The sequence below is a fragment of the Cherax quadricarinatus genome, chromosome 7 (genome assembly GCF_038502225.1).
Source record: "Cherax quadricarinatus isolate ZL_2023a chromosome 7, ASM3850222v1, whole genome shotgun sequence".
Classification (NCBI taxonomy): domain Eukaryota; kingdom Metazoa; phylum Arthropoda; class Malacostraca; order Decapoda; family Parastacidae; genus Cherax; species Cherax quadricarinatus.
In genome coordinates, this window is record NC_091298.1 from 32,137,411 (window position 1) to 32,209,499 (window position 72,089).

The 72,089-nt window shown below is 40.4% G+C and overlaps 1 long non-coding RNA gene across 1 annotated transcript; it reads left to right on the forward strand.

Annotated features, from left to right (window-relative positions):
- The first annotated feature begins 25,988 nt into the window (after positions 1 to 25,988).
- Positions 25,989 to 59,653, forward strand: LOC138852350 (uncharacterized). The gene is made up of 2 exons (XR_011391678.1): positions 25,989 to 26,343; positions 49,423 to 59,653. It is a non-coding gene; the product is annotated as an uncharacterized lncRNA (long non-coding RNA).
- The last annotated feature ends 12,436 nt before the right edge of the window (positions 59,654 to 72,089 follow it).

A 72,089-nucleotide genomic window follows, 5' to 3' on the forward strand; every position in this document is an offset into this window, starting at 1 on the left:
AAATCATGGCTACACAAGTGGAAGGAGACAACTGTGGCAGAGATGAACCTGTTTTTTGCCACAATAATGCTTATGCCACATTTGTATAAGCACACTGTCACCACATACTGGGCAACAGAACGCCTGATTTCAACTCCAGGTTTTAGTGACATTATAGGTGTCAATCGTTTCCTGATACAGTGGACCCCCGGTTAACGATATTTTTTCACTCCAGAAGTATGTTCAGGTGCCAGTACTGACCGAATTTGTTCCCATAAGAAATATTGTGAAGTAGATTAGTCCATTTCAGACCCCCAAACATACACATACAAACGCACTTACATAAATACACTTACATAATTGGTCGCATTCGGAGGTAATCGTTATGCGGGGGTCCACTGTACTATTACGTATGTTACACTTTTCAGACAAAACCAGGCCTGACAGAACCGACAGGTTATATAAGATCAGAAATGTGTTTATGTACCTGAAACAAAAGTGCTGCATGTATTTTTATCCCTTCAGGGAGGTTGTTATTGATGAGTCCTTGATTTTATTCAAAGGAAGACTCTCATTCAAGCAATATATACCAAGCAAGAGGAAACGCTTTGGTACAAAGCTATTTGTACTGTGTGACTGCAGAAGTGGTCTAGTTCTGGATATCATTGTGTACACTGGCAGTAATACTTTGAGAGATACCATGAAGTTATTGGGTATCTCTGGTGATGTGGTTCTAACAATGATGGAACCATATCTTGGTAAGGGGCATATGTTATTTACTGATAACTGGTACACAAGCCCCTTACTCAGTGATTTCTTGCGAGTGAACTTGACAGACATGTGTGGCACAGTGCGTGGTAATCGTAAACATATGCCAAGGTTCGACGCTGGCACTCGCAGAGGTGAGGTGCAAGCCTTTGCTGCCAATGACATCATGGCATTTCGGTGGCATGACAAACGTGATGTCACATTGTTGACATCAGTTCACCGAAACGAAATGGCACACAGTGGCAGGCACAACAGAGACACCAATGAACCCATTCTAAAGCCTGCAGCTGTCATGGACTACAACCTCAATATGTGCTTAGTGGACAAATGTGACATGCAGATTGGGTTTGCAGACTGTGTACGCAAGAGTTATAAGTGGTATATAAAACTTTTTTTCCATCTTGTTGATATCTCTATGCTAAATGCTTATAACATATACAAGTTGAAGACCAACAAAACACCAAAATATGGTGAATTTTGTTTGTCAGTAATCAGACAAATAATCGCAAAGTACCAAGTAATAGACCAGTGCCCACGAAATTACCAACACACGTCATCTCGTTTCAGGCCTGGTGATCACTACCCCATACAACTGCCTCCTACTACTGCCAAGAAAAATGCTCAGAAGAGGTGTTATGTATGTACACATACCACAAAACACCCACAAACACGCAGAGACACTCGTTTTATGTGTGAGGAGTGTCAAGTGCCCCTCTGCATATACCCATGTTTCGAAGAGTTCCACAAGCTGCAGCAGTTCTAGGAACGTGTTTAGTGACTGTACATATGTATATATATTATGGAACAATAGTAATAAACATTGTTTTGTATTGTTTGTTTGTGTAAACAAAGTGTATACACAAACTAATAGTGATAAAGTTTGTTCTGTTATTGTGTTGTAAACAATGAGTGTATATTTGAACAATGCACCTTACATTGGTCTCACAGGCCACATAAGTTACTTGGAAAAGAAAAATATTGAAAAATGCATGAAACCTTTGAATTAGAGTAAATAAAAGAATACCGGGTGGGCGGCAGTCGCCGCTGTTGCCGTACGCACGTCACTTTCTGAAAACTTTGAGGCTCTATATCTCGGTAAGTACTGATGGCAAAAAATTTTTTTTAGGCTTAAAACACTCAGAAAAATATTCCTAACATTTTCAAAAGAAAAAAATAATTTTTTTTTTTTTCGAATATTTGGCGACATAGAATGACAGTTTCAGAAAGGGGCCTGAAACAGTCAAAGGGTTAAATGACAAAGAAGGGAAGTAATCCCAGAGAGGGACTTGTTACCTAAAGTCCTTATGGAGGGGAATTCCCCATCCAAACAATCATCTGCCCTCCCTCACTTCTCCCTGTCTTCCACAAGCCTACAACAGTCTTCAATAAAGGTATGTAATAGTGATTTAAATGTTCTTAATTTATTTTATTTAGTTCTCAATGTTTTATGTATGTAAAACTACAACTAATCTTGAAAAAAAAATTTTTTTTTTGTGAATATTTTTTGGGTGTCTGGAATGGATTAATTGTATTTACATTAATTCTTATGCAAAATATTGCTTCGAATTTCGGCTGTTTCACATTTAGGCTGACCTTCTGGAACGAATTACAGCTGAAAAATGAGGTTCCACTGTAGTTTGTTGGACTATGGATCAGTGGATGATAGGCTGATAGATAGACTTCAGGATGTGCATGCTTATAAAAGGGCAACAGATATTTCAGATCATTTTTTAATTGTAGCTACAGTGAAAATAATATCAGAAAGTAAGAGAGAGATGAAGGTTTATAAACTAAAGAAGGAGGCAGTTAGGGTAAGATATAAGCAACTATTGGTAGAAAGATGGGCTAGTGAGAGTGTAGGCAATGAGGCTGAGGAGGTACGAGATTGATTTAAAAATGCAGTTTTACAGAGTATTCAGCAGAAGTTTGTGGATATTGGAGGGTGTGTACAGGAGGGAAGAGGAGCGATTGGTAGAAACATGAGGTAAAGGCAGTGGCAAGAGTTAGAATATGAGAGATTTTTACAAAGCAGAAGTGATATAGAGAGGAAGGAGTATATGGAGAGGAATAAAAAATAAGAGATTAAGAGAATGGTGAAGGAATGTAAAAGGAGAGCAAATGAGAAAGTGGGGTGAGATGCTGTCAGCAAATTTTGCTGAGAACAAGAAAAAGTTTTGGAGTGAGATTAATAAGTTAAAAAAAAGCCTAGAGAATAAATGGATACAACAGTTAAAAATAAAAGGGAATTTCGAAGTATCGGAAAGACTGAAAGAACATTTTGAGGAACTGCTAAATGTTGAAGATAGGGAAGATATAATTTCGTGCAGAGAGTCTGATGAAAAACGAATTCAACGCAAACTGGAGCAACATTTCCCATAAGAAATAATGTAAATCCAATTAATCTGTTCCAGACACTCAAAAATATTAACAAAAAATACATTGTAGAGAATAACTATAGTTTTACATACAGAAAATGAGAAATGAATATGAAGCACTAATGAAATGGATAAATTAATATTTAACATCACTTTTACCTTTACTGAAGACTCTCATTGGCGTATGGAAGACGAGAAACAAATCTCTGGACAGATTTTTTGTGCGACAGGGGTACAGTGAGTCACAAGCTGGTCCCAGTGCCAGTAAAAGACAAAGAAGGGAAGTAACCCCGGATAGGGACTTGATACATAAAGTCCTTATGGAAGGGAATTCCCCTTCCAAACAATAAGAGCATAACATAAGAATGGAGGAACACTGCAACAGGCATGTTGGCCCATATTAAGCAGGTCCTACACAAATCCAACCCACTAACAGAATAAACACTACTCAAGCAATAAGCTTTGAAAATTCTATTTACTCAGGTGCAAGTCCACTCAAATCCAAGCCCTCTCACTCATGCACTTATCCAACCTAAATTTGAAAGTGCCCAAGGTTTTAGCTTCGATAACCCTACTAGGCAGACCATTTCGCTCATCAACTACCCTATTACTAAACCAGTACTTTCCTATATCCTTTCGAAATCTAAACTTGTCTAATTTGAATCCATTATTGCGGGTTCTCTCTTGGAGGGATATCCTCGAAACCTTATTTATATCCTCTTTGTTAACCCTTTGACTGTTTCGGTTGTATATATACGTACATTTTACGAGCCAATGTGTTTGACAAATATATACTCAAAAATTCTAGCGGCTTCAAATCAAGCAGGAGAAAGCTGGTAGGCCCACATGTTAGAGAATGGGTCTGTGTGATCAGTGTGCACAGTATAAAAAAATCCTGCAGCACGCAGTGCATAATGAGAAAAAAAAAAAACTCCAACCGTGTTTTTGGATTAAAACGCCAACTTTGAGGTGTATTTTTGTATAATATTTATGGTTGTATTCTTGTTTTCTTGGTCTCATTTGATAGAATGGAAAACATATTATAGAAATAGAAGTGATTTTGATTGGTTTTACTATGAAAAGGATCTTGAAATGGAGCTCAAAATGACAGAAATGTTTGATTTCTGCCGATGTTCAATAGCAAACAAATGACGTCATTGTCCAATAAATGTTCAACTAGCCATTCTAATACGCAGTCATGGATGGGTTGACATTACCTATACAATTATTACAATATTGAAGTAGTCTGCATAATAGTAAATCTTCTATTTTTTGAGTGAATAAAAATTCAAAATAGAAAGCAAGAGTATTATAACAGAGGCCTGGAGACGTGACTGATGAACAGAGAAAATATTATTTTAGTGCCAGGAATGTCTGCAGTGTTCATTCTGAACCCTATTTTGAAATGGACATATTTTTTAATTTGCAAGAAATTGGCCAAATTGCCAATTTCTGACCACTTTATTGGGTAGTTGAAATTGGTAAATGAACGGTTTCTTGTAATCAATCGATAGAACAAATGGAGTTCTAAAGAAATAGCTATGAGTTTGGTTGACTGGAAAAATGAAATTGGGCTCAAATTGGGCTCAAATTGGGCAAAATCACTGATGCGTAAATGTCACTGAGGTCGCTAACTTCGTGAGAGCGTAATTTCATAAGTTTTCCATCAAATTTCGTACTTTTGGTGTCACTATCATCGGGAAAAGATTCTCTATCATTTCATAAGATTTTTTTTTTTTCAAATATTTTGCGACACCAGGAGACACTTCAGGATTTGAGGTTGCGACAGCCAAAGGGTCAATACCCATCTTTCACTTACACACTTCGATCATGTCTCCCCTCATTCATCGTCTTACAAATGAATGCAGTTTAAGAGTCTTCAATCTTTCTTTGTATGGATTTCTAATGCTATGTATTAATTTAGTCATTCTACGTTGAATGTTTTCTAATGAGTGTATATCCATTCTGTTAGGTAAGACACATATGCAACAGTTAGACATCTTTATTCCGAAACGTTTCGCCTACACAGTAGGCTTCTTCAGTCGAATACAGAAAGTAGGCCTACTTTCTGTATTCGACTGAAGAAGCCTACTGTGTAGGCGAAACGTTTCGGAATAAAGATGTCTAACTGTTGCATATGTGTCTTACCTAACAACCTGTCGGTATTGTATATACCATTTTGATGTTCATATCCATTCTGTAAAATGGAGACCAGAACTGAGCTGCGTAATCTAGGTGAGGCCTTACTAATGATGTATAGAGCTGTAGTATAAAGGCTGGACTTCTGTTGCTTACATTTCTAGATATAAATCCCAGTAATCTGTTTCCTTTATTAGGTATGCTTAGGCAATGCTGTCTTGGTTTAAGGTTACTGCTTATCATAACCCCCAAGTCCTTTTTGCAATCTGTATGGCTAAGTTCTACATTATTTAACTTACAAGTGCTAGAGTTATGGACACTCCCGAGCTTCAGAACCTTGCATTTATCTACAATGAACTGCATCTGCATCCCCAATCGGATTTAATCCCATTTATGCACACTCTCTGCTTCCTGTCTATGAGCCATGACTCGATCCATGAGAGCACTTTTCCCCCAATGCCATGAGCTGCCATTTTCTTTAACAGTCTTTGGTGCAGTACTATATCAAAAGGCTTACTAAAATCTAAATAAACAATATCAAATTCTTTATCGTGATCAACAGCCTCAAAAGCTTTACCGAAGAAAGTTAATAAATTAGTTAGACAAGAATGGCCTCTCGGGAATCCATGCTGAGTATCATTAATCAGATTATGCTTATCCAGATGGCTTCTTATAATCTCAGCTATAATTGACTTTAGTAATTTGCCTACAATTGAGGTCAGGCTTATTGGGCGGTAATTTGATGGCAACAACTTGTCCCCTGCTTTAAAAATAGGAATTACATTAGCCATTTTCCACATATCAGACACTGCACCTGTTTGAAGAGATAAATTAAAAATATTAGTTAATGGTTCACAGAGTTCCATTTTGCATTCCTTAAGAATCCTTGAAAAAAGCTCATCAGGACCCGCTTATTTATTTTGTTTCAGTCGGTCTATTTGTTTCATAACCAATTCGCTAGTGACTGTGATATTACAGAATTTATCTTCTTCAGGCCCACAATAAAAATTAATTACTGGGATATTGTTAGTGTCTTCCTGTGTGAAAACCAAGAGAAAATAGTTATTAAAAATTGAGCACATTTCATTCTCCTTGTCAGTAAGATGCCCAAACTTATTTTTTAGAAGACCTACCTTATCTCTAACTTTCGTTCTATAAATCTAGAAAAAACTTTTGGGTTAGTTTTCGAATCCCTAGCAACTTTAATTTCACAGCCCCATTTAGCTTTTCTTATCCCCTTTTTAACGTCCCTCTTAATGTCAATATAATGATTCATAAGATGACCCTCTCCTCTTTTGATAAGCCTATAAATTCCTTTTTTCTGCCCTAAAAGATATTTGAATCAACTATTCATCCATTATGGGTCATTTCTATTCGATCTAATTTCTTTATACAGGATAAATGTTCTTTGTGCAGCATGTGTTGTGTTTAGAAAGCTGTCATGTTGAATAACCTCTCCTCCTCCCTCTCCCCTCCTTGCCGTCTTCTATATGCCAACAAAAGGCTGCAGTCAGATTGATAACAAATTCCCACTACAGGCAGCACACTCCACCAATATTCAAAACTCTAAACCTACTCACCATACAAAACATTCATACTTATTTTTGTACCTACTACATACACAGAACACTTAACTCGGATATAAACCCTCCCCTCAAATGTGTCCATCTCACACTATGCAAAAACTCAATGCACATAAAAGGCTCAGAAATCTGGAATTCATTACCTGTGAATATAAAAGAAACACTGTCGGTTTATAAATTCAAGTCTCTACTTAAAAATCACTTACTCACCCACAACTAAATAAATACTGAATAATTGTATCTCATAAATGTTTAACCTGTGACCCAATTAAACTTTTGTTATTTTTAATTACATTACCTAACAGAATACTCCATTCTACTGAATGCACAGCAACACAGTAAATGACCATATGACCTGTCTTTGAAATACTCATTTGTGCTAAATTGTTATCCATTTACAATAATGTTTACCAATGAATACATCATTGCTTAGCTAATCTTAAGTTAATTTTAAGCCTGCCCATAATGCTCTGCATACAAGGGGCTTTGGCATGTTACACTTAACCACTGTATTTTTTTGTACTTAATTGTATCATGTTCAAATTAATAAATAAATAAATAAATAAATAAATAAGTCTTCAATAAAGATAAGTGATGTTAAATGTTCATTTATCCACTTCATTAGTCACATATTATTTCTCATTGTTTTTTTGTATTTAAAACTATAGTTATTCTCTCCAAAATGTATTTTTTGTTCATATTTTTTGGTGTATGGAATGGATTAATAGGATTTACATTATTTCTTATGGGAAATATTTCTTCAGTTTTCGTACAATTCAGTTTTTGTCAGATTTTCTGGAACGAATTAATCACAAAAACTGAGGTTCTACTGTAGTACAATACCTGGAATAACAGAGTAGAAAGTATAACAATGTAGAAGAACAATACTGGGAATAACAGAGCAGCATGTAAACAATGTAGTACAATACTGGGAACAACAAAGCAACACATTAACAATGTAGAAGAACAATACAGGGAATAAAAGAGCATCAAGTAAACATACAGTAACTGAGTTTAGAGAAGCAATGTTATGGAGTCTAGCATGAAAAAGTCAACAGTGTTTTGTAAGATGTTAATGCTTTAATATTTGTACCAGCACAAGCAATAATGGAATCATTCACATATGAAGAGAACCAAGATGATCACTGAAGTAGTACTGAACTAGAACATAAATATTTGTACCAGCACAAGCAATAGCATAAGCATTCACATACAATGAGAACCAAGATCATTGAAGTAGTGCTGAACTAGAACATTAATATGTAGCTAACAGAAAAACAATTGTGCTAAGAACACACCTTGTGGAATGCCTTCTGCTCGAACATTCAGGTGAGAAACTTTTACTGATCTGGACACTAGTGTCGATCTTTCATAAAAGCTTTGAGAAAACATGAGAGTTGACCTCACAGGCCAAAAGAGTGAACCTGAGGAAAGATGCAATACTGTCATACCACATTGTAGGCCTTTTCTAAGAAGAAAAAGACTACAAACTGACCTTCAGCAAAGGGAATTCAAATGTACAGAACATATCAAGCCAGAGTAAAGGTTCAATTGTAAAATGGCCCCTTCTTGCTCTATAACAACAGCAACTGAAAAATGTTGGGTTTTCATTATAACGTTGCACAAGCCAAAAAATCAACTTATTTTAAGGCCTGTTTTCTCCCTTTGAGGGAGAAAACAAATACTTGTAATTTAGAATCTGCTCTTTCTATTGAAGGTTTTTTAAGAAAATTGGTTATGCTACTTTTTTGCTACTGGTCTTCAAAATGGCCTAAAATTCGCTGTTAGGGCATTTTTAGGTCCTATCAGCACAGGAACTAAAAACGTTTAGTCTGATATTTTAGGATTGTGATGATGTTCACTTGGGTAGATAGCTACAATAATGTCCACTTGGGTAGCTGGCTACAATAATGTCCACTTGGGTAGCTGGCTACAATAATGTCCACTTGGGTAGCTGGTTATAATAATGTCCACTTGGGTAACTGCTACAATAATGTCATACTAAAATAATGTTTTCCTTCAGACATATAGGCAGCTGAATTCAAGATTTAATTTTATGCAAGTTTTTTTTTTCCTCCTATTTTGGCTTTATATTGTGAAAAAAGTAAAAGCATTTAAGTTTTAGGACTGTGAATTTCTAAATCAGCTCCAAAAGTTGTGTAGGCATGTCTACTTACACAACTTTTACTCTTCAAGATCTGCCACAACAATAACCTGAACACTGCTGATTGTGTGCTGAGGGTCGGTGAAATTTTCACCTGCCTCCACTCTGCTTGAAGACAGTCAGGAGTCTATTAGCATTCCCCCTTATGTATGCTAGGAGACAGTTGAACAGTCTTGGGCCCCTCACACTGATTATGCTGTCTTTTATCGTACTAGTGGCACCCCTGCTTTTCACTCGGGGGATGTTGCATAGTCTGCCGAGTCTTTTGCTTTCATAGGGACTGATTTTTGTGTGCAAGTTTGGTACTAATCCCTCTAGGATTTTCCAAGTGTATATAATCATGTGTCTCTCCTGCCTGCATTCTAGGAAGTACAGGTTGAGGAACTTCAAGTGTTCCCAGTAATTGAGGAGTTTTGTCGCAGTTATGTGTACCGTGAAGGTTCTTTGTACATTTTCTAGGTCAGCAATTTCACCTGCCTTGAAAGGTGCTGTTAGTGTGCAGCAATATTCCAGCCTAGATAGAACAAGTGACCTGAAGAGTCTCATCATGGGCTTGCCATCCCTGGTTTTGAAGGTTCTCATTATCCATCCTGTTATTTTTCTAGCAGATGCGAATGATACAATGTTATGGTCTTTGAAGGTGAGATCTTCTGACATGATCACTCCCAGGCCTTTTACATTAGTTTTTCGCTCTACTGTGTGGTTGGAATTTGTTTTATACTCCGATGTAGTTTTAATTTCCTCACATTTTCTATATCGGAATACAGTGAACCCTCGAGTTTCATGATTAATCCGTTCCAGAAAGTCTGCCAAAAGTCAGAATTCACGAATGTTGAAAGCATTTTTCCCATAAGAAATAATGTAAATCTAATTAATCTGTTCCATACACCCATGAGTATTAACAAAAATTTTTTTTTTTTAGATTAAACATAGATTTACATACAGAAAAGAATGAGAAATCAAGTACTATAAACAATAATATCACACTTACCTTTATTGAAGACTCTTCTTGGTGGTTGGAAGACTGGAGGAGGGGAGAGGATGGAGAAGTACCACTTCTGTTTGGAAGGGAAATCCCCTTCCATAAAGACTTCAGGTACCAAGTCCTTATCCGGGGTTACTGCCTGTCTTTGTTTTTAATGCCACTAGCACCAGCTTGAGAGTCACTGGACCCCTGTCACACAAAAAATTGTTCCAGACAGCTCTGTTTCTGGCATTTCTTTAAAATTTGCCTCAAATGGGACAAGACATTGTCACTGTAGATGTTGCCGACACAGCTTGCAACAGCTTTGTCAGGGTGATATTCCTCCATAAACATTTGCACCTCGCTCCACTTTGAACAAATGTCCCTAAGCTTTGAAGAAGGCACCTTCTTCCACCTCTCTTCCTCTTCCTCTGAAGCAATTTCCTGAGTTGTGGCCTGTTGCTGTTGCAGATGACGTTCTTGCAGCTCTTCAGTGGTTAGCTCTTGACTGTGGTCCTCTACCAACTCTTCCACATCCTGGTCACTCACATCCAACCCCATGGAATTCCCCAGTGCCACAATAGATTGCACAACTGGCATAGGGTTGTCAGGGTCAGCCTCAAACCTTTCAAAATTTTTGTTGAGGGGACAATCTGGCCACAATTTTCTCAAAGCAGAGTTCATCGTCTTGGAAGTCACTCCCAGACAAGTCTTATCTATAAGGCCTATGCAATGGAGGATATTGAAGTGATCTTTCCAGAACTCTCTTAAGGTCAAATGAGTGTCTGAGGTCATATCAAAGCACCTTTGAAACAATGCTTTGGTGTAGAGTTTTTTGAAGTTTGAAATGATCTGCTGGTCCATGGGCTGGATGAGAGGAGTGGTATTAGGGGGGCAAGAACTTCACTGTGATGAAACTAAACTCCTTCACCATTTGGTCATCCAAGGCTGGAGGATGAGCAGGAGCACTGTCCATTACCAGGAGGCACTTGAGTGGCAATTTCTTTTCCAGGAGGTATTTTTTCGCACTGGGGCCAAACACTTCATCGAACCAATCAAGGAAAATTTTCCTTGTGACCAATGTCTTACTGTTAGTCTTCCACATCACACACAATTTACTCTTGGCAACATTGTTTTTCTTGAACACTGGGATTTTCAGAGTGATACACCAGTGAGGGCTTCACTTTGAAATCCCCACTAGCATTACCACAGAACATGAGAGTTAGCCTGTCTTTCATAGGCTTGTGTCCTGGAAGTGCTGTTTCCTCCTGCGTGTTGTAGGTCCTCTTTGGCATTTTCTTCCAAAAGAGGCCTGTTTTGTCACTATTGAACACTTGTTGAGGGAGGAATTCTTCAGCCTGTACATAGTCCTTGAGTTTCTGCACGAATTTTTCAGCCACACATTTGTCAGCACTTGCAGCCTCGCCATGCCTTACCACACTGTGTATGCCACTACACTTCTTAAATCTCTCAAACCAGCCTTTGATGGCCTTAAATTCACTAGCACCAGCACTCATTGCAGGCAGTTTCTTTATGAGATCAGTATGCAACTACCTTGATTTTTCACAAATTATCAACTGCATAACACTATCTCCTGCTAATTGTTTTTCGTTGATCCACACTACCAACAAATTCTCAACATCTTCGAGTATTTGCAATCTCTTTTTGGTGATTTCCCCCCAAAACTCTTCTTAAATCACAACCAAAGCTTCGTCTTGAAGCCAAACATGATGCCTGAAGCTGTATTGATAACTTAGTCACACAGAACATTCTTTCACAAATTATTTACGTTGATGGTTCTGTTCACAAGTCCACTGGTGCAGCTGGTAGTGATGGCTCTCATAAAGAAATTCGAACAAGCATCAATAACTGGGTCTCTACCCTTCAAACAGAACTGTTTGCCATACTCCTTGCACTCAAATGCATCCATGTATCTAAGGTTGACACTTTAATTGTAACTTTAATTGGACAGTGGAGTCAGAGTCCACATGCTGTGGATTCCATCTCACATTGGTCTTCAGATGCATGATAGAACTGATAAATTGGCTAAGCTGTATGCTTTCAAAGAGGGAGTAGATTACAATCTTGGGTTGTCAGTTAGCAGTTTGAGAACAATAATACGAAAAGAACTTCAATTGAACTTTATTGACTAAAGACCTAGGGAGATTGACACAAGTCAGTCCATCTATCATCATTCCATCATGCAGGAGGAGCCACATGTCTATGGTGCATCCAACAAGATAAGCAGACTCTTGGATGTCACTACCTCCCGGCTCCGGCTGGGTTACAAGTATCTATGGCAGGTTAAATCACCACCACCAGATGTAGACCAAACGAAATGTAAACTTTGCCAGATGGACTATTGTCACCCCTTGCATCATTATGTACTGGAGTGCGATCAAATTAATGAATTTAGAGACAACTCACTCATAAATGTTAAAGAAATGGCAAAGTATTTTATCCACAGTGGTATATTACAGACCATTCTAGAGAAATACCCTGATTTTGCTAGCTGTAAATAAAGCATTACCACATGTGTGTGTGTGGGGGGAGTATGCGTGCACGTGTGCTTGTGTGTATGCATATATTTGTATGCTCGTGTGCATGTGTCTGTGCGTGCGCCCTCGTGTGTGTGTGTGCGCGTGCGTATTCGTGTGGGTGTATGACCCACTTAATATTTGTATTTATAACTCATTACAACTGTGATCAGGTGTGGACGTATCAGTGGCTCATTACTTTGTAATTTGTTCATGACTGTAACCATGTATAGGAGTGAGGCTGATTCATTACCTTTGTAACTTGTCATGATTGTGACCAGATCTACCTGGAGTTCATTACCTTTGTAATGAGTTCAGCTATCATAACTTTGGGGTCCAGTCCCTGGACTCATTATGTACCTTTGCAATCTTTTGACTACTGCCCACAGGATGGGTATGGGATGCATAATAAAGATATTATACTAGCGTTTAGGTGAGCATATCTACCCCTTTCACAACAACAGCTTCCTTGATTTCCATTTACTTAGACACAATGGAAGTGATCACTGAATGGGGTTTTCTGTACATCCCGCTGAGCTCGGCTACATGCACTCCACTTTCATAACTTGCGATGATTTCTTTCTTTAATTGTATCGTGTTTCTCACCTTCTTTACCAAAGGGCTGGCACTAGAGGCTTTCATGGTGGCTTATTTAGCAGTTTCAAGCACCAAAAACAATGGATTATTACGAAATGTATCGTATGAACGCCTGGAGTGATGGTAACTCGTGCAGAAACAATGCCACACTGATGCTCTGAATGTTATGTGGGAGCCTTTGTGTGCTCCTGGCCGCATGGATGCGTTCCATACGATGGACAAATTGCGAGGCAAATCACGAACTGCAAGGCTTTATTTGGACGAAAAAAGTTGCCAAAAGTCAAAATTCACGAACCGTGAGGCTCACGAAACTCGGGGGTCTACTGTAACTGAAATATTTCATCACTGAACTTCATATTGTTTTCTGCAGCCCATTTAAAGATTTGGTTGATGTCCACCTGGAGTCTTGTAGTCTCTTCAATGGAGGGCACTCTCATGCAAACTCGGGTGTCATCTACAAAGGAAGACAGCGCTGTAGCTTATATCCCTGTCTATGTCAGAAATGAGGATGAGGAACAAGATGGGAGCAAGTACTGTGCCTTGTGGAACAGAGCTTTTCACCATAGCCGCCTCAGACTTCACTGTTGACTACGTACTACTCTTTGTGTTCTGTTTGTTAGGAAATTATAGATCCATCTACCAACTTTTCCTGTTATTCCTTTATCACATATTTTGTGTGCTATTACACCATGGTCACACTTGTCGAAGGGTTTTGGAAAGTCTGTGCACATTACATCTGCATTCTGTTTGTCCTCTAGAGCATCCAGGACCTTATCATAGTGATCCAGTAGTTGGGACAGACAAGAGCGACCTGCTCTAAACCCATGCTGCCCTGGGTTGTGTAACTGATAGGTATCTAGATGGGTGGCAATCCTGCTTCTTAGAACCCTTTCAAAGATTTTAATGATATGGGATGTTAGCTCTATTGGCTTTACTGCTCCCTTTGTGGAGTGGGGCTATGACTGTTGTTTTTAGCAGAGCATTTTGGGCAAATCAGGTCAGTTTTGTCCCAGGATGTGACCCACTCTAGTTGACTAACACCCAGGTGTACCCATTTTTCTGATGGCTGAACATAGACGACTGGTGTAAAGAAACATGTTTGACGTTTCCACCCCTTCGCCGGGAATCGAACCTGGACCCTCACTGTGTGAAACGAGAGCTTTTGCCACCAGGCCATGGGGCACCGTGAGGTTAATAATCAAAATCGTAATTCTTCCCTACAAAACTTATCAAACCATACCACGGGCGGGATTGAACCCGCGGTCAGAGAGTCTCAAAACTCCAGACTGTCGCGTTAGCCACTGGACCAGCTAGCCACAATAAGATTCATCCAACTAGGTATATTTCTACACCATAGGAAGGTTAGCATAGGCACCACTGTGACCACAAATGCAAGTTTTTACAGACGAATCTCCAGCTAGCGTGGCCGTGACGAACTCTAGCTCAAGTCCCCTCAATGCCGTCAACATGACTCACGAAATTGTAATGGCACGAATGCAACAAACCATACCACATGGTATGGTTTGTTTGCAATCATGTCATTATGATTTCGTGAGTCATGAAAACTTATCAAAGCCATAGAGCATAATCTAATAGAATATTCAATTCTCTTGTATTCATTGTGACTCATCTAATGACCACATGCATTATTATTGCCTTATTAATTTTAAGTTAGTTTTAAGTTTGCTCAAAATGCTCTGCATATAAAGGGGCTTTTTGCATTGTACACCCAATATTATATTCCTTTGTACAAACATGAAACATGCTGAAATAAAATATTGTTATTATTATTATTACTATAAAATTTAAAAAACCTACAATATAATCCACTAAAGTTTGAAAAGACAACGTTTGTATATAATTACAAAGGCACACATGACTTAAATTGTATTTTTATTTAATTTGTATCTGTTATTTTAATACTGATGATTATTTTAATATTAAAAATATTAATACGGAACTAATACAGTGGAACCTCAAATATCAAACTTAATCCGTTTCAGGAGTTAGTTCTAAATTTGAAAAGTCTGAAAAGCGAAGCAATATTTCCCATAAGAAATAATGGAAATACAATTAATCCATTCCAGAAACCCAAAAATATTCACCAAAAAAATACATTTTATAGAGATTAATTATAGTTTTACATACACACAACAAATATAGTGTTCAATTATGTATTAACCCTTTCAGGGTCCAGAGGCCAAATTTCAAAGTGTGCACCAGGGTCCAAGAATTTAAAAGGTAATAAAACAAAAAGTATGAAATTTGATGGAAAATTGACGAAATTATGCTCACGAATTTTGATGTGTCAGCGATATTTATGCATCAGCAATTTGGTGACTGACTCCCATTTTAGGCCAATTACATTATTCCAGTCAACCAAATTCTTAGCTATTTCACTAATATTACTTCTATTTTATCGACTGAGCACAAGAAATCACCAAGTCAACTGTTTCAACTACAAAATAAAGTGATCGGAATTTGGTAATTTGGCCAATTTAATGCAAAGTTCAAAATATTCCAATTTCAAAATAGGGTCCAGAATAAACAATGCAGGCATTCCTGGCACTAAACTAACATTTCCTCTGTTCATTAGTTACATTTTAAGGCTTTACAAATGAATTCCATTTTGATTTTTTATTCACATAATGAATTTTTATTCAAACCAAAAAATAGAAGATTTACTGTTATGGAATACTGTAATAATTGTATAAATAATATCACCACATTTGTAAATGTATATTAGACCCACCAGCTTTCATGTATTAGACTTGTGAGGTCATTTGTTTACTCCTGAACATCGGCAAAAATTTAACATTTCTGCTACTTTGAGCTCAGTTTCAAGCCATTTCCAGTACTAAAACCAATCAAAATCATCTCTATTTTTGTAGTATATCTTCCTTTCTATCAAATGAGACCAAGAAATTGCAAATACAACTATAAAAACATACGAAAAAACACTGCAAAGTTGCTGTTTTAATCGAAAATTACAGTCTCAGTTTTTTCTCTCATTATGCACTGTGTGCTGCAGGATTTGCTTTATGTGGTGCACACATACCACATAAATGTATTCTCTCATATCTAGGCCCAAAGTTACTGCTCACAGCTTATCAGAGTGAGCTGAGCTCATGGGGTAGATCTACGGTTCAGACCCTCAACGTAAAGCCGTATATCTACGGCACGGACCCTGAAAGGGTTAATAAATTTAAACACACATATAAAATAACATTTTACTTACCTTTATTGAAGATTGGTGATGGCATCTAGAAGATAGGGAGGAGGAGAAAGGGAGTTGGGGTTAGTGTTTGGAAGGAGAATCCCCCTCCATGAGGACTTCAAGTACCAAAGTCCTCTCTGGGGTTACTTCCCTTCTCTGTCTTTTAATGCCACTAGGACCAGCTTGAGTCACTGGACCCCTGTCTCACAAAATAACTGTTCACAATCCTCTGTTTCTGGTGCCTCTTAAAATTTCCCTAAAATGGGACATGGCTCTGTCACTGAACTTGATGCAAAGACGGCTTGTTTCCGATTGCTCAGGGTGGTACTTCTCCACAAACATTTGGACATCATTCCACTTGGACATCATTCCCCTTCTGTATTATTTCCTTCTTCACATCTATGGTGTTTCTCACTTTCTTTACCACAGGGGTACCACTAGCAAGTTTCATTGCTCCCATTGTAGCCTATTTCACAGTCCCACAAGCACTAAACACAATGAAATAATCATAAAATGTTTGAATGAGAGTGCAGGTTAGTGTTCATTCAAGCATCAACAAAACCAGACTGGCTCATGGTGCCTGTGTGGGGACGTGGACAGAGCGGGCTGCCGGACAGGTCCGGTACCCGGAGGTTCAAAAATAGGGGCGAGTTCGATAATAGGGACAAAGTTGGTTCGAAAAAAGGGTTCTATTTTCGAAGAGTTCGGTAAGCGATACGTTCAAAATTTGAGGTTCCACTGTAATAACACATATTTCAGCATAGGAAAATGTGTACATTTTATAAAAAGGATAATCAATTAGAAATGCTTCAGGAATGTGTGTGCATATTAATATGGTGAATTTCATCAAATGATATATTTCAAACAACACTTGAGTTACATGACAATATACTGTATGAAGTAAGAGAGACAATGATATATATGAACATTCAACAATTAGAACAGTTTTGAAACATTCACCTCATTTATCATCACATTTATGAAGGTGATATTATGCACTAGCACTACACTGCTAAGTCAGCAGCTAGTTCTCCAGGCAGCTAATTCTCCAGGCAGCTAGTTCTCTATTCAGCTAGTTCTCCAAGCAACTAGTTCTCTAGGCAGGTAGTTCTCTAGGCAGCTAGTTCTCTATTCAGCTAGTTCTCCAGGCAGCTAGGTGACCTGGTTAACAGTGTCCTCAGCTACATACTGAGGTGCTGGGAAGCACTCTCAGGGACAGATTAATGTTGGGCATATTTCCTTACACCTGCTGCCCTTGTTACCCAGCTGTAAGTTGAGTGTAATAGATCCTATACTGAGGTAGAGGGTTTTTAAGGGACTACAATGGAAATAAGACTTGACAATCAACAATGACCAAGTTACTACTTGGGTTTTCCTGGGTTCCTAACCCTCCAGGTTAATAATTCAAACAAAATATTCTTCTTCACCTGGTAAGTCAGTGATGTCACTGTCAGTGATGTCACTTGGTGCAACATAAACAATAATATAACAAGATTATTTATGGTAAGTTAACGGATATTTTAAGTAATATATGGAAGAACTTTTCTCCAGTATGTAGGAAAATTTCAGACATTTCTTTCACCAGTCAACACCGTTGTTATTATTTATTACATTCATGGTGGAGCACTAAACCTCTATGGGTCATACAGTGCCTAGTAATATTACAAGGATCAAAATGGAAATAAGTAAGATTAATTAGGCCCAGATGGTCTCTCTTACATGCAAGTAAAATTATCATAGTGAAAATTACCAAGGACGAACAAAAAATAAATTTACACATATGTTACTAATTAAGATAAATTGTAATAATCTAAACTTGTGTAAGTAAACTTTAAAAAACTTAGTAAACTTACCGAAGTCTTGGTAATATGGGTGATCACTTTAATCATCCATCAGTATTATCCATAGGCAACTTTATTCCGAAATGTTTCGCCTACACAGTAGGCTTCTTCAGTCGAGTACAGAAAGTATGCAGGAGCAGTGAAGAAGATGTAATCAGTCCATCACCCTTGAAGTCGTAGATTTGAGGTTGTCAGTCCCTCAGCCTGGAGAAGTTCAGTTCCAAAGTCTGGAACTAACTGAAGATCTAGTGACAGTGTTGAGACTTAAATACTGTCGGAAGGAGAGGTGCAGTTAGTTCCAAACTTTGGAACTGAACTTCTCCAGGCTGAGGGACTGACAACCTCAAATCTACGACTTCAAGGGTGATGGACTGATTACATCGTCTTCACTGCTCCTGCCTACTTTCTGTACTCGACTGAAGAAGCCTACTGTGTAGGCTAAACGTTTCGGAATAAAGTTGCCTGTGTCTTATCTACCAACCTGTCGGTATTGTATACCATTTTGATATTCAATCAGTATTATCATTTTTTCGACTAGTTTATCAAATTGTGGCAATAATTAATCACATGAGAGTGTTTACTTACCTCGCAAATAAGTGTTGCAGTGGTAGTTACTCCAGAGCTTCATAAAATAACCATAATTAAGAAAAATTTAAATAATTTTGAGTGTTGTTGATGTTGTTGTTGTTATAAAGGGCGACCACATAAGACGCTTTATTGAGCCCTAACACAGCGGACAAGATTCTGTTCGGATTTTTAACCCTGGAGGGTTAGACACCCAGGATAACCCAAGAAAGGTATTACGTCATCGAGGGACTGTCTGTTTTAGTTCCATTGGAGTCCTCAATCTTCTTCCCTAGGATGCCACCCACACCAGGAACATGTGATAAATGGTTAAAAACTGATAAGTTGAAGATTGTAATCATGTGTTCACGATTCATTACCTTTGAAACTTGTCATGATTGTGACCAGCTCTACCTGGAGCTCATTACCTTTGTTAATTCTCATTATTGTAACCAGATTTAGTTCATTACCTTTGTAATTAGTCATGAGTGTGACCAGCTCTAACTGGAACTCATTACCTTTGTACTTGGTCACGATTGTGACCAGATCTAGTTCATTACCTTTGTAACTTGCTCAGCTATCAAAACTTTGGAGTCCAGTCCCTGGACCAATTATGTACCTCTGTAATTTTTTGACTACCGCCCCACAGGATGGGTATGGGGTGCATAATAAACATATTAAACTAAAAGGAAGCGTTTCGCCACACAGTGGCTTCATCAGTCCAATACAAAGCAGAAAGGTATAAGGAGAGGAGGAGTTTGAGGTAATCTACAAGATTGATGGACTGAACACATCGACTCCAGGCTGAGGGTCTGATTACCTCAAACTCCTCCTCTCCTTACACCTTTTTGCTTTGTATTGGACTGATGAAGCCACTGTGTGGCGAAACGTTTCATCGATAAAGATTCCCATATGTTGCATAAGTGTCTCAATCTTCAACCCAGGAAAATACTTGCATGCTAGGTGAACAGGACAACTGGTGTAAGGAAACACCCCCAATGTTTTCACCCTTGCTGGAGATCGAACCACGGACACCCAGCGTGTGAGACGAGATCATTGCCTACCAGGCCACGGGCAGTTGTATTGCAAACCTGCTGGAGGTGCTCGAGACAGTAACACAAAAAATGTTGACCAAATCTCCCAGGGAATGAACAAGTAAACACAACTTCCTCTGGAAAGAACAACTGGAACATGATTTTTTTATTGACTCTTTGGTATCTTTTTCAGTATATATATGGAAAATAGTGATTCACTGTGTTTTTTATTCATCTCTATCACATCAAGTTGTCAAGTTAAACGGAAACGTTACTTTTCTCTTTCAGTATAACATAAGTAAATGAGAAAGTGGTATATTATCAATTAAAACTTTATATTGACTTAAAAGTTAAATCTAATATATTTTCCCTTATTTTCAGATTATTAATGTCTAGAGGCTGCATAAATTCACCAGACATATTTTGCTATGTCTGCGGGCAATTCACCTCTTCAGATTCCCGGAGCAACTTTACTCTTTTATTGAAGCGTTGCTACTTTGCTTATTTTAGCTACAAACTTGGAGACCAGAACAAACCATTTGCACCACACAAACCTTGCAATAGTTGGTATAACCTATGATATTCTCAGAACTCTAAGGAAAGTGCCTGATAACCCTTTGTTGGCACTATAATCTCAGTTACATTGAGGGCGTTCTTCCTACTTCCTGGAGCGAAAGTCTCATTTTGCCTATCCCTAAGCCCCAACAGCCTGATACATTTAGACCAATCTCTTTAACTAGTTGTCTTTGTAAAACTTTTGAAAGAATGATACTTAACAGACTGTACTACAGAATCAGACACCAACTTTCCCCCTACCTCTGTGGGTTCATGAAAGGTAAAAGTGTGCAGAACTGTATTTCCACCTTTCTCACTGCACACGCCTCTACTAGTTTTACCACATTTCTTGATCTAAAATCTGCATTGATATCGCAATCGTGCCATTACGATTTCGTGAGTCAGAACCGTTATACTACATGAACTAGCCAATTTGAATATTGGTGGTAGCTTACTCTGCTGGATAATAGGATACCTGTCAAATAGAGTATCCTATGTCCTCTACCAAGGCTTTAGAAGCGAGTCTAAAGAAATGTCTTTAGGTACACCACAGGGAGGAGTTCTCAGTCCCATGCTATTTAATATTCTGATTAATGCTCTCCTAAATGCTCTACCTACCTCACCTAAACATATAGCTATAAGCTATGCTGATGACATCATGATCCACACAACAGGGCATAAGAAGATGAATACCATTCTTAAAGAAGTTCAAGCAATTTGTAATCGACTAGGCCTCATAATATCTTCCTCTAAAACAAAGATATTAACAAGCAAACGACATTTCCCACCCATCTATTTGCAAGGTGAAAGCATTAGCTACGTTAAAACTTACAGATATCTTGGTGTTGATGTAGCCTTTAACAAATCCACTATATCACAACTAAATAAGAAATGCAAAGATAGGCTAAATGCTCTCAAAGCTGTTGTGGCTACAACCCCAACTATGGTGCTACTGTGAGAATCGTCAGAACAATGTACACAGCCTATGTTAGGTCCTTAATTGATTATGCTGCTCCCATGTTGATATTAGCTAGAGGAAGTTCTCTCCGACCCTTGGAGTTAATGCAAAATGAAGCTCTCAGAATTATTCTTAGGTGTCCCAAATCTACAAAGGTTCTTAATATGAGGAAAGAGCTAGGTATTTCTAGTATCAGTGATAGGATTGTTGAGATTAACACTGTACTCGGTATTAGAATGTTAAGAAATGAACCAGACACTGTCACAATGAACCTTACTAAGTGTCTAGAAGTAAATACACACAGATCTAAATGGATTGTGAAAACGTGCAATTGCATTAAGTTTTATAACCTGCATGAACTGTATCAGACAGACATAGCCCCACTCCACAAAGGGGGCAGTAAAGCAATAGCAAAGAACTACAGACCGATAGCACTAACATCCCATATCATAAAAATCTTTGAAAGGGTCCTAAGAAGCAAGATCACCACCCATCTAGAAACCCATCAATTACACAACTCAGGGCAACATGGGTTTAGAACAGGTCGCTCCTGTCTGTCTCAACTATTGGATCACTACGACAAGGTCCTAGATGTACTAGAAGACAAAAAGAATGCAGATGTAATATATACAGACTTTGCAAAAGCCTTCGACAAGTGTGACCATGGCGTAATAGCGCACAAAATGCGTGCTGAAGGAATAACAGGAAAAGTTGGTCGATGGATCTATAATTTCCTCACTAACAGAACACAGAGAGTAGTAGTCAACAAGTAAAGTCCGAGGCAGCTACGGTGAAAAGCTCTGTTCCACAAAGCACAGTACTCGCTCCCATCTTGTTCCTCATCCTCATATCTGACAAAGACAAGGATGTCAGCCACAGCACCGTGTCTTCCTTTGCAGATGACACCCGAATCTGCATGACAGTGTCTTCCATTGCAGACACTGCAAGGCTCCAGGCGGACATCAACCAAATCTTCCAGTGGGCTGCAGAAAACAATATGAAGTTCAACGATGAGAAATTTCAATTACTCAGATATGGTAAACACGAGGAGATTAAATCTTCATCAGAGTACAAAACAAATTCTGGCCACAAAATAGAGCGAAACACCAACGTCAAAGACCTGGGAGTGATCATGTCGGAGGATCTCACCTTCAAGGGTCATAACATTGTATCAATCGCATCTGCTAGAAAAATGACAGGATGGATAATGAGAACCTTCAAAACTAGGGATGCCAAGCCCATGATGACACTCTTCAGGTCACTTTATCTATCTAGGCTGGGATATTGCTGCACACTAACAGCACCTTTCAAGGCAGGTGAAATTGCTGACCTAGAAAATGTACAGAGAACCTTCACGGCACGCATAACGGAGATAAAACACCTCAATTACTGGGAGCGCTTGAGGTTCCTGAACCTGTATTCCCTGGAATGCAGGCGGGAGAGATACATGATTATATACATCTGGAAAATCCTAGAGGGACTAGTACCGAACTTGCACACGAAAATCACTAACTACGAAAGCAAAAGACTTGGCAGACGATGCAACATCCCCCCAATGAAAAGCAGGGGTGTCACTAGCACGTTAAGAGACCATACAATAAGTGTCAGGGGCCCGAGACTGTTCAACTGCCTCCCAGCATACATAAGGGGGATTACCAACAGACCCCTGGCAGTCTTCAAGCTGGCACTGGACAAGCACCTAAAGTCGGTTCCTGACCAGCCGGGCTGTGGCTCGTACGTTGGTTTGCGTGCAGCCAGCAGTAACAGCCTAGTTGATCAGGCTCTGATCCACCAGGAGGCCTGGTCACAGACCGGGCCGCGGGGGCGTTGACCCCCGGAACTCTCTCCAGGTATCACTGTAGACAGCAAGAGCATTTCACCCCTCCATGGAAGATGTGTTCATTTAATATCACATACCTCCCAAGAAGCTCATTGCTAGCAATCCTTTCCTTAAATCACTTGTTAAAGCAACTGCTCAAGAAGAAATTTCTCGCCTAGCTGGTAATAATAAGTTATCACAAGTAATATACACTGATGGATCTAAACAGGAGTCTTCTGGCAGGGCTGCATCTGCTCTTGTTGCCACCTCCCTAGTTAAGAACCATAATAAACATGTTGAACTAGGCATAAGAATTAACAACTGGGCGTCTACATTGCAAACTGAACTGTTTGCAATCCTAATGGCGCTAAAGCTAACTTATGACTCTGAGCTTGACTCTATCATCATTACTGATTCTGTGTCATCACTGAATGCTCTTAGCTCATATAATGACTCCAAGAAAATGCTCGTTGGAGAAGCCAGGTATAGATACTCAAAAATCAGGGACAAAGGAATTAATGTACAATTGCTATGAATCCCATCACACATTGGATTACTCCTTCATGATAAAGTTGATATGTTAGCCAAAAAGAGTACCCAGAAGGAGAATATAGAATATAACTTTGGTATATCAGTGTCTAGCATTAGGAATAATATTAGGAGAGAAGTAAATATCGAAAATGATTGTTATAGGAATGCAGTTAGAAGCCTGAGTAGATCTATAACCCACTATGATAACATGAACATAGATAAGTATGTTTATGGAGCAACGTGCAATGTGAACAGACTGACTGATGTTGTAGTGGCCAAGCTTAGGCTTGGACCCCAATGGAAATATGTCACTCTGTCTGACTTTTTTGGGTTATCCTAGGTTCTCTACACATATGCTGCTATGTATGATAATTCTAGGTAACTGTATTTGTGTATACCTGAATAAACTTACTTACTTACTTACAAGTACTTCTGGCAGTTTGGGAGACACACTGATGATGATCAAACTAAATGTAAATTATGTGGTCAGGCATATGGTCACTGTCTTGAACACTATGTGCTTAATTGTCCACTTATTGAGGAATACAGAGACAGACAGTATAATAACCTATGTGACATGTCAAGATATTTTATTAATGAAAATAAGATACCAGATATGCTAAGCAAATTTCCTAAATTTGCTTAGCTATAGATATAGATAGCTATAGATAGCTATAGATATGTTGATATAAATCCATATGTATTCCTGTTAACCCTTTGGGTTAACAGGAATACAGATTTTGCCATTTCAGTGGCAAAATCTAAAAAAAAAATCTAGAATGTAAATATGAATAATACAATAACTGTGTAATAAAATAATGCTGAGTTGACCCTATCGAAATATTTCAAGAGGGGAGGTAGAACAGCTGCTGAGTGACGCCGGGGGAGATGCCATATTGAATTTAATGTGTGAACATAGGATTGAATTGTGCAATGTAATCAGGCATTCTGAAAGGTCGCTTGGTGTATATCGGCGTCAATCCGTAATTTAAAAATTGCAGATACGTTCCTGTTGAATAATTGGGATATATAATGTGGAAAACCCTAGAGGACTCCAATCCTTCCCAGGAACACACCTTAGCTAAGTGATGCTTACCCATAATGTACAGTAGTTTTTGCATTGGCCATTGTAAATCCTAGCTGTAGAGGTAGCGTTAGGGTGTGGTTTCAAAAAAAATAATTATGATCCAGTAATTAAATGGTAAGTGGTAATATGAATTTCCTTTCTAATAACACTATTGTAATTCATGTCGAATAAGTATATTCTGTGTACCCAGCAAGCCTAATCATATACAATTCCCATTATTTTATAATTTACCATTATTGGTATTAATGTTTAATATTGTAATTATTAATTTAATGGCAGGTCTAGTTTTTTTTTTTTGTCGGAGTGGTAGGGAGGGACAGTTTGGCGACCTACTGTAACTAAGTCCCACTTATTTCACCCAAATAGTATTTAGTCACTTAGCCATAATACCAACTTACCTCATAATTTGTAATATTTTACATTTAAGAATAAAACTAAGTATGCCCGAAATGCCTAGCCATGAAAAGCGTTCTAGTGGTACACTCCGTAATCTCAATTTTACTACATGTAAACCAAACAATAACCAAATTTCTGTAAACTCAGCATTGTAATCCTTATAGAGAATAAACTTTGAAATTACTTTCCTGTAATAAATCAGGTAATACCTTGCAAGCCTCATGCAGGTAATTTGCTCTCACAATAAAACATATGTTATAATGTATGATAATTTGTGTAAATGTATTTATGTGTACCTGTACGTCAGTTAAAGGACCCCAGTGGAAATAATTCACTTTGACTTTTTTGGGTTATTCTAGGTTCTCTGCACATATGCTATTATATATGATAATCTGTGTAACTGTATTTGTGTATACCACAATAAACTTGGTTATTTAGTAAACTTTGCCCAAAATGTTCTGAATAACAAGTGGCCTGTATACCTAGTACATGTTGAAGATTGAGACACAAATGCAACATATGGGAATCTTTATTTAGGAAACGTTTCGCCACACAGTGGTTTCATCAGTCCAATACAAAGAAGAGAGGTGTAAGGAGAGGAAGAGTTGAGGTAATCAGTCCCTCAGCCTGGAGTCGATGTATTCAGTCCATCAATCTACAAGATTGATTGACTGAACACATCGACTCCAGGGTGAGGGACTGATTACCTCAACTCCACCTCTCCTTACACCTCTCTTCTTTGTATTGGATTGATGAAGCCTTTTCAAAACCATTCATCACAATTTGTACATGTATACCTTGTGCATGTACTTGTAGATTATTACTACTGTTAATATTAATAAATACTTATTATCCTGGGGTAGAGTGGGCATGAGGGTCAAGACGGTGTCATATCTGGCTGCCCTATAAACCCACAACCAGAACTTGACTCATTGCTACCAGCATTAAGCCACAACATAACCTTATAATTGACAGTGTCCTGTATTATATTTGTCGTATATAGACTTTTTTTAGAGAGCATATTAACATTGCCTGCATCAGTATATATTATTAAATTATCCAGTATATTTCATACGCGTTACTAAAGAAGTTTTTGAGATTCGTGTAGGGTACATTTTAGAGAGTGAGGTGGCAACTGTGTCAGTCAAGACAGCTGGGCGGTGGCACCTCTCACCGTCCTATTACTGACATACTTTTCACTATTTTAGTTCATTTTAGAGTGATAAACGTAAGCAGTAAGTAAATATATGTTTATTATTTACCTGGGAAATGCTATTAATATTATTAGAAAACTGGGTAATATTTGGCTTGTGTCAGTGGAGTTTTGTCTTCGCAAATGTTTACTTTTGTTTATTAATTCCCCTTTTAAATGTTAATAACTACAAAATAAACAATATTGATAAATTTTTTATTTATAGTGGTTATGCAGGTTGACGACCTCGTCCAGGCTGGTAATATTAATGAGTTACAGGTTTAATACTATGTAAGTTAATGTATCTCATGTACATGAGATAGTGTTTAAGTTTATTCAGATATACATAAATACAGTTACATAAATTATCATACATAGCAGCATATGTATAGATTACCCAGGATAACCAAAAAATTCAAACAAAGTAAGTTGTCATAATAAGAACATAAGAACATAAGAACGAAGGAACACTGCAGAAGGCCTACTGGCCCATGCGAGGCAGGTCCAAGTCTCCTACCGGCTTAAGCCAATGCACCCAACCTAGTCAGGTCAGGTCACATTGACTTAAGGGAGGAACACGGCAACCGACCTGGTAGCACAAGCTATCAGGTCTAACTCACACCCACCCACATCCACTCATGTATTTATCCAACCTATTTTTAAAGCTACACAACGTTCTGGCCTCTATAACGGTACTTGGGAGTTTGTTCCACTCATCCACAACTCTATTACCAAACCAGTACTTTCCTATATCCTTCCTGAATCTGAATTTTTCCAACTTAAAACCATTGCTGCGAGTCCTGTCTAGGCTAGATATTTTCAGCACACTATTTACATCCCCTTTATTTATTCCTGTCTTCCATTTATACACCTCAATCATATCCCCCCTAATTCTACGTCTTTCTAGAGAGTGCAGATTCAGGGCCCTTAGTCTATCCTCATAGGGAAGGTTTCTGATACATGGGATCAACTTTGTCATCCTCCTTTGTACATTTTCCAGAGAATTTATATCCATTCTGTAATAAGGTGACCAAAACTGTGCAGCATAATCTAAATGAGGCCTAACCAAGGATGTATAGAGTTGAAGAACAACCTGAGGACTCCTATTATTTATGCTTCTTGATATGAAGCCAAGGATTCTATTAGCTTTATTGCGAACACTTATGCACTGTTGTCTTGGTTTCAGATTACTGCTAACCAGAACTCCTAAATCTTTTTCGCAATCCGTAATATTAAGATCTACATTATTTAGTTTATATGTGGCATGGTTATTGTCCTGTCCAACATTTAGAACTTTGCATTTGTCTATATTAAACTGCATCTGCCACTTCTCCGACCACTGCATCAGTCTATTCAAATCTTCCTGGAGTGCTCGAATGTCCTCGTCAGAATGAATTCGACGGCCTATTTTGGTGTCATCGGCAAACTTGCCGATGTCGCTCTTTATGCCCTCATCTATGTCGTTTATGTAGATTGTGAACAGCAGGGGGCCCAACACTGACCCCTGTGGAACACCGCTCGTGACACTTCCCCACTCTGATTTCTCCCCATTTATGCAAACTCTCTGCTGCCTATTTGTCAACCATGCCTCTATCCAGGAAAAAATTTCTCCTCCTATTCCATGTGCTTTAATTTTCCTCAATAGTCTCTGATGTGGGACCCTGTCAAAAGCCTTACTGAAGTCCATATACACAATATCATATTCATTACCATGATCTACCTCCTCAAATACCTTAGTGAAAAAAGTTAATAAATTCGTAAGGCAGGAACGCCCCTTTGTAAAACCATGCTGAGATTCGTTGATTAATTTATGCTTTTCAAGGTGGCTACGAACTGCCTCGGCAATTATTGATTCCATAAATTTTCCCACTATGGAGGTTAGGCTTATTGGTCTATAGTTCGAAGCTAAGGACCTGTCACCTGTTTTGAAAATAGGTATCACATTTGCCATTTTCCACTTATCTGGCACCATGCCAGTTTGTAGTGATATGTTGAAAAGATTAGCCAAAGGTGTGCTAAGCTCCTCTTTACATTCCTTTAGAACCCTTGCATACAGTTCATCAGGGCCTGGGGATTTGTTAGGTTTTAATTTATCTATTTGCCTAAGGACCATGTCACTTGTGACCCTAATAGTACACAGTTTATTATCGTCCTGTTCTACATAATTTATCATTACTGGAATATCGCTGGTATCCTCCTGTGTAAAAACTGAGAGGAAGTATGTGTTAAAAATTCTACACATTTCCTTATCACTGTCAGTGAGCTGACCCGAGGAACTTTTGAGTGGGCCTATCTTGTCCCTGATCTAACTTCTGTATACCTGAAAGAATCCTTTTGGGTTAGTCTTCGATTCTCTTGCAACTTTAACCTCATAATCTCTTTTTGCTTTTCTAATTCCCTTTTTTATTTCTCTCTTTAACTGAATATATCGATTTCTCAATTGCCCCTCTCCTCTTTTGATTTGCCTATATATGCCTCTCTTTTGACCAATCAGATATTTTAATCTATTGTTCATCCATTTAGGATCATTTTTGTTTGATCTGATTTCCCTATTTGGAACATAATTTGACTGAGCAGCTAGAACTATGCCCTGGAAAGCATCATATCGGCAACCATCACCACCTACCTGACCCTTAGTCAGGTCATTCCAGTTCAGCCCACCTAAGTAATTTTTCAGTCCTATGAAATCAGCCAAGCGAAAGTCAGGGACGGAGACTTGATTGCCATTATTAGGGGAATTCCATGATATATTAAAACTGAGTGATTTGTGATCACTTTCCCCAAGCTCATCATTAACCTCAAGATTATTAATTAGTGTTTCCCTACTGGCAAGAACCAAGTCAAGGAGGTTATTTCCCCTAGTTGGCTCTGTCACAAACTGTTTTAAAAAACAATCCTGGATCGTATCAAGAAAGTCACCTGACTCTAAATTTCCTGTCAAATTGCTCCAGTCAATCTGTCTATAGTTGAAATCTCCCATTAGCACAACATTTTCGTATGTAGATGCCTTACGAATTTCGTCCCATAGAAGTTTACTGCACTCCCTATCAAGATTTGGGGCCCTGTAAATCACACCCAAAATTAGTTTTTCTCGGCCCTCGAGAAGCTGTAACCAAACAGATTCAGTGGCTGACGCTTCTAATTTAATATCTTGTCTAACACAACAATTTAAATTGTCTCTGACATACATCGCTACTCCACCACCTTTCCTGTTGACCCTGTCAGTGTGGAATAATTTATAGCCTTGTATGTGACATTCAGAAGGCATCTCTCTATCTTTCAGATTGAGCCAGGTCTCTGTTATAGCAATAATATCTATGTCTCCTGCACTTGCAATTAATCTTAGCTCATCTATCTTATTTCTTACACTCCTGCTATTAGTATAGTAAACCTTAAGGGAGCTAGTCCCTTGCTGCCCTCTGCTGTCCCCCTTTGTTTGCTGACCTGATCTATTGTCTTTATTTATAACTTCATGCTGAATGCCTTTTATACATTTACTGTTTCCAACCCAAGTGTTGCAACCTGCTTGTTTCCCACACACACCCATACCTCTATCTTCCATCAGTTTAAAATCATAGGCATTTCACCAATGGCCTTCTCAATCGAGTCTGCAAGTGCTACCACCCCAGCCCCAGAGAGATGTACCCCATCCCTTGCATACATATCATGTTTGCCATAAAAGTTGTTCCAGTTGTCAATGAATGGGATTGCAAGTTCCTTGCAGTATCTGTCTAGCCAGCAATTTACACCAATTGCCCTAGACAACCATTCATTTCCTACTCCCCTTCTAGGCAAGATGCTACATATGATTGGGATCCCTCCCTTAGACTTAATGAAATCTATAGCTGACCTGTACTTATCTAGCAGCTCTTCTCTCCGACCCTTCCCAATATCATTTCCACCAGCACTGAGACAGATAATGGGCTTGCTCCCATTACCTGACATGATATTATCCAGCCTGTTGACAATGTCCCCAACACCAGCTCCAGGGAAGCACACTCTATCTCTCATCTTCTTATTCCTATTACAAAAAGCACGGTCAATGTATCTTACCTGAGAGTCACCAACCACAAGAATGCGCTTACCTCCATTAGCAGGGGCAGTAGTACCCTTACCTTCACTGGCCACTGAAGTACATTCATCCTGAAGAACAGAGAAGCGATTTCCTACCTTCAGATCTTCACTCTTAACTTTCCTTACTCTGATGCGCCTTCCATTACTGTGAACTACTCGCCACTTGTAGCAGGTGTTGGGCTGCACCTCACTGCTGGTAGCCGTTGCTGCCTCCCCAACTACAGCCTCCTCACAGCGAGAGACAGACTGCACCTCGCTGCTAGAAGCCTCATTCCCCACAACTCCAGCCACCTCACACTCTCTCCCAGACCCATTGAGGTGGACCTTCAGCCTCCTAATCTCCTCCTGGAGAAGCAAGACCTCCTCCTTCAACTCTCCAACCTCAATTTTTAAAACACTGCAGAAGCAAGCCATGCTTTGTAACCGTCCACACTAATCCCCAAGGCAGCTCAGGGTCTGTGACCTCACGTGACGACTGACCACTGAGTACTGACAGTCTTGTTTACCTGGAGTTTACCTGGAGAGAGTTCCGGGGGTCAACGCCCCCGCGGCCCGGTCTGAGACCAGGCCTCCTGGTGGATCAGAGCCTGATCAACCAGGCTGTTGCTGCTGGCTGCACGCAAACCAACATACGAGCCACAGCCCGGCTGATCCGGAACTGACTTTAGGTGCTTGTCCAGTGCCAGCTTGAAGACTGCCAGGGGTCTGTTGGTAATCCCCCTTATGTGTGCTGGGAGGCAGTTGAACAGTCTCGGGCCCCTGACACTTATTGTATGGTCTCTTAACGTGCTAGTGACACCCCTGCTTTTCATTGGGGGGATGGTGCATCGTCTGCCAAGTCTTTTGCTTTCGTAGTGGGTGATTTTCGTGTGCAAGTTCGGTACTAGTCCCTCTAGGATTTTCCAGGTGTATATAATCATGTATCTCTCCCTCCTGCGTTCCAGGGAATACAGGTTTAGGAACCTCAAGCGCTCCCAATAATTGAGGTGTTTTATCTCCGTTATGCGCGCCGTGAAAGTTCTCTGTACATTTTCTAGGTCGGCAATTTCACCTGCCTTGAAAGGTGCTGTTAGTGTGCAGCAATATTCCAGCCTAGATAGAACAAGTGACCTGAAGAGTGTCATCATGGGCTTGGCCTCCCTAGTTTTGAAGGTTCTCATTATCCATCCTGTCATTTTTCTAGCAGATGCGATTGATACAATGTTATGGTCCTTGAAGGTGAGATCCTCCGACATGATCACTCCCAGGTCTTTGACGTTGGTGTTTCGCTCTATTTTGTGGCCAGAATTTGTTTTGTACTCTGATGAAGATTTAATTTCCTCATGTTTACCATATCTGAGTAATTGAAATTTCTCATCGTTGAACTTCATATTGTTTTCTGCAGCCCACTGAAAGATTTGGTTGATGTCTGCCTGGAGCTTTGCAGTGTCTGCAATGGAAGACACTGTCATGCAGATTCGGGTGTCATCTGCAAAGGAAGACACGGTGCTGTGGCTGACATCCTTGTCTATGTCGGATATAAGGATGAGGAACAAGATGGGAGCGAGTACTGTGCCTTGTGGAACAGAGCTTTTCACCGTAGCTGCCTCGGACTTTACTCTGTTGACGACTACTCTCTGTGTTCTGTTAGTGAGGAAATTATAGATCCATCGACCGACTTTTCCTGTTATTCCTTTAGCACGCATTTTGTGCGCTATTACGCCATGGTCACACTTGTCGAAGGCTTTTGCAAAGTCTGTATATATTACATCTGCATTCTTTTTGTCTTCTAGTGCATTTAGGACCTTGTCGTAGTGGTCCAATAGTTGAGACAGACAGGAGCGACCTGTTCTAAACCCATGTTGCCCTGGGTTGTGTAACTGATGGGTTTCTAGATGCGTGGTGATCTTGCTTCTTAGGACCCTTTCAAAGATTTTTATGATATGGGATGTTAGTGCTATTGGTCTGTAGTTCTTTGCTGTTGCTTTACTGCCCCCTTTGTGGAGTGGGGCTATGTCTGTTGTTTTTAGTAACTGTGGGACGACCCCCGTGTCCATGCTCCCTCTCCATAGGATGGAAAAGGCTCGTGATAGGGGCTTCTTGCAGTTCTTGATGAACACAGAGTTCCATGAGTCTGGCCCTGGGGCAGAGTGCATGGGCATGTCATTTATCGCCTGTTCGAAGTCATTTGGCGTCAGGATAACATCGGATAGGCTTGTGTTAATCAAATTTTGTGGCTCTCTCATAAAAAATTCATTTTGATCTTCGACTCTCAGTCTGGTTAGCGGCTTGCTAAAAACTGAGTCATATTGGGACTTGAGTAGCTCACTCATTTCCTTGTTGTCATCTGTGTAGGACCCATCTTGTTTAAGTAGGGGCCCAATACTGGACGTTGTTCTCGATTTTGATTTGGCATAGGAGAAGAAATACTTTGGGTTTCTTTCGATTTCATTTATGGCTTTTAGTTCTTCCCGCGATTCCTGACTCCTAAAGGATTCTTTTAGCTTAAGTTCGATGCTTGCTATTTCTCTGACCAGTGTCTCCCTACGCATTTCAGATATATTGACCTCTTTTAGCCGCTCTGTTATTCTTTTCCGTCGCCTGTAAAGGGAGCGCCTGTCTCTTTCTGTTTTACATCTACTCCTCCTTTTTCTTAGAGGAATAAGCCTTGTGCATACATCGAGTGCTACCGAGTTAATCTGTTCTAGGCATAAGTTGGGGTCTGTGTTGCTTAGTATATCTTCCCAGCTTATATCGGTTAGGACTTGGTTTACTTGGTCCCACTTTATGTTTTTGTTATTGAAGTTGAATTTGGTGAATGCTCCCTCGTGACTAATCTCATTATGTCGGTCTGGGGCTCCGCGCATACATGACTGAACCTCAATTATGTTGTGATCTGAGTATATTGTTTTTGATATGGTGATATTTCTTATCAGATCATCATTGTTAGTGAAGATGAGGTCTAGTGTATTCTCCAGTCTAGTAGGCTCTATTATTTGCTGGTTTAAATTGAATTTTGTGCAGAGATTTAAAAGCTCGCGTGAGTGTGAGTTTTCATCAGAGCTGCCTCCTGGTGTTATTTCTGCAACAATATTATTTGCTATATTCCTCCATTTTAGGTGCCTTAAGTTGAAATCCCCCAGGAGCAAGATGTTGGGTGCAGGAGCTGGAAGGTTTTCCAGACAGTGGTCAATTTTTAACAGCTGTTCCTGGAATTGCTGGGATGTTGCATCCGGAGGCTTGTAGACTATCACAATGACTAGGTTTTGGTTCTCGACCTTTACTGCTAAAACTTCCACTACATCATTTGAGGCATTTAGCAGTTCTGTGCAAACAAGTGACTCTGCAATGTACAGGCCAACCCCCCCCTTTTGCCTGTTCACTCTGTCACATCTGTATAGGTTGTAACCTGGGATCCATATTTCGTTGTCCAAGTGATCCTTTATGTGGGTCTCAGTGAAAGCCGCGAACATTGCCTTTGCCTCTGCAAGCAGTCCACGGATGAAAGGTATTTTGTTGTTTGTTGCTGGCTTTAGACCCTGTATATTTGCAAAGAAGAATGTTATCGGACTGGTGGTATTGTTGGTACTGGGGGGGGATTTTTTTTCCGGCATTAGTATCTGTATCTGTTGGTTTGGAGTGGAGGCCATCGACTGTGGTTCCACTCCAGGAATGACTGGATTTGGTGTACGATTTCTGCCATTTCCTGCCAGTTTTTTTTCCTTCCTGGCACTAAAAAACCTCTCCCTCTTGAGTGGCTGTGGCTACCCAGGTTTTCCCATGGCCTGGATGTTTTGTATCTTTTTGTCCCCTTTAGATGGTATGCCTGGCAATTTAAGTTATAGCACAGTCTTTCCTGTACTGAAGAGGTACACAGTTCAGGGTGAAAAAGCTTACAGGAAGGGAGTTTGCATTTTCCTGTTGTCATATGGGCATGGCATTTCCTAGGGTGGTCATAGTTGCACGTCCCATCTGTTTTTCCAGATTTCCCATGCCAGCAGATACCGAGTGCATAGTATGTGCACAGGCTTGGTTTCCGTTTGCCTTGGGTTTCTGTGACTGTATTCCCTGTTGGTGCATGTTTCCCTGTCTTACTTCTATCCTCCCTAGCACCAACAATGGAGCTCCCACCATTTGTTTTTGGTAATATATCCTCACTATTGCTAGTGGAGTCCTCTTGTTTGCTATTTCCTGCGGTATTTCTAGTTTGCAATATTGGTTTTATCTTATCTTTGACTACACTTGTTTCCCTACTATGGCTCCTGTCCCCTATGCGGTCATTCATATGTATTCCTTCCTGCGTATAATTCCCGACTACCTGGACAAAATCTCCAGCTTCACCATTACTGTCTCCCAGGACAGCATCTCCAGCTTCCCCATTACTGTCTCCCAGGACAGCATCTCCAGCTTCACCATTACTGTCTCCCAGGACAGCACCTCCAGCTTCACCATTACTGTCTCCCAGGACAGCACCTCCAGCTTCCCCATTACTGTCTCCCAGGACAGCACTATCAGCCCCCCATTTACTGACTACCAGGACATCATCTCCAGCCTTACAGTTTCTGACTACATGGCCAGTATCAAGGGCAGTACCATTCAGCCCGGACTTTTTATGTTCCCATCTGTTGTAGAAAGCTTCCAGGTTTTCTATGAAAGCAGCTTTGATGTTGACCTCTTTTAATACCCTTGTGATTTTAGTCCACAGATTTATCTCATTTGGGCATACCCAAAAACACTTCCCTGTTTTAATACTGCTTGTAGCTAGTTCTTGGATATCTGCACAAGGGGCGTGACACCAATTTCCACAGAAATGACAATTTATGCATGTGGAAGCCCGTTTGTTTGACTGACCACAGACTACACACAGCTTCATAATGATTTGAATGGTTTATTTACTGCAATTCTACTAGCAACCTCTTGAATATTCTATTAATAACCTGCTAGGTGGTGCACAACGAAACCGTTTGAAACCAGTCAAGGGTTCGGACCAGTCAAGGGTTCGGACCAGTTTATCTGATCTGATCAGTGGGTCACTTATTTAAACCATACTGGTCGGTGATTTGAGCTAACACATGAAGGATCTACTGGAAATTATCTACCCGAGTAATATGTGATTTGATTGATACAAAAGTATAACTTGCGTGTTGAAGAGCCGGTGACTGCTGGCACTCCTACAATGACGAACGGTCGAGCCTCCACCTTTGTTTATCAATCGCTGTATCTAGCTTCTCTATTTTTTTTTTTTTTTTTCCGTCTCCACCACAATAAATGCTATATTATCACTATAGTTGACTGGTGCAAATTTTGGAGGAAGGGCGCTTTTTCTGTAGTAATAATTGCTTCTCGTTGTGTATATTGCGACCGCTGGTAACTACAGGTTATATGAAATTCACAGTAACGTCTGGTATTTCAAGAAAAAGAAACTAATGAAAGTCACTCCACTTCACTAAGTACCATTATAATACTGGTTAGTTGCTACTACAACACTGTATTCTGCTATTCACTGGTATCACTAGATTATATGCGAGTACACTAGCAGGCCAGGAAGATTATTAAAAACAGCTGACCTGTGGTAAGTTTCTGGCGACTTCTGGCACCTGCCTCTATAGGCTTATCACTTCATTTACAAATTCACCTGTTTTCAAATGACACTTTAGCCTTTATCATCAATATACTAGGGAGCCACTGTAGTATACACTATACAATATGTATACTCAATGCTTTCAGGGAGACTTTCTTTCCTCTGACACAAAGTTCAATATTATTATTTTTTTCCACACGGGACAGGCCTATGATTCCCCTCTGGCAGTAAACTCTGCTAGGAAGTGCACACTAATTCTCTTTTTTTTACTCAGTATATAATGTTTTCCGCCCAAGATTGGTTCCAGGCGCTAGAGGGATGTATCGTATAGGATTGATGACACAAATTAAAGTTCTAGCACGTAAGAGCGACCGTGAAAACACCAGAAAAACCGGGAGCACAACGAGGCACGCTGACACGCTATGACACACACCAGCAGAGTTAACATAGAATAATACAGTAAAGTTTAATTTGAGATACAGAGACACTGATAACACACAATGTACAGTTATGATATGCTATTGAGAAAACATTTCTTCCAGCAACTGATCCATCCTGCTGGAGGAAACATTGTCTCAGTAATATACAGTGATACCTGAATTTGCATGACAGTGTCCTGCATTGAAGACACCACAAGACTCCAGGTGGACATTAACCAAATCTTTAAATGGGCCGCAGAAAACAATATGAAGTTCAATGCTGAGAAATTTCAATTACTCTGATATGGAAAACGTGAGGAAATTAAAACTTCATCGGAGTATAGAACAAATTCCAACCACACAATAGAGCGAAAAACTAATGTCAAAGACCTGGGAGTGATAATGTCAATGGATCTCACCTTCAAGGACCATAACATTGTATCAATCGCATCTGGTAGAAAAATGACAGGATGGATAATGAGAACCTTCAAAACCAGGGATACCAAGCCCATGATGACACTCTTCAGGTCACTTGTTCTATCTAGGCTGGAATATTGCTGCACACTAACAGCATCTTTCAAGGGGGCCCAGTCCCTGGACCCATTACGTACTTCTGTAATCTGTAAATACCTTTGTAGCTTCATCATGAATGTGACCAGACCTACCTGGAGTTCATTACCTTTGTAAATTGTGAGTTCATTACCTTTGTAAGTTGTGAGTTCATTACCTTTGTAATTGTGAGTTCATTACCTCTCTAACTTCCTCAGCTATCAAAACTTTGGAGTCCAGTCCCTGGACCAATTATGTACCTCTGGAATCTTTTGACTACCGCCCACAGGATGGGTATGGACTGCATAATAAACATATTAAACTAGCTCAAGGCAGGTGAAATTGCTGACCTAGAAAATGTACAGAGAACCTTCACGGCGTGCATAACTGTGATAAAACACCTCAATTACTGGGAATGCTTAACCCTTAAACGGTCCGAACGTATATATACGTTCACTCGCGTAGTACCCCAAATTTTTTGAGAAAAAAAATCTTTTTTTTTAAAAGGAAAAATGAGTATATGGTACCCAGGCATCCCCAATTATTTTAACATGGCACACAGTGAGTGCGCACACCCATTCTCTCATGTCTAGGTGACTCAGGCTTATTGTGGCAATGTTGAATGAATGACAAAGAAAACGTATATACAGGTCTCCCTCAACATTCGCGAGGGTTAGGGGATCAAGAGCCTCGCAAATGTTGAAAAACCGTGAATGTTTGGCGCCCCAATATATTGTAGGGAAATATATTACAATACTGCTTCCTTAACTTGTTGAACCATGAATAATCATAAAATACATGAAAACGTCGTAAATTGTACTAAATATATACATGTTATGCTTTAATAATGTATGTTATTTAATAACATGTATGTTAATAACATGTATGTTATTAAATACCACAGACTCCACTACTGCCTCCACCAATGCCTCCACCACTGCGAGTCCCTACTACCCTCCCTCCGACCCCCGCAACTGGCAGCCAGCCCTCCCACCACTCAGTGTGGTGAGTGTTTTGTTTGTTCATTATTTGCTATTAAACTACAGAATAAATAATGTAAACCCATTCATGACTGCATATTGGAATGGCTATTAGGAAAGGTATTAGTCGGTGACTTCATGTGTTTACTCTTGAACACAGCAAAGAATCGAACATTTCTGCTATTGCTAATAATAAAAATAGTAATAATAATAATAATAATAATAAATACGATATAATTGAAGAAGGAAATTGTACAAAAATACGAGGGAGTGGTTGACACATCGTCAGTGTGACTTTGTTTATGCTGGAGTGAACATTAGTCTCCCTGCTTTTCCAAACATTTCACAATAATTCAGCGGTTGAGGCAGTGGTATTTAATAACATATATGTTATAAATAATAATAGTACATGTTATTATTAATAACATGTATTATTATTAACATGTATGTATTTAATAACATATATGCTATAAATAATAATAGTACATATTATTAATAACATGTATTAATAACATGAATTCGCGAATGTGTGAAGCCCGTGAAAGTTGAAAACGTGAATGTTGAGGGAGACCTGTATACGTTTGGGCGCGTGAACGTACATATACGTTTGGACCATTTAAGGGTTAAAGTTCCTCAACCTGTACTCCCTAGAATGCAGGCGGGAGAGATACATGATTATATGCACTTGGAAAATCCTAGAGGGATTACTATCAAACTTGCACACGAAAATCACTCCAAACGAAAGCAAAAGACTCGGCAGACGATGTAACATCCCCCAAATGAAAAGCAGGGGTGCCACTAACACGATAAGAGACAACACAATAAATGTCAGGGGCCCAAGACTGTTCAACTGCCTCCCAGCATACATAAGGGGGATTTAATTGTTCATGTATGTGTTTTACTTAGTTGTATTTGTTTTGTGTATGTAAAAACTATAATTAATCTCTAAAAAATGTATTTTTTGTGAATATTTTTGGGTGTCTGGAATGGATTAATTGTATTTACATTAATTCTTATGGGAATAATTATTTCGGTTATCAGCCATTTCGGTTTTAGGCCAGCCTTTTGGAACGGATTACAGCTGATAACTGAGGGTCCACTGTACTAAGTTCTGAGTGGTCCAGACATGCTGTGCAACCAAAATTAATGTGCTGTTTTCTTGAATATTTTCCTAAATAAAAATATCACTAAGAAATAATTATTTTTTGTTTTATGCATAATTGTATGTACAATACAATAGGGCCCCACTTTATGGCATTTTAATTTATGGTGTTCTGCTAATACGGCGATTTCAAATTATGACCGAAACTCGCTATATGGCTAATTGTCTTTCTAATATGGCACACCCTGTTTGTTTACATTCTCTGTGAGCTCCACGTCTCTCCATTATGTCTGGAAACTTTCCGAAATTTCAAGTGTTTTAAAGTTATTGCACATTTTATATGTGCTCTGGGTTTAGTGCTTGTTTTTATAATGATTATAATAATAATTTGTAATAATAACTTGTAATAATAGTTTATAATAACAATAACTTGTAATAATAATAATAATAATAATAATAATAATAATAATAATAATAATAATAATAATAATAATAATAATTGTCAAAGCATCATTCCTTCTAAAAATTACATGAGAATGGAAGTGTTGGTCTTTATTTATTCTACTGTACCACTGTGGAGACAACTTGTACATAATGTAAGGTGTTAGTATGAATGTTTATGAACCATAACCGGATGCTTTGTTTGTTTGCTTACATAGTGGGTTGGGTGGCCAGGCGGGCTTCCCTACCACTCACACATGACTTTCTTCAAATAAATACTTTCCACCTCTCACCCTACATTAAGACCATTAAGACTATATTAATTTTATCACTCACTTTTGGGTGTCTGGATCGCATTAATTGGATTTGCATTATTTCTTATGGGAAATATTGCTTCAGTTTTTGTCAGATTTTCTGGAATGAATTAATGATGAAAACCGAGGTTTCACTGTATTACAGTATTGTATAACAGTAAATCTTTTATTTTTTGGTGTGAATAAGTTCTTTATGTGAATAAAAGATCAAGATGGAATTCATCTGTGAAGCCTAGAAATGTAACTAATAAACAGAAGAAATGTTATTTTAGTACCAGGAATGCCTGCATTGTTTATTCTGCACCCTATTTTGAAATTGGAATATTTGGAAGTGTGAAATTGGCCAAATTGCCAATTTCTGATTGCTTTATTGGGTAGTTGAAATAGTTGATTGGGCAGTTTCTTGTGCTCAGTCGATAAAATAGAAGTGATACTAGAGAAATATCTAAGAATTTGGTCAACTGGAATAATGTAATTGGCCTAAAATAGGAGTCAGAGTGGGCAAACTCGCTGATGCGTAAATGTCATTGATGCAGCAAAATAAGCAATAGCATAATTTTGTCAATTTTCCATTAAATTTCATACTTTTTGTTTTATTACCGTCAGAAAAAGATTCTCTGCCATTTCATAAGAAAAACTAACACCTTTTTTTTTTTTTTTTTTTTTTTTTTAAATATTTGGACCCTGTGGACATTATGTCAAGTATTTAATATCTTAACCCTTTCAGGATCCAGACCCCCAATCTGAAAATTGGTCTCAGGGTTCAAGAATTTTCAAAGAAAAAACAAATTCTTATAGACTGAAAGAGTTCATTCTTCTGAAGGCAATGAAAAAAAAATTCTGTTCAGTACAGTGGATCCTTGGTATTCATGGTAGCCCGTTCCAGAGTCTGACAAAACCTGAAAATCACGAAAACCGAAATAATTTTCCCCACAAGAATTAATGTAAATCCAATTAATCCGTTTCAGACACCCAAAAGTACGTATTAACAAAAAATGCATTTTATAGAGAATAACTATAGTTTTACATACAGAAAACAATGAAAAATAAATATAAAGCACTAATGAATGGATAAATGAGCATTTAAATCACTTTTACCTTTATTGAAGAGTCTTATTGGCGTATGGAGGAAGGAGAGTCTATTGTTTGGAGACAGGACAAAATGCTTAAATATGACAGCTTATTTATCTGTCACAATTCATCTAATATGGCATATTAAACAGTATTAATAACATAGAAACATGATATATACTCTAGAATGAATAAAATATGTCATTACGTATGTGAGGAGTGGTGGTGGTGGTGGTGGTGGTGTTGGGTTTATAAGGGCCACTGACAGCATAAGCCATACATATAGTGGTGGTGGTGGCAGCAGCAGAGGCCACGACCACTATTCATACTGCAACAATGTACGTAATTTACAGTAGGGCCCCGCTTTTTGGCATTCCGCTAATACAGCGATCTCAAATTATGACCAAAACTTTCTATAAGGCAAGTCGTCTTTCAAATATGGCGCGGGCCACCTGGTTTGTTTACATTCTCCATGGGCACTTCTCTCTATTGTGTAATAATAAGAAACACATTACATATATGCTGTTTATATGCTATGGAGGTGTGGTTGCTAGGTGGAAGGAAAACATTACGTTATACTAATAATCATCACTCTTGGGCACATTAAAAGTCTTATTTTACATTAATATAGACATTTTCATTAATCCATCTATTATATTTTCTTCAAAATTATATAAGAAACAAGTTACATAATATATTAACATTTTGTTTATATACTATGGAGGTGTGGTAGCCGGGCGGAGGGAGAACATTACGTCACTCCCCTTAATACATAACGCTTTTGTTTGCAATTCTTGGCATGGATTATTCATTACTTCTCCCTTTGTTTATGATGGCATCTAAAGGTAGTTGATAGAAATGATTAAACTCAGTGAACATGGTATGTCGATGGTAATAATATGGCTCTGGGCCACATTAAATATCATGTAGGTATGTAGCCCAGGCAGACTACATACCTACATTATTATTATAACTGAATATTATACGTGCCCTTGTGGCTTAGCACTTCTTTTTTATTATAATAATAATATACGTATGTGTACCTGTACCTAAGTAAACTTACACACTGTGCTGGCATGCAAGTACACATTAAAATCACTAAGAGCGTCTTATTAGTCTTGAGGATGCCATATTAATAATGATAATAATAACAATAATCACTCTAAGGAGCATTAAATATTGTATAAAATGTTAATATAGACATTTTGCTTAATCCACCTAAATACACCCCACAGTAGAATAAATTAACATAAATATGAGATGTGGTAGCCAGGTGACTTGTAGGACTTGTGGTAACCAGGCAACTTGTAGGACTTGTGGTAGCCAGGCAGCTTGTGCGACTTGTGGTAGCCAGGCAACTTGCAGGACTTGCAATGAAAACCAGATGTGTTCATCTGGTTTGTTTACGTTATGTGTGGGTGGGGTGGGCTTGGGAGGGGAGGGCTGCCCTTCCTGGCTACCCACACTTCCCAACCTGACTGCATACAAATAAAACTCACCTCTCACCCTACATTAAGACTACAAATATTTTAAGGTAATTAATGAGTGTACTATATATGCATTTTATTGCTCTAGGGAGCTTTAAGCATCATAGTATAGTATGCGTGGGTGGGGTGGCCAGGAGGGCTACCACACCTGACTTCTTCGAGTAAATACTACTCACCTTTTGCCCTCCATTAAGACTACAAATATTTTGAGGTAAATAATGAGTGTACTGTGTGTGTATTTTACTTTTTAATGCCTAGTTCTATTGCTAACTTAATATATGTTAGTGTAAACTTGTTATTTGGCATATGCATTTATAAATGGAAAAAAATGGAGTTCTGCTTTCCGGCAAAGTCTGCTTTCCGGCAGTAGCCTGGAACCTAACCTGCCGAATAAGTGGGGCCCTACTGTATAAATAAGAAATATTTACACTTTATAAATAAGAAATATTTACACTTGGAGGAGATGCTGGCATTGGTTTAGGGTGGTGGAAGATATGCAGTTGGCATATCTTGTCAGTGGCCCTACATAACTTCAACAACACTGGAGGACTTAGTTTCATGTCGTACTTTTTCTATTGCTTAATCACTTAACTTACTTGCTGCACTGTTAATGCTACACTTCATTGCTGGCTGGTGCTATAGCCTTTATCAACTCCTGCTGCTTTAGTATCATACATATCATAGAACCACTGAATCACTGAAGAAGGCACATTCTCTCCTCTCTCTTCCTCCTCCACTTTGGTACTTTGCTATGAGTTCTTTCTTGAATTCTATCTTGTTTCTCACCTTTACCATAGAGCTGGCACTAGGAGCTTTCTTTGGGCTTATTTAGCAGTCACACACAATTAACAAGCTCAAAATTCAATGGATTATTACGAAATGTTTTGTATGACCTCACTGGGTAATGTTTACTCGCTGAGATACAATGCCAAGCTGACTCAGAATGGAGTGTGGGAGGCTTTGTGTGCACACACGGCACTCATACATGTTCTGTACGACCGACGAAAACCAGAGGGAAATAATGAAAACAGAGACTATATTTTGATGAAAAAAGTTGGTGATAACCGAAAATCATGAAATCAAAGGCTAACGAAAACAGAGGGTTCACTATACTTACTAAGATATAGAGGTGTGAAGTTGAGCTTCAATGACCTGTTGGCGGCAACATCGGTAACTGCCGTCCAGTCATATTATTTTATTTAATTACAGCGGAACCCCAGATTTTGGCTGTAATCTGTTCCAGAAGGTCGGTCTAAATCCGAAAAGGCTGAAAACTGAAGTAATATTTCCCATAAGAATTAATGTAAATACAATTACATAATCTGTTCCAGACACCCAAAAAATATTAACAAAAAATACATTTTTTAAAGATTAACTGTAGTTTTACATACAGAAAACAATGAGAAATAAGTATAAAGCACAAATTTTAAGATAACTGAACATTACATACCTTTATTGAAGACTCTTGTTGGCATATTGAAGAAGGCGAGGAGGGGAGAGAGATGAGAGTTTATTGTTTGGAAGGGGAATCCCCCTCCATAAGGACTTCATGTATCAAAGCCCTCTCTGGGGTTACTTCCCTCCCTGCCTACTACACTCTGTGCATGCCTGCTACACTCCCTGTATGCATACTTCACTTCCTGCCTGCCTGCTACACTCCCTGCCTCCTGTCCACACTCCCTGCTACACTCCCTCTCTCCATGCTACACTCCCTGCCTCCCTTCCACACACACCCTGTTTCCCTGTTACACTCCCTGCCTCTCTGCTACACTCCCTCCCTCCATGCTACACTCACTGCCTGCCTGTTACACTCGCTGCCTCCCTGCTACACTCCCTCCATGCTACACTCCCTGCCTTCCTTCCACTGCATATGTGTAAAGAACCTAGGATAACCCAAAAAAGTCAGACAGAGTGACTTATTTCCATTGGGTCCCGCTTCCCCACTACACTCCCTGTCTCCCTGCTAAACTCCCTTTTGCAACATTAGCTTCCTTGATTTCCCTGCTACACTCCCTGTCTTCCTGCTACACTCCTTCCCTCCATGCTACACTCCCTGCCTACCTGTTATACTCCCTGCCTCCCTGCTACACTCCTTGCTAAACTCCCTTTTGCAACATTAGATTCCTTGATTTCTACCTTCTCTGCCAGGATGGAAGTGATTGTTGATTTGGATTTCCCATACATCCTGGCAAGTTCTAGCACTCGAACACCTCTCTCATATTTTTCAGTAACTTCTTTCTTAAATTCCATCGCATTTCTCACTTTCTTTACCAAAGGAACTTTCTTTGGGCCCATGGTGGCTTATTTCACAGTCACACTTAATAAACAAGCACAAAACCAATGGATTGTAAGGAAATGTTTGGATGAATGCACGGAGTACATGAACGCATCGCGTTACGTTAAATCTGCCATACGAAGCATTTGAACGCAAAAATTTTGCCTCACCTTACGTGATTTGTCCGGGACACGTCCCACGTGTGGCCTCAGCACCAGTGTTTACAAGCCAGCCAATGCGGTCGCATCTATGCATACATTCGGTACATTTCACATTATCCCAGTGTTTTTAGTGCTTGTAACTGCAAAATAAGTCACCATGGACCCCAAGAAAGCTTCTAGTGCCATCCCTGTGGTAAAAAGGGCGAGAATTAGTATGGAATTGAAAAAAAAGATTAAAGAAATGTGTGCAAAGTGGGTTGAACTGCAAACCTTTACGGATGAAAATCACCCTGACACAGCTACTGCAAGCCGTGTTGGCAACCTGTACAGTGACAATGTTATGGCCCATTTTAGGAAAGTCTTAAAGGAACGGGAGGTACAGAGCTCTATGGACAGATTTGTTGTGCGACAGAGGTCCAGTGACTTTCAAGCTAGTCCTATTGGCATTAAAAAAGAAGGGAAGTAACCCTGGAAAAAGACTTGCTACCTCAAGTCCTAATGGAAGGGGATTCCCCTTCTAAACAATAACTTCCACACTCTCCCCTCTTCCCATCCCATCTATCATCACCAGATCTTCAATAAAGGTAAGTGTCATGTATTCTCTTCTTAGTAGAGTAGTAATTGTGCATGTCTTCTTCAGTTTGTGTGTATTAGTTTAAAATTAATATTTCATGTGGTAAATTTTTTTTTTTCATACTTTGGGGTGTCAGAAACGGATTAATTTGATTTCCATTATTTCTTATGGGGAAAATTAATTTGGCTAACGATAATTTCGGCTTACGATGAGCTCTCAGGAACGAATTAATATCGTAAGGCAGGGGTCCACTGTATATGCTTATTCACTGAGAGACACAGACTGACTCACCTACGCAGCAGCGTCCCGGCGAGAGGCGGGTTGACGCATATAATACGGCTGATTTGCAAGGCACCGGCCAAAATACGGAGCAAAATTTCAGCCCAAAAACCGGCCTAAATACGATTCAGCCGATAAACACAGCTGCCGATATTCGGGGTTCCACTGTATATTATATTATTATTATATTAATTAACCCTTTTAGGGTCGACAGGCCCTCTCCCAGACTTGTGCTCAGGATCACCAAATTAAAAAAAAAAATAATTTTTTATGAAAAGATAGAGAATCTTTTCCCGATCATAATGACGCCAAAAGTATGAAATTTGATGGAAAACTTATGGAATTATGCTCTCGCGAAGTTAGCGGTCTCGACGATGTTTACGCATCGGCGATTTTGCCCACTTTGAGCCCTATTTTTGGCCAATTCCAGTGTACTAGTCGACAAAAATCATAACTATTTCGCTAGAACTCCATTTTTTCTATCGAATGAGTACAAGAAACCACCCATTTACCGATTTCAACTATCCAATAAAGTGGTCAGAATTTATCAATTTTGCCAATTTCACACAAATTTCAAAAGATGCCAATTTCCAAATAGGGTATAGAATAAACAAGAAAGACATTCCTGGCACTAAAATAACATTTCCTCTGTTCATTAGTCACATCCCCAGGCCCCTCTTACATTTCTTTTGCTTTCCACTTTGAATTTTTATTCTCACAAAAAATAGAAGATTTACTGTTATGCAGACTACTGTATTAGTGTAGAAATGGTATAAATACTATCAGTACACTTGTGAAAGAATATTAGATTCACCAGTTGATGTGTATTGGATGCATGACATGATTTGTTTACTTCTGAACTTTGGCAAAAATCGACCATTTTGCTACTTTGGGCTCAATTTTAAGGTACTTTTCATTGTGAAACCAATCAAAATTGTCTCAATTTCTGTAATATGTCTTCCATTCTATAAAATAAGACCAGGAAAACTAGAATACAACAATAAATACCATATGAAAATACAGTGCAAAGTCGCTGTTTTAAACCAAAAACACGGTCAAAGTTTTTTTTTTCTCATTACACACTATGTGCTGCAGGATTTTTTTTATACTGCGCACACTGACCACATAGACCCATTCTTTCATATGTAGGCCTACCAGCATTCTCTTGCTAGATTTGAGGGCGCTAGAATTTATGCGTACTAGTATGTCAAAAACCCTGGCGCATTAGGCGTACTAGTGTGTCGGAAACCCTGAAAGGGTTAAAGGAATGAGAAATTCACTGTCTCAAAGAGAAAGAAGGTTTCTCTTATGCCATGGCAGTCTTTCTCCCTTCAAGGGACTTCCACACCTTTCTCATTTCAGAGTTACTAGACGGCCTCAAACCTCAGTAGTACCCACTTTCACAATTGCCTCTGTAGTTTCCACTTCCACAGTCGCTTCTGTGTCTAACGCTTTTGCAGCCCTAGACTTCGAGGTTCCTACCTCGTCACCTTCTGTCCTCCTTCATCTTCTTGTTCACGTGTTTCTGTGTTAAGACACATGTTTGGGATGATATGTGATTTAGGGGTTAAAGGACATTTGTACTTTGATGTTTTAGACTCTGGAGAAGTAGGGATGCGAGGGACCAATTTAGCTGGGGGAGGTTGTGTAGACACAGAAACATGTTGTGCAAGAAAGGTATAAAATACCGACAGTATCAATGTTAAGACACGTGTGCAACATCTGGATATCTTTATTGTAGACGTTTTGCCATCCAGTGGCTTTATCAATACAGATTCTAGGACATAATTAGAAGACAGTAGAACTATATACAAAAGATGAGGTAATCAGTCCCTCAGCCTTGGAGTTAGTGTTCACAGCATTGTGGTGATGGAGAACCTGGAGCAAAGGCAAGGAGACTGGCGGTTATATAGGCGTCAGTGGAAAGGGACGTGTATGACCTACTTCCACTGGGGAATCCCGCCTACCAGTGACTATGCCCTCATCTGCTACACGTTCCTTTCCAGTGACGCCTATATAACCGCCAGTCTCCTTGCCTTTGCTTCAGATTCTCCACCACCATGATGCTGTGAACACTAACTCCAAGGCTGAGGGACTGATTACCTCATCTTTTGTATATAGTTCTACTGTCTTCTAATTATGTCCTAGAGTCTGTATTGATAAAGCCACTGGATGGTGAAACGTCTACAATAAAGATATCCAGATGTTGCACACGTGTCTTAACATTGATATTGTCGGTATTTTATACCTTTCTTGCACAACATGTTTCTGTGTCTACACAACCTCCCCCAGCTAAATTGGTCCCTCGCATCCCTACTTCTCCAGAGTCTAAAACATCAAAGTACAAATGTTCTTTAACCCCTAAATCACATATCATCCCAAACACTTTGTTTTTCCTGTCTCTGAATGTAGTCCTTTACCTCATAAAGCATCTGTTACTATTTTGGAATTTCATCCATCCTCACCTGTGGTTGCTTCCTCTCCTGTCTCCATTCAAGTTTCTTTCTCTCCTGTCCCCACTCAAATTTCTTCCCAGTGTACCTCTAGCCTCTCATTTCCCCCTTCTTAGGTAACTTCCATTGTCTCTCCAGTCCTTATTCAACCTACATCTTTTACCTCTGACACCATGCTGTCTGCCTTCCCTGTCATCTGAAACAATCATTTCCACATTTATCGAGGAGACAAAGCAAATGGTAGATAGCAGTCCACCTCCTGTCACTTCTCATTCACACCATACTCAACCTTCTACACAACACTTTCCTTTGCGTCTTACTAATTTCTAGCTGCCTCCACATGTATACTTTACTGATCCTACTAGTCTGTAGACAGCTGCTTAATATTACCATTTTACTTCTGTTCGCAAATCATAACTTACAGACTCCCTCTGATTTTTTGTCAGCAGTAGCTTTATTACACCAACTTTGCTTATACTTTCCCTTTAGCACTTTTCACTGCCCTTACTGACTCATCCTCCAGCATTCTTTTCACCCTTGCTGGTCTCTGATCTGGCATATTACATCTTTAGCATATTCTACCCTGCAGCACTGTTCGACCCTTGTGGGTCTAACGCTTAATTTTGATTGTAATAATAATAATCAGAGAATGGAGATGTCAGGATTATTTGATCATTGAGAAAAGATGGAGCAGAATTGGATGACCACAAGGGTGTAAACATTGAGGGTCAGTGGAAGAAAGGGGTAGAAGTCTTCTCAAGTGGAAATGGTGGAGAGTGTGAAAAAAGTTTTAAGTGGTGGGGGCTTGAGCATTTAAGTAGGCCTGTATGAGCTTGTTAAATTGGATTGAGATAAATTGGTTTTGGGGATTTAACATGCTGTTTGAGTATGAGCAAGGTAACATGAGGGGATTTCTGAAAACCTGTAATGCCTGTTCTTTGACGGATGTGTGGGGATTTTGCCGTGGATGTTTGTTTATTTATGATGTCCACACACTTCTAGTAAAACAGCAATTGAATGAAAATAATGTAATGTAATTTATGAAATTGTGTCTAATTCTCTTTGCTTATAAAGGTGACCCCTGTAAGCTAATTGGTTCCTGGAGAGCTACTACCTGCCATGTTGTAGGTCAGATTGATATTTCTTATAGGTGAAGTGTTTTAAATAAGAGCTCATACCTTAAGATTAATTTTTTATGGGCAGTCTTGCTAAGATAAAATTGTCATAAATGCGAAGGGGCCCAAGTTCGGTGATCATATTAAGGGTTGCCTGCATATAGTGTTACATTATAAACTAGATATCTTAGCAGGAAAAGTTAACAGAAGCAATAAAATGTGTATAATGTAATTTTAACGACTGATCATCCACTCATTCCCTTTACAGCTCGTTGTTGCAATACATGAAGTACACTTGCTGAGCCAACACCCAGCATCGTCTCAAAGTACAGCAAATATATTGTGTCAGCACTGTGTGCCTTGTAGCCTTGGACTGGAATGAGAAGACTTACTACCAATCACAGGCAAACCACGTCTGAATTTGCCTACAAGCACCAGAAGTTCATCGTGTGTATAAGCAACTACTACAATGTGGTGAAAGCTTATCTTTTCTTCAGATGTACTTTACTTGCATAAGCAACTACCACTAGTGCACTGTAATGAAAGTTTAGATATTTAATAGAAATGTTTAAAATGTATGAACAATTTGTACATTTTAGTAAAATGTATATATTTATTAGAAGTGCTGCATATGTATGTGCAACTAGTTCACTCAAGGTCACTCTACTATAATAAGAAGTGTGCATATTACATAATTTTTGCCAACTTTCAGCAGAATCTGTTCAAGATAGGCAAAACCCACAACATCAGCCAGTGTCTTCAACACTTTTGCACAATAAGTTTATCCTGCACAACATATAGTTTATATTGGAAACAAAAGAATTTTATTCTTCTGTGTCTCCAGGAGTCTTCAAAATATATTTGGCTTGGCAGCTGCTAAACTTATTTATATGAAAAAAAAAAAAAAATCAGTGTGTCCTAGTTTCATGATGCATACTGCTTGTATAAAACTATTAGCATTCTTAGATTTTGTATGAAAGTTATGTTATAATAATATGTGAAAGTTCATTCACTGCAGAAAGCATTTCTGGTTTGGAATGTCTAATTAATATAATGCAAAATATTCCGTTGATCAAGATAGTGTACTTCAATTAGAGAAACTATGCTAGTTTTCATTTTGGAAAAGCCACTTCCATTTTTTTTTAATTCCTGCATTTATCTTAAAAGCTACATGCTGTTATCCTGCCTCTTGTTATTAAATGTCTAGCAAGTCTGTGGTATATTCCCTAGGAATATACCATGTAAAGGTACCTATTTGCTGCTAGGTGAAAAAAAAAATGTAGGTGTTAGGAGACTTGTCCATATATCTTGTCCCTGCCAAGTTTCAAATCCACGACCTTGCTCTTAGAAGTTGACTGCTCTAACTGAGTAAGATGAGAGAGAAGAATAACATGAATTTAAACTTAAGAATACGTACCTTTAATAATAAATTATTCAAGTACTTTGTAAACAAAAATTTTAAATAAATGATTCTTGTAATACATGAGATTTCATACATGAGAGTAATCATATTTTGTAGTTCCTAAATGAATTCACAAACAATACATCTAGCAGGAAATATGAGAAAACATTCAGAAGAAAAGCCATATCATTGCAGTGTATGTCTAAAGAATTTTTCACGACGGTTTCACTTAGTGAGACACATGAAGGGCCATACAGGAGAGAAACCATATCAGTGTTTGGTGTGTGTAAAGAACTTTTCACAACATTCTAATTTAGTAACACACATGAAGAGCCATACAGGAGAAAAGCCATATCAGTGCTCCGAGTGTCAAAAGAACTTTATACAAAAATCTGAATTAGTTATACACATGAGGAGTCATACAGGAGAGAAACCATATGAATGTTCTGATTGTTTAAAAAGCTTTAAACAGAAATCTGTATTAGTAAGACATATGAGAATCCATACAGGAAAAAAACCATACCAATGTTCTGATTGTCTAAAAAGCTTTAAAGAAAAATCTGAATTAGTAGTACATGTTAGGGGCCATACTGGAGAGAAACCATTCCAGTGTTCCGAGTGCTTAATGAATTTTACACAGCGATCTAATTTAGTAACACACATGAGGAGCCATACAGGAGAAACGCCATTTCCGTGCACCGAGTGTCAAAAGAGTTTTAAACGAAAATATGAATTAGAAATTCACATGAATGGCCATACAGGAGAGACACCATATCAATGCTCCCAGTGTCCAAAGAACTTTAAACGGAAATTTGAGTTAGTAAGACATACAAAAAGCCATACAGGAGAAAAGCCATATCAATGCTCAAAGTGCCTAAAGAACTTTTCAAGACAATCTAATTTAGTACGGCACTTGAGGGGACATACAGCAAAAAATCTATATTGATTCTTTGAGTGTGTAAAGAACCTTAATAAATCTCCATAACACAAGAAGCTATAAAAGCAGTTAACTGTCTTAATGTTTTGAATGTTTAATGAATAATAAACTTTGCTCCAGCATTTCAAATGATACTTTGGGACAAACTGTTTTAGTGCCTTAAGTAATTAAAGAGCTCTTGAAATACATACGTTTGTCGATGTAGGAGGGTGGGTGTGGGAGGGAAGAGGAGTGATTGGCAGAATGATGAGGTAAAGAGAAGTGGTAAGAGAGAGAGTAAGCATATGAGAGGCTTTTGCAAAATAGAAATTATATAAGGAGAGAAGCCTCTTCAAGGGGGGAGGGGCTCCTTGACATGGTGAAGAGGCTTTTGGTCTGAGACATTGGACCTTTCAGCCTCCCTCCGACCTATCTTAAATACTACTCTCCATCCTCCCTTTTGATCCATCCTTCTCATCCCTTCTCACTCCCTTTTCTGCTTTTGGATTTTGGGGTCATGCCACCCTCTGGGATTCTAGTTCCTAGGTTGAGGGAAAGGTTATCATTGTCCATCCCATTCCATTGAGGTCCTTAGTCTTGATCTGAGGAATTAGACCTTTAGATTTTCTTCCTCAGACCGAACCTGATTATCCCCAAATTCCCCCTTCCCTATCCCATTATCACCATCTCCCCTTTTTCCTTTCCTCCTCCTCCCCATCCCTCCCATATCCCCTTCCTGTTTTCAGCCTTTGGGATTCTTCCCACAGGCACTCTAATTCCTAGGAAGGGGGAAGGGTACCATGGTCCATTCCATTCCGTTGAGGTCCGTGGTGGTTGTGTAGTTTTCCGTGGAATCTGGATCACCTGGGGATGTCCCACTCCCTTTCCGGTCTCTGAGGGGGGGGGGGGGTGACTTTGGGTGTTTTTCAAGTGATTGGAAGCTGCTTTTTGGATTCCAGGGGGTGGTGGCTGAAGGAGGTATGCTTTGTGGCAGGTATCCGGCCGCCCTCTCTCTTGTTCACTGAGGTAGCTTGGTAAATGTGAGGTTGCTATCCTAGATTGCTGGTTTACTGGCATGAAGGGTAGGGTATGGCACGGGTTTCATGCTGCATCTGCACTACTTGCAGTGCTCAGGTTCTCTTGGGCACGGATGGGAATTTAAAGCCCTTTCATTTCTCCTAGCAGCTATCCCTCCATGTTCCCCCTCCCTTTTTTTTTCTAAAAACAATAAGAAAGAAGTGATGTAACCGTGGTGTCCCAGGTGCATGAGACAGCTCCCCCAGGGCTCCTTTCTGCTACTGCACCTCGTTTCGACCCTACCTCGTTATTTGACCACTCTTTGGGCTTTCTCATGCCCCCGTACCTCCTGCTTGTGCCATTTTGTCACCAGCTCCAGGTACCGGGGTTCTGCCTGACTCCTTTGATACATCTTACCTCGGCACTTCTTTGACCATACTTCTGGCTTCTCCCTCTACGGTACAGCGATTTTCGGATCACCTGCGCATCTCGCATTGGACCAACTTCAGTCCCACACCTAAATGCCCAAGACCATTACCTGATGATACTCCTTCGCTTCCTTCTCATTCTGCTCAGAAAAGACCAGCACGACACTCCCTCCCCTTACTGTTTCAAAATACACAATGGACTAAGTTTTTTACTCTGTGACTGACTTCTTTTCCTTACTATCTTTCCAGTCATAGTATTAGCAAGGCACTCCTATGCCATGTTGGTAGAGATATATGCTTTCATGCTCTCAAGAGCAGTGCACACATCGTCACAGTACAGAATGCTAGCCAAGCTCGCGCTCTTCCTCTCCTTACAGCCATAGATGCTATTCCTGTAACTATTGAAAAACATCATTCTCTTAATTCTTGTAGTGGTACTGTCATTCTACCTCATACCATTGTCCAACAGAATTTCCAGACATGTGGTGATGATATTCTGGAACAGCTTGAGCTCCAAACCCCCCAATCCTCTCAAAAGACACTTATGTCTTCCCTGCCAGCAGGCAGAGACAATACTCTTGTAATGTAGCTTGCTTAACTTTTAACTGCCATGAGCTTCCGTCCTCGGTTTATATTGCAGGACACCGTTTACAAGTTCCAAAGGTGATCCCTATACTGCAACAGTGTAGAAATTGCTGGCGTTTTGGTCATCTAGAGAAATTTTGCAGGTTCATAGCCGAATGCCCTGTCTGTGGTGCCGACGATCATACCAATATGTCTTGTAGTCTACCTCCTCCTCGCCTTAATTTTCATGAGGCTCTCCCATCTTACTCTTGCCATTGCCAAGTTTACTTAAATGAGTGAGAAATCCATTGTTTCAAAGAGGCTATGGCAGTCATCTACACCTCCAGAGGAGACTCCCCCATATTTTTCTCAAGTTACTAAACAACCCCCCCCGCCTCTGGGACCCCAACTTCCGCAGCCTCCTCTGTGGCCACCCCTTCCACAGTCACCCGTCTCTGGTCTCGGAGGTCCCTCTCTTGACACCTCATTCTCTTCTCACCTCTTCCTCTTCTCACTCACAGGTTTCTGTGTCTACAAGACCTCATACAACAACTCCTGCCCATCGGCTCTCTACTTCTCCGAAGTCCAAAAAATCCCCATTGTTAAAATCTCCTTGAACCCCTCCTTCCCTTCTACCTGCACATTTTTCCTTTCCAGTCTCTGTTCCTGGTTCTTCACCTCTAACTGGCTCTGTTACGAGTGTGGAGGTTCATCTTCCTCCTGGTACAGCACCTTCCTCTCCTGTCCCCTCCCACACTTCTCCAGTTCCCTTTTGTCCCCCTCTACTTTGGTGCATTTCATTGTCGCCCCGATCTTTACTCGCCCTCCTTCTTCCATCTCTAATATCACCCCACATACAACGTCCTTGTCCTCTGAAACACTAGAAGCTATCTCCGAATATAGTGAGGAGACTACACCATTGATGGACACTGATCCACCTTCTGTTCCTCCTCTTTACTCTTCTCCGTCTGCACAACTTCATTTGCAGCGTCCCAGTCTTTCACTGCTTGTGCATTTTCCGCTGCCTTCACATGTGGACTTTTCTAACACTTTTAGTCCATAGATACCTCTACCTTCAGATTTCTTGTATCTTTCTCTTCGCAAATCATGACTTATTTACAGTGGAATATCCAAGGCCTGAGAGGTAACTGGGGTGAGCTTCGGTTGTTGCTCTCCCAGTTTTCCCCTGTTTGTGTTTGTTTACAAGAACCCAGATTACGCTTCTCTGTTATCCATCCCATCTCAGGCTATGTTTTATTATATTCATCGGATCCTTTTCCCAATGGAACCTTCAATGAAAGTGCACTTCCTATGTGCACAGGTATTCCATACCATCAGCTCTTTGTTCATACTTCATTGCATTTCACTGCAACCCACAGTGGTATACAATCTGTTCTTTGTATCTCTCTTCTTCTCGGGCATTATCTATCCCAGATGTTGCATTTCTAGTTTCTTCCTTACTGCCACCACTTCTGTTACTTGGCAGTTTTAATGCTCACCATTTCCTCTGGGAGAGGTCTCACTGTGACTCCCGTGACATTCAGTCAGAGGCTTTTCTTGCTTCTCTCCCCCTCCATTTTTTGAATATGGGTACTCTCACCCATTTTGATCTTCATACTCATTCCCTCTCTTGCATCAATCTCTTGGTTTGCTCTTCCTCAGCTGTACTAGACTTTGCCTGGTCTGTCCTCCCAGACTTGCATGACAGCAATCATTTTCTAATCATACTTACTTCTCCTTCGTATTCACTACCTCCTTGTAGCCCACGCTGGCAGTTTGACTGAGCGAATTGGAACGTTTACTCACGTCAAACTGCTGTTAGTGAGGATCCTTTTTCGTCCTCCATTAATGAGCTTTTACACCTCTTCTTGACCTCAGTTTTAACTGCAGCTTCACATTCGATACCCCAAACCTCAGGCAGGCATTCTCAGAAGTGCATGCTTGGGCTCGGGCACTATGTTTAAAATGCACTTCATGGGGCAGGTACTGGTAAAATAGAACCACAGAGTGACTCTTTGATTTTAAGCAGAAGAGAGCGATCACCCGCCATGTCGTCCATTACGCTAAACGCACTTGCTGGCGGGATTATGTTTCTGCCATCACTTCGGCTTCCTCTATGAGTGGTAAATACTCTTCCGACCCGGTTCCCATTCTTTGGGTTGCCGGTTTTGCTGTAGCAAACCCTCTTGACGTTGCCACCGAAATTGGTAATCATCTTGTCCATATCTCTTAGGGGCTCTGTCTATGGCCCTCGTTTCTTTCCTCAAAGTCTTCCAGAGAGTTAGCGCCCTTAAACTTTTCTTTTATCAGAGAAGAATCTTATAATGTGTCTTTTACTCTTCTGGAACTGGAGGCAACACACTCCGCTTGCTGATCATCGGCAGCAGGTTCTGACTGCATTCATTTTCGTATGCTACTGCATTTTTGTCAGTCAGCTCTTGCTGTCCTCTTATAACTCTTTAATCTTATTGGGTTGCATGGAGCTCTTCCTCAGCTGTGGAAATCTGCCATTGTTCTCCCTTTCTGCAAACCATGTACTATGGGACATGATGCCCCCAACTATCGTCCCATTGACATTTGATGTGGTATTTAGAGACACACAGTCTCTCCACTAGTCAATATGGCTTTTGTAGGGGCTGTTCTACCCTTGACCCCTTACTACACTTGGGTACATATGTTTGTAATGCCTTTGTCAATCACCACACAGTTATTGCCATCATTTTTGACCTTGAAAAGGCATATGGCACAACTTGGAGGTATAATATCTTGGCCCAGGTCCACTCCTTAGGCCTTCGAGGTAATCTATTTTTCCTTAAGAACTTCTTAACTGAGAGATATTTCCATGTTCAGGTTAATAATATGCTTTACCCAGACTTTGTCCAAGCTGAAGGTGTTCCCCAGGGATGTGTTCTGAGCACAACACTTTTTCTCCTTTGTTATAAATGATCTGACATCTATTCTTCCATCTATTTGGTTTTCACTCTATGTTGATGATTGCTATAGCTTATGCAGGCATTGACTGTCACCTCATTGCAGTTTCTCTCCAGCATGCAGTCAACAGTGTTTCCAATTGGGCCACTACTCATGGGTTTAAATTTTCTAGTACGTACACTAAAACTCGCCAAATTACTTTTACTAGACATTCTGTTGTCTCTGATCATCCATTGTACCTGTATGGCATGCGTATCCCAGACCATGATACGGTCAGGTTTCTTTGCCTTCTGTTTGACTGTCGGTTATCCTGGAAACCTCACATTGCCTCTCTGAAGACAACTTGTCATTGTCGGCTGAACCTCCTTATCACCTTAACTATCCAAACGTAGATCTACATCGTTACCGCTAGTGCTCCCAACATAGATCAGCATTTTATTTTTCCTGCCTCCAGTATTAAAAAAATCTAGGACCACTTAATACCTTGTGGGAGCACTAGTTAGAACAAACAGCGTGGCAGATGCCAGGGATTTGCTGATGTCATGTCCTATTAACACTCCCCTCTTAAGAGGAAAGTGATGTTGACCCCATGTTTAGTGGTCAAGGAAATATAAAAAATCTCGGTAATAATAATAATATCTTTATTTACTACAAGTACATGTACAAGGTATACATGTCTAGCTGACATCAATGACATACACTATATAGAAAGCCCCTTGTTATGCTGAGCATTTCGGGCGAATTAGGTCAATTTTGTCCCAGGATGCAACCCACACCAGTCGACTGGCACCCAGGTACCCATTTTACTGATAGATGAACATATACAACCAGTGTAAGGAAACACATCTGATGTTTCCACCACTTCACTGGGAATTGAACCTGGACCCTCACCTTGTGAAGCAAGAGCTTTTGCCACCAGGCCATGTGCAACATTCTTTAAATTTTGGTAAAACTGATAGTGTCATCCTGCCAGAATGTCCTATAACCTGTGTGTAATATGTGTTCAGCAGGTTGGCTGGCTGGTGAGCTTACTGGCCAGTGGCTGGCTGGCTGATTGGCTGTCTCTATCTCTGTCTGTCTGTATCTATCTCTGTCTATGTCCAGACAAAGTGCTATACTGTGCTTGTAGATATAATGCATAATAAGCATGACTGGCAAGTAATACATATTTTCACTTGTTCAGGAATCAGATGTGACGGCTCTGCATCGTGTGTAATACCTGTTGGTTCATGATTGGCTCTGAGATAGAGAGACAAGCAGACAGATAAGCATAGACAGAAATAATGTAAATTAGATTAGTCTGTTTCAGACCCCCAAAAAATACACTTACAAAAGCACTTAAATAAATACACTTACATAATTGTTCAAGTTTTAAGCTGTTCGTAACCCGAGGTACCACTGTATATTCTATTCTGGCCGTCTTCTTGTCATTATTGTCGAGGTTGGGAGACTACTCTCTCCCATCTTCACATCGGCCATGCTCGTCTTACTCACAGGTATCTCATGGAGAGGTGCCCTGTTCCACTCTGTAAGAAATGTCAGGTTCCAGTTTCTGTTAGCCATATTCTGTTGGACTGCCCACTATCAACAAGCGTGCAGAATTTACCTCCAATGTTGTCACCACTCTACCGCCCTTACTTTGCCTTCCCTTCTTGCTAATGGATCCTCCTTTAACTCAGACTCTTGTTGACTTTTTGACAGCAACTAATTTACTGCACAAACTCTGTTAATGCTTCTAGCACCTCACACAGCCCTTTCTACCTCAGTCTCTTGCTACTCTCTACCCCCGTGCACTATCCACTGCACCGCTGCCCTCCATGACCTAATAATAATTTCTCTCCCACTTGCTACCCAATACTCCTGCACCCTTCCCTGCCCTGCTGCGCTGTATGATCCTCGTAGGTTTAGCGCTTCTTTTTTTATTATAATAATGAGGTCCTTGGCATTGGTATGGTTTGCTATGGAATCTGGATCATCTGGGAATGTCTCAATCTCTCTCCTGTCTCCCAGGGGGAGGCTTACGATGGAGGCTCCCTGTTGGATTTCGGGAGGTGGTGGTTGAAGGAGGTATGCCATATGGCAGATATCCAACCACCCTCTCTTTTGTCCACTGATCTGGCTTGGTTAATGTGAGGTTGCTATCCTGGAGTGCCAGTTTACTGGCATGAAGGGGTAGGGTATAGAACGGGTTCCATGCCGCATCTGTACTACTGGCTACACTAAGGTCCTCTTGAATGTGGATGGGAATTTATGACCCTTTCATTCCTCCTAAGAGATACTCCATGTTCCATCTTTTTTTTTTCCATTTTTTTTTTTTTTTGGGGGGGGGGGTGAACATAAAGAAGAAATAACCTAATTACCCATCAGTAACATGAGTACCTGGGTGTTAGTCGACTGGTGTGGGTTGCATCCTGGGACAAAACTTGCCTAATTTGCCCAGAATGCTCTGCATAACAACGGCTTTCTGTATAGTAGTATGTCATTGATGTCAGCTAGGACTGTGTACCTTGTACATGTACTTGTAGTAAATAAAGATATTATTATTATTATTGAGATTTTTTATATTTCCTAGACCACTAAACATGGGGCCAACATCACTTTTCTCTTAAAAGAGGTGTGTTAATAGGACATGACATCAGCGAATCCCGGGTGTTTGCCAGTGTTTGCTATATGTTGTTTTAACCTAAGTTCAAGACTTTTACCAGTTTGACTGTAACAAACTTTGTCACATATTTGACAAGGAATCTTATAGATACACCTGTCAGCATTTTAGGGGAATTTTTTTATCAAAAGTTTTTTTAACTGTGTCAAGATTTTTAAATACAACTTTGATATTAAAATTCTTAAGAAGAGAAGGCATATCAACCAAATTTTCATGGTAAGGGAGAACCAACATATTTTTAGTTGAATAAGGTTGGTTGTCCCTTTTTGAATTGTAAAAAGTATTTCTAGCTATTTTAAAGGATTTATCAATTAAGTTTCTTGGGTATTTTAGATCATTAGCTATTTCATAAATTTTGGAGATTTCTTCATCTATGAACTCTGGACTACAAATACGTAAAGCATAATAGTGTACATAGGAATAAAGCATAATAGTGTATATAGTGTACATAGGAACAGTTATTTGTTGGTTTCCTGTAAATTTTAAATTTAAAATCATTGTTACCTTTAATAATTAAAACATTTAAGAAAGGCAATGAATTATTTTCTTCAAACTCAACAGTAAAATTTATAGAATGAGCTAAGCTATTTAATTTAACCAGGAAATGGTTTATATCTACATTCATTTCCAGAAGAAATGTTGGCAGAGATCGATGCACAGATACAAGGGAGCCACATAACAAGATGAAGAAGAGCCTGAAGAAAAACAGTTAACATTGCAGTAGTTACATGAGCAGTTCCATGTTGCTGCTGCATTAGCAGACTTTTTTACTGAAGGTGGCCCTGACAAATGAAGAAGCAGTGGTTTGAAACAGGGCCTAGACCAGCTGATGATGCCTTACCGTCAGCTGTATAAGGCTTTGCAGGGTAAAAGAGCCCAGAAATCCATTACAGAATTTATGCACACTCCAATACAATCATCGACTTTAGTCCCAGAACCTGTACCATCCACTTCTGCCAACAACCAACAACCATCCAAAAATGTAACTAATGTGACATTATATTGTGGCAACGTTTTGCTCTCCAGGAGCTTATCAAGCTTGATAAAGCTCCTGGAGAGCAGAAGGTTGCCACAATAAAATGTCACACTAGTTGAATTTGTGTCCTTTTACTTAATATATTGTCGGTAATTCTACCAATATTAATACAACAATCATCCACCTCAGCCCAGTAGGGCCAAACCATAGATTTATTAATTTGAACATGATACATAGAAGTACAAGGAAATACAGTGGTTAAGTGTAACATGCCAAAGCCCCTTGTATGCAGAGCATGATGGGCAGGCTTAAAATTAACTTAAGATTAACTAAGCAATGATATATTCAGTGGTAAACATTGTTGTAAACAGTTAACAATTTAGCACAAATGAGTATTTCAAAGACAGATCATATGGTCTTTTACTGTGTTGCTGTGCACTCAGTAGAATGGAGTATTCTGTTTGATTGGGTCACAGGTTAAACATTTATAGGATACAATTATTCAGTATTTATTTGGTTGTGGGTGAGTAAGTGATTTTTAAGAAGAGACTTGAATTTATAAACAGTGTTTCTTTTATATTCACAGGTAGTGAATTCCAGATTTTTGGGCCTTTTATTTCCATTGAGTTTTTGCATAGTGTGAGATGGACATGAGGAATATCAAAGAGTGATCAGTGCCTTGTGTTATGGTCATGTGTTCTGTTGAGGTTGGTAAGGAGACGTTTGAGAGGAGGGTTTATATCCGAGTTAAGTGTTTTATATATGTAGTAGGTACAATAACAAGTATGGATGTTTCGTATGGTGAGTAGGTTTAGAGTTCTGAATATTGGTGGAGTGTGCTGCCTGTAGTGGGAATTTGTTATCATTCTGACTGCAGCCTCAGATGATTTATTGTTGTTGAGCCCCATGCACAAATTCCATAGGTGAGATAGAGGTAAATAAGTGAGTGATATAAGGCCAGGAGGGCTGACTGTGGAACATAGTACCGTATCTTCGATAGTATGCCTAGGGCCTTGGAAATTTTCTTGGAAATTTGTTGTATATATGTTTGAAATTTGAATCTATTATCAAGGTGGATTCCTAAGAATTTTCCCTCTGTGAGCTTTGTGATAAGTGATCCGTTTATCATTATGTTAAGAGGGACATCTGTAGCTCTGTTACCAAACTGAATGAAGTAGGTTTTGTCAATGTTGAAAGTAAGTTTGTTAGTCCTCATCCAGATAGATATTTTCTGTAATTCGGTATTCACAGTATTGGCTAGCATGACTGGGCTCGGGTGAGAGAAGACGTATGTAGTGTCATCTGCAAATAGTGTTGGTTTGAGTAGTTGCGATGCATTTGGTAGGTCATTTATGTAAACGAGAAAGTGAAGAGGGCTAAGGACACTTCCCTGTGGGACTCCAACTGTAATTGGCTGTGGGGAAGAGTTTGCTCCATTTGTGTACACTTATTGGCTTCTGTTGCTGAGGTATGACTTTAGGCAGTTGAGGGAGTGCCCTCTTATACCATAGTGCGACAATTTTATGTGGAGCAAGTCATGGTCAACTGTATCAAAAGCTTTACGTAAATCAATGAAGATTCCCAGTATTATTATTATTATAATCAAAAAGAAGCGCTAAGCCACAAGGGCTATACAGCGCTGCAGGGTAGGGAAGGAAGCAAGGGAATTGGATGGCAGGAGGGAGGGGGGATGATCAGCAGGTTACAGAAAACAGCGGGGCAGGGGATAGTACGGGGGTAGAGGGTAGCAAGAGATACAAGTAGAAAGGGCTGAAAGTATCAGAATTTGTGAAGTAAGTCAGTCGTTGTCAAAAAGTCAATAAGAGAGTCCGGATGAAAGGTGGGTCCATCAGCGAGAAGGGAAGGTAAAGAGAGAGCAGCGGGGCGAAGACGACGACAGAGGTAAATTCTGCGTGCTCGTTGATAAAGTGGGCAGTCCAACAGAATGTGGCTGACTGATAATGGAGCTTGGCAATTCTCACAGAGAGGAGCAAGACGCCTCTCCATGAGATATCCATGAGTAAGACGAGTATGGCCAATGCGAAGACGGGAGAGAGTAGTCTCCCAACCTCGACACTGGTGATAAGAAGACGGCCAGTAACCTATACTCGGTTTAATAGACTGAAGTTTGTTGCCGAGCATAGTAGACCAACGTTGTTGCCAACGGGTGTGAAGGTGGGAAGATATTACAGCAAAATAGTCCGTACATGGAATACCTCTGTAAGAAACTGGTAGGTCATGTACTGCTGACCGCGCAGCAGTGTCTGCCTGTTCATTGCCCTGTACGTCAACATGACCAGGGACCCAACAAAAAACAATATCTTTATGCTTAGTAAAGATGCGGCGTAGCCAAAGTTGGATACGGAGGACTAAGGGGTGAGGTGTATCAAATTTTTGTATAGCCTGTAAAGCACTAAGGGAGTCTGAGACAACCACAAATGATGACACAGGCATAGATGCAATACGGATAAGTGCTGTAAGGATGGCATATAATTCAGCAGTAAAAATACTAGCTGAAGATAGTAAATGCCCTTGTACGACGCTGTCCGGAAACACTGCTGCGAATCCTACGCCGTCAGAAGACTTAGAGCCATCTGTGTACACAGCAATGGCATGAGAATGAGAGTGAAAGTGGTCAAGAAAAAGAGAGCGGGAAGCGACCGTAGACAGTTGGGCTTTCGAGCAAGGGAGGGAGAAAGAACAGACTCGAACAGCTGGGACCTCCCAGGGGGGTAGGGAAAAGTGAGATGCTACATGTACATAGAAAGGTGGTAGTTGAAGAGAAGACAAGAGCGAATGAAGGCGAAGAGAGAAGGGACGGAGTAAGCAGGGGCGGCGAACAAATAAAGTCTACTAATATCAGTGACCATTCTATAAATGGAAGGATTGCGGAGATCATGAGAGCGTACATAGTAGCGCAGGCAATGGGCATCACGGCGATCGGATAAGGATGGAACGTTCGCTTCTGCATAGAGGCTTTCGACAGGGGAAGAGCGAAAAGCACCAAGGCATAAACGTAATCCTTGGTGATGAATGGGGTTAAGGCTAGAGAGAGTAGCAGGAGATGCCGCTGAATAGATCTGGTCACCATAATCAAGTTTCGATAAAATAAGGGTGGAATGTAGGTGAAGGAGGGTTCGACGATCAGCTCCCCACGAAAGATGAGCAAGGGTTTTAAGAAGGTTCAGCCGGCTGTGACAAGTTGCCTTCAGAGAGGTAATGTGAGGTTTCCAGGATAACCTACGATCAAAGAGGAGGCCCAGAAACTTGACTGTATCACGTTCAGGGATACGTGAGCCATAGAGGTACAAAGGATGATCAGAGATGACAGAGCGTCTAGTGAAAGTGATTTGGTGGGTTTTAGTGCTGGAAAATTTAAACCCATGTGTGGTGGCCCAATTGGAAACACGGTCGACTGCATGCTGGAGAGAAACTGTAAGGAGGTGACAGTCAGCGCCTGCACAGGCAATAGCGAAGTCATCAACATAGAGTGATGACCAAATATTTGATGGAAGACTAGAGGCCAAATCATTAATAGCAAGGAGAAAAAGTGTTGTGCTCAGAACACATCCCTGGGGGACACCTTCAGCTTGGACAAAGTCCGGGGAGAGCACATTATTAACCCGAACACGGAAATGCCTGTCAGTTAAAAAGTTCTTAAGGAAGGATGGTAGATTGCCTCGAAGGCCTAAGGAGTGGGCTTGGGCTAAAATATTATACCTCCAAGTTGTGTCATATGCCTTCTCAAGGTCAAAAAATATGGCAATAACTGAGTGGTTATTCGCAAAGGCATTACGAACATACGTATCCAAGCGCAGTAAGGGGTCTATGGTAGAACGTCCCTTACGAAAGCCATATTGACGAGTGGAGAGACTGTTGTGTGTCTCTAAATACCACACTAAACGTCTATTTACTAGACGTTCCATTACTTTGCAAACTGCACTGGTAAGAGCAATGGGACGATAGTGGGAGGTTTCATGTCCCGTAGTGCCTGGTTTGCGGAAAGGGAGAACAATGGCGGATTTCCACAGCTGTGGAAGAACTCCTTGTGACCAAATAAGATTGTAAAGGTGTAATAGGACTGCAAGGGCTGACTGATGTAAATGTTGTAGCATACGAATATGAATGTCGTCGGGCCCAGCTGCCGATGATCGACAAGCTGAGAGTGTTGCCTCCAGTTCTTGAAGTGTAAAAGGCACATTATACTGTTCTTCTCTGAGAGAAGAAAAGTCCAAGGGTGCTAACTCTCTGGCAGACTTTGAGGAAAGAAATGAGGGGCATAGATGGAGTCCCTGAGAAATACGGACCAGATGATTGCCAATTTCATTGGCAACATCTAGTGGGTTTGCTATATCAACACCGGCAACCCGCAGAACAGGAGCCGGGTCAGGAGAATATTTACCACTCAGTTTTCGTACTTTTTTCCAGACTGCACTCATAGAGGAAGCAGAGGTGATGGTGGAGACATAATCTCGCCAGCAAGTGCGTTTAGCGTCACGGATGACACGGCGAGCGATCGCACGCTTCTGTTTAAAATCAAGGAGTCGCTCTGTGGTTCTATTGTACCGGTACCTGCCCCATGCAGCGCGTTTCAAACGTACTGCACGAGCACAAGCAGGAGACCACCAAGGCACGCATTTCTGAGAATGCCTGCCCGAAGTTTGGGGTATAGAATGAGAAGCTGCGGTGAAAACGGAGGACGAGAAGAGGTGTAAAAGCTCATCGATGGAGGACGAAGAAGGAACCTCTTTAAAAACAGTCAGGTGTGAGTAAAGGTTCCAATTTGCCCGATTAAATTGCCAGCGTGGGGTGCGAAGAGGTGGCGAATATGAAGGGGAAGTAAGAATGATTGGGAAATGATCACTGTCATGTAAGTCCGGGAGAACAGACCAAGTAAAGTCTAATGCGGCGGAGGAAGAGCAAACTGAGAGATCGATGCAAGAGAGAGTATGAGTCCGAGGATCAAAATGGGTGTGAGTACCTGTATTTAAAACATGGAGGGGGTGGGTGGCAAGAAAAGCCTCTAACTGAATTCCACGGGAATCACAGTGAGACCCTCCCCAGAGGAAATGGTGGGCATTAAAATCACCAAGTAACAGAATCGGTGGCGGTAATGACGAAACAAGGAAGGCAAAATCCGGAATAGATAATGCCCGAGAAGGAGAGAGATATAAAGAACAGAGCGTATACCACCTATGTAAGTGGATACGGGCTGCTGTGTAATGCAGCGAAGTATGAACAAATAGCTGATGGTACGGAATATCAGTGCGGAGAAGAAGGGCACTTTCATTAAAGGTCCCATCAGGAAAAGGATCTGAAGAATACAATAAATTATAGCCTGAGATGTGAGAAATAACAGCAGAGTGTAATTTTGGTTCCTGTAAGCAAACACCAACAGGGGCAAACTGGGAGAGTAACATCTGAAGCTCACCCCGATTACCCCTGAGGCCGCGTATATTCCACTGTAAAAAGGCCATGATTGGCAATGATAAAGATACTTGAAATCCGCAGGTAAGGGTTCCTACGGACTAGAAGGGTTAGAAAAGTCCACATGCGGAGGCAGTGGAAAATGTTCAAGCAGCGAAGGAACGGTGCGCTGTGAAGAAAGGAGTTGCGCAGATGGAGCAGAGGAGAGAGGAAGAGCGGAAGGTGGATCAGTGTCCATTGATGGTTTGGTCTCTGCAATATATTCAGAGATTGCTTCAAGTGTTTCGGAATTCAGAGATGTCGTATGGGAGACAATATTGGGAATGGTAGGGGGAGGATGAGTAAAGATTGGAACTGTATTGGACTGTACCAAGGTAGGGGGGGGTGAAAGGGTGGAGGGAACTGGAGAAGCGTGGCAGGGGACAGAAGAGACAAGAACCTGGGAGGTGGCAGAAGAGGAAGAAACTTGGGAGGGAACAGGGGAGGAAGGTACATTACGAGGAGGAGGGTGAACCTCTGCACTTGTAACTGAGCCAGTGAGAGGGGAAGAACTAGGGACAGAGACAGGGAGGGTAAAATGAGGAGGTGGAAGATGGGTAGGAGGTGTTACCGGACCTTTTTTTGACTTTTGAGAAGTAGAGGGACGATTGGGAAGAGGTGTCGTACGAGGTCTCGTCGATACTGAGGCTTGTAAGAGAGAACTCGAAGAAGCGAGATTAGACTGAGGCGTTGAAGTAGGGACGTCTGAGCCGAGGACAGCAAAAGGATTAGATACAGGAGTGATTATGGGAGAGGTAACCACAGAGGTGGGTGTAGAAGATGGGATACCAGAAGTGGGGGGACGTTTTGAAACACGGGAATAAGAAACACGTGGGAGTCTCCCTTGGAGGCGGAGATGAGAAACTGCCATGGCATAAGGGAGACCTTCTGTCTCTTTGAGGTAACGGATTTCCCGCTCGTTTAAATAGACCTGACAACGGCGAGAGTACGAAGGGTGAGCCTCATGACAGTTAAGGCAAGAGGGAGATCGATTGCAAGACGTATTAGAATGGTCATCGGCACCACAGACTGGGCATTCGGCGATAGATCTGCAATATTTCGCTGGATGGCCAAATCGCCAGCAATTTTTACACTGTTGTGGTGTAGGGATCACCTTTCGAACTTGTAACCGATGTCCTGCTATATAAACGGAGGATGGGAGTTCTCGGCTGTCAAAAGTTAAACGAGCCACATTGCTAGGGTATCGTCTCCGCCCACGGGCAGGAAGAACGTAAGTGTCTACCTTGAGGATTGGGAGATCTTGGAGTTCCAGCTGTTCTAGAATGTCGGTGCCACATGTCTGGAAATTTTGTTGAACTATGGTATGGGGCAGAATAACGGTACCACTACAAGAATTGAGGGAATGATGTTTTTCAAGGGTGACAGGAACAGTATCTATATGGGTAAGACGAGAGAGCTCACGAGCCTGGGTAGCATTCTGTACGGTAATGATGCGCGTACCGCTCTTAAGAGCATGAAAAGAAATATCTTTACCAACATGGCGTAGGAGTGCCTTGCCAATACTATGGTCAGAAAGATAGGCAGTAGAGGAAGTTGGTCGTAAAGTGAAGAATTTAGTCCACTGTTCAGTCTGAAACTGAGCGTGGAAAGGTAGTGAAGGACGTGTCGATCGTTTCTGAGAAGAACGAGAAGGTGAAGGTGGAGAAGTATCATCAGCAGGTAATTGTCGTTGACGTTTAGGCGTGGGACCAGAGTTGGTCCGACGTGGAACGGGTCGGCGATTTGAAAATTGCCGCACCGTAGAGGGAGAGGCCGGAAGCATAGTCAGAGGAGAGCGAAGGTCTGATAAATCGAAGGAGTCAGTCGAGGCCTCAGTACCTGAAGCGGGTGAGGAAACAGCACCGGCAATAGGTACAGAGGCATGAGGAATGTCTGAAGAGTGGTCCAAAGACGAGGCGGGGTCAGAACGGGGTGCAGTATCAAGAAGGGGCCCGGGGGTACCAGGTTCATGGACTAGGGCTGCCATGGTTAGGTTACTTCTTTCTTTTTGTTTTTAAGAAAAAAAAAGAAAGAAGAAAAGAAAATAAAAATAAAAAAAAGAAAAAAAAAGGGGGGACCGGGGAGGGATAGTTCCTAGGAGGGATGAAAGGGCCAGAAATCTCCCTCCGCGCCCAAGAGGACTCGACACCGCTAGTAGCGCAGATGCAGCATGGAACCCGTGCCATACCCTACCCTTCATGCCAGTAAACCAGCAATCTGGGATAGCAACCTCACATCTGCCGAGCTACCTCGGTGGACAAAAGAGAGGGCGGCCGGATATCCGCCACAAAGCATACCTCCTTCAGCCACCACCCCCGGAATCCGAAAGGTGGCTTCCAGAGCTACACCCGTCGCCCAAAAGACACCCAAAGCTACTCCGGGATACCGGAGAGGGATCGGGACATCCCTAGGCAATCCAGATTCCACGGCAAACTACGCCACCGCCAAGAAACCTCAACGGAATGGGATGGACCCCGGTGTCCTTTCTCCTACCTAGGAACTAGCGCGCCTGTGGGAGAAATCCCAAAGGACAAAAAGAGGAAGGGCAAAAGGGAGGAGTGGGGAGGAGGAGGAGGAAAGGAAAAAGGGGAGGATGGGGAGGATGGGATACTGGAGGGGAGATTGGGGGGTAATTAGGTTCGGTCTGAGGAAGAAGACCGATAGGTCTAATTCCTCAGACCAAGAGCCTCTTCACCACGCCAAGGAGCCCCCCTTGAAGAGGAAAGATTCCCAGTGGGACTTCTTTTTTCTCTAGTGCAGTGTATATTTGTTCTAGCACGTGTATAATAGCATCAGTCATATTTTTATTTGGCCTGAACCCAAACTGACACGGGTTGAGTATGTTGTGGGAGATGAGATAGGAATAGATTCACTTATGAATTAATTTTTCGAAGACTTTAGAGAGAGGGTGTAAGTTGGATATTGGCCTATAGTTATTCAAGTCTGTTTGGTCTCCTCCTTTATGGATCAGGGTGACCCTCGCTATTTTGAGAACTGTAGGGAAGGTAGAGGATTCGATGGATTTGTTAAAGAGTGTTACAACGATTTGTGACAGCACTTGCGACACTTTTTTGTATATAAAGGGTGGTAAAATATTTAAATCTCCTGTCTTGTTTTTTATTGTGTTGATAATAAGGGAGACTTCTGTTGGGTTAGTCGGAGCTAGGAACAGTGTGTTCGGGTAGTTGCCAGTGAGGTAGTCATTGGGTGGGGTATTTGAGTTGGGATTTTATTGGCAAGGTTTTTTCCTATAGTGGAGAAGAAATGATTGAGTCTGCTGTTTCAGTTGGTGGGAGTTGGGGTTCATCTGGCTTTGTTAGTTCAATTGCGCTGTTTCATGATGTCTTTTTTGTTCCTAGAATTTCTGATAGGGTTTTCCAGGTCTTTTTTATATCACCTTTTAAGATGGATAATCTGTTCTCATAATACAATTTTTTTGTTTTCTTATCAGGCTGGTTAGGATTGACGAGTAACGTTTTGTTTGGTCTCTGGTTATGTGACCCATTCTGTACTGTTTTTCGTATAGGTGCTCTGTATTTATGGATTTGAGGATGCTGGGTGTTAGCCAGGGACTGTTCAGTCTCTTAGCTGTCATCTGTTTAGTTTTTTTAGGGCAGTGCTTGGTATAAAGGTATTGGGTCTTTTTTAGAAAATTATTAATATGTACTTTTGTCAATATCTGTATAGATTTCTAGGTCAGTGTGCCAGTCAGTGTTTGTCACTGCTGTTGTGAAGTTATGAATGGCTGCCTCATTGTGAAGTCTGAAAGTGACTTTAGTAGTGTCTTGGGGTAATTTGCCTAGAATAGTTATGAGGAAGGTAGGGTAGTGGTCTGTGGTATTATCTGTGATTATGCCTGACTCACGAAATCGTAATGACACGATTGCAAACAAACCATACCATGGGCGGGATTGAACCCGCGGTCAGAGAGTCTCAAAACTCCAGACCGTCGCATTAGCCACTGGACCAGCTAGCCACAATAAGATTCGTCCAACTAGGTATATTTCTACACCATAGGAAGGTTAGCATAGGCACCACTGTGACCACAAATGCAAGTTTTTACAGACGAATCTCCAGCTAGCATGGCCGTGATGAACTCCAGTGGCTAACGCGATGGTCTGGAGTTTTGAGACTCTCTGACCGCGGGTTCAATCCCGCCCGTGGTATGGTTTGTTTGCAATTGTGTCATTACGATTTCGTGAGTCATGTTGACGGCATTGAGGGGACTTGAGCTAGAGTTCGTCACGGCCACGCTAGCTGGAGATTTGTCTGTAAAAACTTGCATTTGTGGTCACAGTGGTGCCTATGCTAACCTTCCTATGGTGTAGAAATATACCTAGTTGGACGAATCATATTGTGGCTAGCTGGTCCAGTGGCTAACGCGACGGTCTGGAGTTTTGAGACTCTCTGACCATGGGTTCAATCCCGCCCGTGGTATGGTTTATTATGCCTGATTTTAAAGGGGATATGGTGTTGGTCCAGATGTGGTCTAGTAGGGAAACACTAGTCTCTGTAATTCTTGTAGGTTTTGCTACTGTTGGTAGCAACAAGCAGTTACTCATAATGTTTGTGAATTCAGTAATGTGTGGGTCCTGGTCTTGCAGGAGATTTATATTGAAGTCACCTGAGAGTAGTAAGTGATCTTTATTCATGCGTGCATCAGTTATCATACTTACAAGGTTTTCACTAAAACGGCTAATGTTTGACTGTGGTACTCTGTAGATGTTTATCACTGTGAGAGGTTTTTGTAGGTATTTGGATTTGAATTTAGCTATTGTATAATACCCATGTTCATCCCTTGTGCAAGTATTAGTGATACATTCTAGTTGGTCTGAATAGTATACAGCTGTGCCACCCCCTCGTTGATCTGGTCTACAGTTGTGTATGGCTGTGTAACCAGGAATGGCATAGACATCTGTAGTATCAGGCTTTAGCCAGATTTCGGTGAGAGTAATGATGGACATATTGGCATGGAGGGAATTTAGTAATGCTATGAGGTCATCGTAATGTTTGCTTAAAGATCTGATATTGTAGTTAGAGACAGTTATGTTGTTGTTGACTCTGAGAAGTGCCTTTGATTGTTCTGCTGTGTAGTAATTACAGTTACTGTTTGATTCATTTAAGTCATTCAATAAGAGGTTGGTATCAGGATCAATGCTTGTAATCATAAGATTTTTAGTGAATCTATAGTTAGAATTAAGTATAAGACAAAGTAAAAAATATTCTAAAGCTAAAAAATGAGGGAATAAATAGCAACACAAGCAAATTTGTTGATAACACCAAAATAGGCTGTCCAATTCATTCTAATGAGGACATTTGAACACTCCAGGATGATTTGAATAGACTGATGCAGCGGTCGGAGAAGTGGCAGATGCAGTTTAATCTAGACAAATACAAAGTTCTAAATGTTGGACAGGAAAATAACCATGCCACATATAAACTAAATAGTGTAGATCTTAATACAATATTTCTGATTGTGAAAAGGATTTAGGAGTTCTGGTTAGCAGTAATCTGAAACCAAGACAACAGTGCATAAGTGCTCACAATAAACCTAACAGAATCCTTGGCTTCATATTAAGAAGTATAAATGGAAGTCCTCAGGTTGTTCTTCAACTCTATATATCTTTGGTTAGGCTTCATTTAGATTATGCTGCACAGTTCTGGTCACCGTATTACAGAATGGATATAAATACACTGGAAAACGTACAGAGGAATATGGCAAAGATGATCCCATTTATCAGAAATCTTCCCTATGAGGACAGACTGAGGGCCCTGAATCTGCACTCTCTAGAAAGGCGTAGAATTAGAGGGGATATGATTGAGGTGTTGAGAATAATGCTACAAGCTAAGTCAAAGATTAAATAGTGGACTGTAGGGGAACCTTAGCTTGACAGACAAGGCACTGTGCTGGGTGCTTGATGTCAGATGCGAGGACTTCGCCACAAGTGAGTCTCTCCATGCCCAATTAGACATCCCTGCGCTGAATCTGTACTGGAAGACCCCTAAAGGAAGGTTCCTTGATGTTGGTGAGGGGCTCTTGATTTAGGGAATTGGATCTGTGCTCCAGTTCCCCGAATTAAGCCTGAATGCCTTCCACATCCCCCCCCCCAGGCGCTGTATAATCCTCCGGGTTCAGCGCTTCCCCCCGATTATAATAATAATAATGTACTGGAAGACGCTCAGTGACAGACAGATAGACAAACTTGAGACACGACATGACCACTGGACCTCTCTCCTTGACGAAGACATTTGCAGACCCACAAACCAACACAACCTTTGTATGATCCTGCTCCTAACGCTATTTACAAATAACCTTCGATTCTCTGGCAGGTACCTTCTCTGACAGGTACTATTCTCTGACCCACGTTCGCCTTAGCTTTTGGGTTAAGACATGGTTCAGTTCTACACTCCTCTCTAGCACTAAACATCGCATGTCCCTTCCTCCCCGCTCACCCCACCGGAGTCCCAACAGAAAAGCCTGAATTTCACTTCTCAATATCTGTCCCACGATCGCCTTCGCTGCTGGGTTAAGCCCTGGCTCTATTTCTACGACTAAGAACACTCCTCTCCAGC